The sequence below is a fragment of the Oryctolagus cuniculus genome, chromosome 5 (assembly GCF_964237555.1).
Source record: "Oryctolagus cuniculus chromosome 5, mOryCun1.1, whole genome shotgun sequence".
In the NCBI taxonomy this organism is placed as follows: Eukaryota; Metazoa; Chordata; class Mammalia; order Lagomorpha; family Leporidae; genus Oryctolagus; species Oryctolagus cuniculus.
This window is the reverse complement of record NC_091436.1, coordinates 153,243,666-153,301,077: the sequence shown is the minus strand read 5'-3', so window position 1 is coordinate 153,301,077 and position 57,412 is coordinate 153,243,666. Positions and strand designations below refer to the sequence as shown.

At 45.1% G+C, this 57,412-nt stretch overlaps 2 protein-coding genes and 1 long non-coding RNA gene across 10 annotated transcripts in view; 2 read left to right on the top strand and 1 right to left on the bottom strand.

The window, feature by feature from the left end:
* The window catches only part of TRIM38 (tripartite motif containing 38), an 11,091-nt gene extending 1,809 nt beyond the window's left edge, over positions 1-9,282 (bottom strand). Inside the window, exons 1-7 of one of the 2 annotated variants that reach the window (XM_002714220.5) lie at positions 9,139-9,282; positions 7,013-7,455; positions 4,379-4,474; positions 1,390-1,620; positions 565-587; positions 357-469; positions 1-85 (exon numbers count right to left, since the gene is read on the bottom strand). The exon at positions 1-85 is cut by the window's left edge and continues 1,809 nt beyond it. In XM_002714220.5, the coding sequence (XP_002714266.1) occupies positions 1-85; positions 357-469; positions 565-587; positions 1,390-1,620; positions 4,379-4,474; positions 7,013-7,423 (959 nt within the window). In that variant the 5' untranslated portion in view covers positions 7,424-7,455; positions 9,139-9,282. The remainder of the gene's footprint in view (positions 86-356; positions 470-564; positions 588-1,389; positions 1,621-4,378; positions 4,475-7,012; positions 7,456-9,138) is intronic. The other variant, XM_070074845.1, reaches the window with a different exon arrangement.
* Positions 9,283-27,115: 17,833 nt separating this feature from the next.
* Positions 27,116-45,794, top strand: SLC17A2 (solute carrier family 17 member 2). Of its 7 annotated transcripts, XM_008262476.4 has the most exons (14): positions 27,116-27,275; positions 27,472-27,538; positions 31,717-31,827; positions 33,642-33,853; positions 36,314-36,547; positions 36,630-36,717; positions 39,161-39,244; positions 39,529-39,615; positions 42,100-42,218; positions 42,326-42,487; positions 42,981-43,113; positions 43,198-43,345; positions 44,083-44,173; positions 45,331-45,794. In XM_008262476.4, exons 3-14 carry the CDS (start codon positions 31,800-31,802, stop codon positions 45,463-45,465), a joined length of 1,521 nt encoding a protein of 506 aa, XP_008260698.2. In that variant the 5' UTR covers positions 27,116-27,275; positions 27,472-27,538; positions 31,717-31,799; the 3' UTR covers positions 45,466-45,794. The 7 variants fall into 7 exon arrangements, with proteins under 7 accessions (XP_008260698.2, XP_002714267.3, XP_051710988.2 ...); XM_002714221.4 differs by lacking the exon at positions 27,472-27,538; XM_051855028.2 differs by lacking the exon at positions 36,314-36,547.
* Positions 45,795-52,864: 7,070 nt separating this feature from the next.
* LOC127493082 (uncharacterized) lies at positions 52,865-56,140 on the top strand. Its single transcript, XR_007923042.2, has 3 exons — positions 52,865-52,962; positions 53,515-53,694; positions 55,733-56,140. It is a non-coding gene; the product is annotated as an uncharacterized lncRNA (long non-coding RNA).
* The last annotated feature ends 1,272 nt before the right edge of the window (positions 56,141-57,412 follow it).

Sequence of the window (57,412 nt, the reverse complement as noted above, 5' to 3'; positions counted from 1 at the left end):
TGGGGCCACCCCCGGGTCACCTGCCTCCGGTCTTCAGACAGGGTCAGTTCAGGATGGGCTGTAACTGGATCCAGAGTCACGTCGACTGCAGAAAGACAACCACAACAAAAGAAACCCCAAACGTCGCTTTGGGTTTCTCTGTGGCTCTTCTAACTTAAAGGGGATGCTCAGCTACTCGTTTTTTACCAGGTAACCAGCATGCAGCACCCACGTGAAGCATCGAGCACACTGACGAGGGACAGCATCACAGCTGCACCTGGCCTACGGCAGTGCGCCTGCTCGGGACAGGGGCTGAGCGCGTTTACTGTTTGGGTCCCTTCCACCCCCAGCACGTAAGGACGTTTGAGTGCACGCACCTCGATAGCTCCTTAACATCTTCTTCACATCAAAGTAAAGCTCAGAAACGTTGCACGTCGTAAGAACCTCCAAGGAGAAGACCTCTGGCGCTTCCAGCTTCACAGCCCAGCTCCTAGAGGAAGCAGGGCCAGAGATACCTGGAGGGGTGCGTTCCCTGTAGCCGCACACGTCCTCCCCGCACCCCTCCCGCAACCCTAGAGGACTTACCTGTCCAGCGTGCCCTTCACATCCTGTAAAGACACAAAAGCAAACGGTGAGTGTGTCACCATCTCCAGGTGTCAGGGTTTGGCACGCGGTGCTGTCCTCCATTCATGCTCACTCCAAAGAAGCACGGTGACCCCAGCCTTAGATGTGGACAGATGCTCCAGGGAATGGTTCCTGCCCTGGCCTCCAGGACATGCAGTGTGACAGGATGCTTATCACCCTCAGCATCTCCTGCTGTCCCGGATGAAACCCGTGGGAAGCAGCTGTGTCGACAACAGCATCAGCATGCGGGCCACTTGGGGAAAGGGCCACACGCTTTGCCCTGGCTCCCCCTGGCAAGATGTGCACCAAGGTGGCGGCTGCAGGTGTCCCGTGGTGGTGGAGCAGCCATGCTACGCTCTCAACCTTACAGTGGAACAACCATCCCGTTAGTGGGGACAGAACTAACAGCTCCAGCTATTTACCTTAACCGGGAGGATCCTTGGAGGTGTCAGAAGGCCCCAGCACAGCTCTGGAGCAAGAGCTCCACCAGAGAGTAAGGAAAGGTTATCACTCACTGGCCCCTGGAGGAGTCTTTGGGAGAGAATCTGAGAATCAGGGTTCTGTGCACACAGGACCAGGGGCAAACGGTGGTAAAATTATCCCAAGGTCCACCTGGCCACTCCGTGCACTCAGAGGAAGGAGGCTTTTCTAATTAACTTAAAGAGGTCCTGTGAATGAATGAGCCCGTCCTGCTGAGACAGATACACACCCCCGCATTAGTGTGCCACTGCTGAGCGAAGGCAGGCACCCACGCCAGCCCCCCACCTGCACCTCCCCCAGCCTCACCTGCAGCACTTGCTGGGCCTGGCTTTGACACTTTTCCTCCAGCCCCTGGATTTGGCTCCTGAGTTCCTGGCTCTGCTTCTCCAGACTGGCCTGACCATCCTGCAGCCTCTTCAAAACCTGCTTCTCCTCTTTCTCCAGCCTCCAGAGGTAAGAATTCTCCTCTTTTTGTAGAAAGCTCTGGAGAGTCTCAAAATCACAGCGGATTTTTTGTCTCTGAGTCTCTATCTTCTCCTGGAGTTAAGAAAGTATGGTCAGGAGCCAACACTGTGTCTCAGCAGGTTAAGCCGTTGCTTGTGACACCCGCATCCCACGTATATCAAGGTGCTAGACCCAGTCCCAATGTCCTTGTGTCCAATCCAGCTGCCCATTAATGCACCCAGTAGATGATGGCCCAAGTACTTAGGCCCCTGCCACCTACGTGGGAGACCTAGATGGAGTTCCTGGCTCCTGGCATCAATCTGGCCCAGCCCCAGCTGTTGTAGGCATTTGGGAAATGAACCAGTAAGTGGATAGACTTCTCTTTCTCTCTGTCTCTCCTTCTCTATCACTCTGCCCTTCAAGGGAAGGAAGGAAGGGAGGAAAGGAAGGAGGGAGGGAGAGAGGGAGGGAGGGAAGGATGGAGGGTATAGTCAAAAGTGGAAAAGACCACATATCCAACCTTGAATGATAGGACAAACAAAATGTAGTTTATAGATACAATGGAATATTATTCAGCCTTAACGAATGAAAATGTGAAACATGATACAACATGGATGAGCCTTGAAAATATTCTTGCTATGTGAAACGAGCTAGAAAAAAAAAAAAGGGATAAATATTCTAAGATTTCATTTACAAAAGGGAACTTCAAAAAGTTCATGGAAAATAGAATTAAAAGAAAAGTTTGTTTTGTTGCAAAATATTTTTAAAATCCATGCATAGTTTTTTCTATAATTCATATTTTCCATGAACTTTTTGAAGACCACTCGGGAGGTACCTAGAATAGTTCAATTCACAGAGAGAAGATATACTTATCAAATCGTGGTTACCACATCCTGGGAGAAAGGGAGACTGGGAGTTAGTAATCACTGGATACAACGGTGCCGTCTAGAAAATGGAAAAAGTGGAAATGGATGGCGGTGGTGCTGCTTCACCACGTAAAATACTTAACACCACCTAAGTGTAACACTCAGGAATATCAAAATGGTAAGTTTTATGGTATGTTTATTTTACCACAAAAAGAAAAAGAGGGGCAGGTGTTGCGGTGCAATGGGTTAGGCTACCGCCTAAGATGCTGGCATCCCAGAGCACAGGTTCAAGTCCTTGCAGCTCCACTTCTGATCCAATCCCCTGCCAATTCACGGGGCAGGCAGCAGAAGATGGCTCAAATGCTTAGGCCTCTGCTTCTCACATGGGAGACCCAGATGGAGTTCCAAGCTCCTGGCTTTGGCCTGGCCCAGCCCTAGCCATCGCAGTCATTTGGGGAGCAAACCAGCCAATGGAAGCTCCCCCTCTCTGCCTCTATCTTTCTCTATAACTCTGCCTTTCAAATAAATAAAAACATATTTTTAAAAACCAACCAAACAAAAAAACTTAAAAACAACAAAAAAAGAAATTGAAAATGTCTGATCAGCAAATGTGGCATTATTCTCCCATGAGTCACTCATGCTGGAAGAATGCTCCCAGCTTCCTGCTGCAGAGTCATTGCTGGCAGGCAGGCACACATGTGGGAGAGGTTGTCTGCATTCTCTGTAGTTGCCTGATTAATTTCCTTCTTCAGCCAAGACACAGGAGACAGGCGGGGCTGGAGGTGCTGGATAATTTAATCATGGAACCAGGACTAAGTTCAAACATGTTATCAGTTACAAGGATAAAAACAAGGTTTCATTTGAGATAGAAGAAGGTATCTCTGGGCCTGAGGACATTTCCTGAAGCCAAAGCTTATAAGCAACTCCAGAGTTGGGATATTATTATGATTAACAGAGAAGTATTCACGTAGCAGGCCAGGGTTGTGTGTGAGACTGACAGAAACCAAATGACATATTTTACAAGACTTAGCTTTCATTTGAGGATCTATAGAATTGCAATTTCCATCAGCACTTTCTAAATCCCAGTAGTGTTTTGATGACTTGATATTGTAATAGGAGGATCTTTGATTTAGGATGAAGGGGAATTTTTATACAGGAAACAGGTACAGTGTTTATCCTTGTACCAAATGGGGTTTCCATATATGTTAGTTATCATTGTGGTCTTCACCACTGCCCAAGATCCCAGAAATAAAGGAAATAAAGGGTAAATAAGGAAGAAAGGGTGTCCTCTGGGGGCTCAGGTTCCACAACCACTCACAGATCACCGTAGAGGCTGGGTAGGACCTTGAAAGCGGCCAAATGGCTCACTGGCCTGTGAGATTTGACTGCAAACTGGTAGCTTCCATAAATTTATATAAAGGAATGTGTGTTCAAAAATGTAGGGGCTGGTCAGCCCTGGAAATAACCTGAGAGACCCCATAGTTTGCAGTTGCAAATGCGTAAGTTCTGGAAGCATTATTATGCTCCTTGTAAGTCCAATAGGCCTCCTTTCGCAGCTTCATGAGCTTGACTGATAGGAACCTCAACCTGGAGTGAGCCTGTTTGCTGAGTGCTTCTGCACCCCTAAGGCTGGCAGCCAGACCCTGAACGAGGGGAAACATACCCCAGCAGTGGGGTTGGGGACTGCAGAGCAGGAAGGTCATTTGAAGTATTTAAAATCGGAAACCCAGGTAAGGCCGGCAGCGGGGAGCTGCTTCGCTGACTGAGCATCAGGAATCCCCTCAACCACTGTGGATGCCTGAAAGGACTGTTGGTAAAGCTCAGGGATGTGGACAGTGGGGTATACACAGAATGGGTTCTTTGGGTTTCATCTATCTCGTCTGGTTTAATGAGAATGGACCAGCATTACCCTTTGCCCCAATCTTCTCTTCTGCCTAAACTTCAGAATAGAAAACAGCGTAATATCAAAGACCTCAGATTTGTACCTTCCATTCAGTTATTTGCATTGTTATGACCTTCTTCTGATCCATGCACTCCTCTTCGAGTTGCCTCAGTTGCGTCACAGCTTTCTGGAGCTTTTCCTGAAGGGAACACCGAGTGAGTCAAATCTGTTCAGCTCAGCTCTGTCTGAGGCACTAATGGGAACCCCTGCCTCCAAGATGTGTTAGAGTACAGTATGTATGTATCAAGCTCTTATGCTTGGCCAGGGCATGTGTTGATGCATAGCAGTAACATACTGATCTCCTTAGCAACCTGAACAGTTGGTAAGATTTTACCATCATTTCTATGCTGCAAAAATGCGGCTCAGGAAAGGGTTAGGAGACTTGCCCAAGGGGCTATCACTGGCTGCCTTGAGAACTGTGATTTCACCCTCATCTCTTGACCCAGAGCCTGAGCTATAATCCACCACTCATCTTGTCAGGAAAAAGCTGCAAACAGAACAAGACAGCAATCACCTAAAATATTTTATAAAATAACATGCTAAGCCGCAGATTAACAATACGAGTACGTGGCGTACACGAACTTTGTAGGGAAGAGTGGAACAAGTAAGATCCCAGATGAAGTTCTCAGAGACAGTTCATGAGGAGGGCAGCTCAGGCATCTTCTGAAAAAATGGTATCATGAAGCCAGTTTTTAAAAACTCAGCAATCATGGGGCCAGTGCTGTGGCATGGTGGGTAAAGCCGCCAGCTGCGGTGCTGGGCATGCCATGTGGGTCCCGCTGCTCCACTTCCTACCTGGCTCTCTGCTATGGCCTAGGAAAGCAGTGGAAGATGGCTCCCTGCACCCGTGTGGGTGACTGGGAAGAAGCTCCTGGCTTCTGGCTTCCGATCGGTCCAGTTCCGAAGATTGCAGCCATCTGGGTAGTGAACCAGAAGATGGGAGACCTCGCTCTCTCCCTCTCCCTCTGCCTCTGCCTCTCTGTAACTCTTTCAAATAAATAAATAAATATTTTTTTTAAAAAAACCTCAGCATTCATGTCAAGCTTTGAGGTTATTTTTCAAAATATCTTCTTATAGTTTCACTAAAAGTAATTTGAAGCTGACCTAAATTGCTAAGTGTGGTCAATTAAAAAAAAAAAAAAAAAAAAAACTCTGTCTTGAGTAAACTCAGTAAGTATAGCCCTTAATTCTTGACTGTATACAAAGTGCTCCATGTAATTATTTCAGCAAAAGACATGTATTGCCTTTACTATATATATTATATTTATTATATATTTGTTATTTATTATATTTATATAATTTATTACTTATATAGTTATTATATATTATTTATATATATGTATATGTTATATATATGCCAAGAGTTGTTCTAAGCTTCACATAATTTAATGTCTTTAAAGCTTATAACAAGTCCCTAGCTATGTGCGTTAGGGACACAGGAACTGCTATTATTCCCATTTACAGATGAGGAAAAACAAGGCATAAAGATAGTAAATAACTTGTCCAAATTTGGCCATCTAGTGAACCAGAGATCTAAGATTTTAACTTAAACCCTGTGGTTTCCAAGCCCGTTAACATGTACCTTGTACAGCTCCCTTCTTACTACAGGCTGGTTAACCCTAATGCAAAATACTTGGGGCCAGAGTGTTTCGAATTACAGAATTTTTCAGATTTTGGAATATTAGCATATACATAATGAGAAGTCTTGGTGAGGGGACTCATGTCTAAACATTAAATTCATTCTTTTTTTTTTCTTTAAATGAAAGAATTGTAGTTTCTCAGAGGAAGACATGTTATGGTATTGTTTTTTTTAAAAGTTCTATTTATTTTATTTGAAAGGCAGAGTTACAGAGAGGCAGAGGCAGAGAGAGAGAGAGGTCGTCCATCCACTGGTTCACTCCCCAAATGGCTGCAACGGCCAGAGAGCTGATCGGAAATGAAACAGCAGGGACTCGAACCAGTGCCCATATGGGATGCCCGCACTGCGGGCATCGACTTATCCACTACTCCACTTCCAATCCAGCTCTCTGCTATGGCCTGGGAAAGCAATAGAAGATGGCCCAAGTCCTCGGACCCCTGCACCCACGTGGGAGACCTGGCAGAAGTTCCTGGCTTCAGATCAGCACAGCTCCGGCCATTACAACCATTTGGGGAATGAATCAACGGATGCAAAACTCTCCTCTACCTCTCCCTCTCTCTCTCTCTGCCTCTGCTTCTCTGGGATTCTGCCTTTCAAATAAATAAATAAATCTTTAAAAAAACTGGGCTAGAACCTGGGCAGTCACACAGACACTTCTGCTGGTTTCTTCACTAACTGACAGCAAGAGGTGGTGGGCTCTTGTATTTTCAGGCCCTACCAAGAAAATTTTGCACACTGTGGCTTCTCAAATTATGTACACAATGTGAGGCAAGAAATTATGCAGAGGTTTAGCCTGAGGACACACGTTCTAGAGCAAGGGGGAGTCCCTGTAACACGTGTCCGGGGGCACAGGGGTCTGAACATACTGAAAGGCAGAATGGGGGGTCTGCACTCAACTCGGCAAATGCCCACTATAAACTAATTTTCACAAGAATGGCATGATGGAAGCTGGATTTGAGGGTCCTCATCCTAGACGCAGGCTGAACAGTCTCGCGGGGTTGAGGAACAACAGCTTGAGAGCCCGGCCCACTGACTCACCCTGTACTTCGGGCACACATCTTCCACCAAAGCTGTGGTGTGCCCCTGGTGCTGGGATGTCCGCTCACAGCGCCAGCAGATGAGCTGGCCCTCGTCTTCACAGAAGAGCTGCAGCTGCTCCCCGTGTTCTTTGCATGACATCCCCTGCTCCATCTCCTTGATGGCTTCAATGAGGTTTCCCAGCTGCTTGTTGGGCCGGAGGCTCTCCTGGGAACACGGGGCCCGACACTGGGGGCAGGGGAACGTGTTCTGCAACACCTGTGACTGCCTTAGGTTGTTCAGGAAATCCACAATGCACTGGCCGCAGTAGCTGTGTCCACAGGCGACACTCGTCGGGTCGCTCATCAAGTTCAGGCAGATAGAGCAGGTGGCTTCCTCCCTCATCCTCTTGGTGCTGGGTGCCGAGGTCATGGCTTTTCACTTGAGAAGATTCAATATTAGATCTAGAGGTGGAGAAAACACAGCTTGAGTTCTCCCCAGTAATGAAAATCCACCCCAGTGGAGCATCTGCGTAAGGAGCTAGCTTGCTCAGTCTCCCCGGATCTTAAGTCTTCTCTATAGAAAGAGGAAATGTTGTGGAACACAATTAGGCTGGGCCTGTTGGATACACCAGAGGTGAGAACCAACGCATGAAGCCAGTACAGCTTATTATTAGAGTGGCCAGCTGGATCAGTGGTCCCAAATATATTCCTCCTCTCTCCCCTCTTCCAAGTTAACTGCAGGGCCTATTAAAGGAAAATAAAAGAGGAGCTAAGGAAGATGGTTAAGCAGGTTTCTGGGGGGTTGACTGGAGACTGCTTTGCCATGAAATCAGGCAGAAACAAATTTCTCTCTTTTCTGGGATCTCTAGTTTCGTATCTTCTTGTAGCTTGGCTTTTGTTGATGAAAAGCTAAAGAGGAGGGAAATGACTTCTTTTTTTTTTTTTTTTTTTTTTTTTTTAAATTGCAAACATACAGTTGGCCTTAAGGTTAGAAAGAGAAACAGGAAGTATAATGTCACAGAAAAGGGCTGGAATTTAAAAGTTGCTTAATAGCCACATTTAATACGGCAGCCACTGTCATGTGGTCACTGAAACTTAACTGAATGAAAATCAAACAAATTTTAAAGTTCAGCTTCTCAGCTGCCAACAAGAAGCCCTACATAGAACAGCACTGAGAAACTTCACTCGGGCCAAGTGCTGAGAGACAGAAGCAAGGCAGGAAACAAACTGCAGCAAGAGAGCTCAGAGGGCCAGTGAGACGGTGGCCAGTGAGACCCTGTCCAAACTAATGAGCACCAAGAATAATCAGAACCCGAATTATCTCCGCCTACCAGGTAGCAACACTCAGGTAACCCGGACCGTCCATAAAGGACTCCATCGGAACAGCCCAACTTGACCGCCCCTCAGCCCAGGCCCCAGGAAAGCTCGAGAGGCCAGGCTAAGGAGGTGGCATCCAGAAGAGGAACGTAACCAGGGCAACACCAGGAACCCGAAGAACTGGTTTCCTTTTGCCATAACCCCTCTCTGCGCACTTCTGAAGCCAGTAAGGCAAGAGGGCAGCAGAGGGTTTGGCCCAGTAGCTGCCCGGACCGCAGCACCCCGAGGGTCTCTCCTGCAGGCTGGGACCTGACTCTTGACTCCCCGAACCTCAGGGGGGCCAGAGCAGGAGAGTCTGAGGACCCCCAGGGTGCAGGGAGGCCTCTGTGGGACCCTGGGGTCCACCAAGCGAGGCCCTGGCCCCAGGAGCAGGGGTGGCAGGGTGACAGTCGCCAATCACGCGCCAGTCCCCTGACCTCAGAGCCCCGGAGGCTCCCCGCCCCCACCCTGGGAGCCTGTCTGGGACGGAGGTTAAGGGGACCACCCTCGGGAGGGGGTATGGGCATGCACCTTGCCTTGCAGACGGACGGCAGTGCCTGGAACTGAAGCCAAGAATTCGGCTGCAGCCGCGGGGCGACGCCGGTCTCCTTTAAGCCAGGCCCGCGGGCACCCCGACTTCCTTCGGAGGCCTCAGGTTCCTTCCTCGCATGCTTTAGCCGCCAGGGCCCTCTCGGCGGGGCGCCCTGGGCTCCCGAGGAGGACGCCCCCTCTTTCTAACGCTCCCGGGGAGGGGAGGGGAGGGGAGGGGCCGCCCCGCGCCTCACGCACCTGAAACCCTGGCGCCCTCGGCCCTCGGAAGGCTGCTGTGCGGTCGGACGACGCCGAAAGCCGACGAGGGCCGAGCGCGGGAAGGGCGCGGCCGCAGCGCCGCCCCCGCCCCCGCCGCCCGTCCCTGCCCTCCGCGGCCTTGCCCCGCGCTGGAGGCCGCACCCGCACGTGCCCCGGCAGCGCGGGACGGAGCCCGGAGCCCGGAGCAGAAGCCGACGCCCCGACGGCGGGGGAGGCGCGCGCGCTGAGGGGAACCCCGCGTGGGGCGGGGCGGGGCCTGTGAGAGCGCGGGCGGGGACGGCGGGGCGCGGGCCCGGGCCTCAGGGAGGGGACACTGCGGGACAAAGTGCCATCCTTTACAGCAGCGACAGGAAGGGACAAATCAGTGAGCCCGGAGCTGCCCTGTGAGCCCGCGCGGCGTGCTGTGAGCAGGAAGCTGAGCCAAGGGTGGAGACCCTTCCGCCCTGGGCACCCTCCTCCTCTTGGCATCCCTGAGCCCTTCCTGGCCGGTGTTATTATTTTTGCTATTTGTAGGTCAAGTATTGTTTTAGAACTCCTCCGGTATGTGGAAGGGGAGGTGGGAACGCAGCAGGGCACCTCTGTCCTGTCTGAGCCACATAGTCCTGGTCACTGGTCACTGTCCCTGTGCCCCTGCGGGCCTCAGATTTTTTTTTTTTTTTTTTTTTTTTTTTTTTTTTTTGGTGATAGAGACAGAGACAGGCACGTAGAACGAAGTACTCCATCCGCTGGTTCACTCCCCAAACGCCTACAACAGTCAGGGCTATGTTAGGCCAAAGCCAGGCGCCTGGAACGCCATTCAGATCTCCCATGGGGATGGCAGGGACCCAAGTACTTGAGCCCTCGCTGCTGCCTCTAGCGTACGCATCAGCAAGAAGCTGGACTCCACAGCAGAAACTGAGACTCTGCCCCAGGCACTCTGATATGGGAAGTGGGCCTGGCTGCTTGCCAGGCATCGGCCCGACAGGGCCGCACTGAGACGCAGCCTCTCCTAGCTTCCAACAGGAGGGGCATTCTGTGCGCGCCTCCTGCCTGGTGCTGTTATGGAAAGCTCGTTCCCTGTCCCTGGTGCCAATCAAAACAATGAGGACAAAGCTTTGGGGTGAAGGTAAGAGAACACTTCAATCTGTGGACAGATGAACAGCGTAGCAGACCTCCAAGGCTTATAGAGGGGGTGCCGGGAAGGGGGTGCCGGTATGGTGCAATACCAAAGAGCTGCAGGCCTCCCTCTGGTGTCCAGTCCAGTACCACTGGCACTAGAGCATGACAGTGCACGCGGTGGACCTTGGAGTCCACAGGTGTTGAGATTAGATCTAGCTTTACCAGGGTGCCCTGCTCTGCAAAAGAAGTTGAGATAAGGAACAAAGCAATGTGTGCCTTAGGGCACGGGTAAGCAGGAAGCCAGCACTGTAGCCCTGAAACACCAGCTTCCTGGCTTTATATTCAAGTAGTAAAAATTGGCTGCAGCCCTGGCCTTTGTGGCCATCTGCTGGAATGTACCAGCAGATGGAAGATATCTCTCTCTCTGCCCACCCCCAACTCTGACTTTCAAATAGAGCCTCAAAGACATGGGCTATCATCAAGCATATATGCCTGAAAATATCCCAAATTTGATAAACTATTAATTTATATATCCAAGGAACTCAGTGAATTCTAGGCGCATAAACTCAGAGGCCCACTGCCAGACATAGCATAATCAACTTACCAAAAGATAGACAGAATCTTGAAAGCAGAAAGAGAGTACAAAAGATCAATAGGATTGACAGATGATTCTTATCAGAAACTTCAAAGGCCTGGGGGCAGTGGATGACACATTCAAATTGCAGGAAGAAAATGACTGTCACTCAAGAATTCTATAGGGAAAAAAATGATCTTTCGAAAATGTAGGAAAAATTCAGACATCCTTAAATAAAAACGAGTCCATCACTAGCATATCTGACATACTAAAGGGAATTCCTTAGGATGAAATGAAAGTGATGTCGGCAGGCAGATAGGATAAAATGGATTAGATTTGTCAGATGGAAGACCACACCTTCACCACGCCCCCTGTATGGTCTCATGCCCCTGCCTGACCCCACCTGTATGCCCACCTGTCCATCATGCTACATAACCACTCTGCTTTGGAAGTGGATAACAGCCTGGAACACGGTGGCTGTGGCCCAGCCCCTTTTCCCTTCTTCACCCTTATTCCCTTTGGTGCCTTGCTGCCCGTGACTTCGGTGCGCGCGGTCTTCGGTGGGCCAAATCTCTGCTTTCCTGCCTACATGCTTACTGCACGTGGCTGGCTCCTGGCCTGCTCTCTGCCTTCGCTTCGCTCCCCGTGCTAAGCTGCTTGTAGCTGCCCATAACCAAACACTCGCTGCACGTGGCCTGCTCTCTGCTTGGTTCAGCCCCAACTTAATTTCTGGACTTCCCTTTCTCCCTTAGATAGAGTCCTCACGCTCCTAGGCATTTCCTTCACTAAATAAAAAGCTTAAAAAAAACTTACTATGCTGCCTGGTCCATTTGAGCCACTATTCAAAAGTCTTCTCTGAATTCATGGCAAGAGCCCACACCATTATTGATATGGGAAATATTGATAAGCAGATCGGTTTTAAAAGGACACAAGACAGGGGACAGCACTGTGGCACAGCAGGTAAAGCCACCGCCTGCAGTACCAGCATCCCATATGGGCGCTGGTTCTAGTCCCAGCTGCTCCACTTACGATCCAGCTCTCTGCTATGGCCTGGGAAAGCAGTGGAAGATGGCCCAAGTCCTTGGGACCCTGCACCCACATGGGAGACCCAAAAGAAGGCCCTGGCTCCTGGCTTCGGATCGGCACAGCTCCAGCCGTTGAGGTTATCTGGGGAGTGAACCAGCGGATGGAAGACCTCTCTCTCTCTCTCTCTGCCTCTCCTTCTCTCTGTGTAACTCTGATTTTCAAATAAATAAATAAATATTAAAAAAAAAAGGACATAAGACAGTAACTTGAATCCACATAAAAAATGAAGGGTACCAGTGAAGGGTATTGCATACCCATGAGTAAATATACGAGATGGTGTACATCTATTTTTGTTTATAATTCTTTTTGTCTGCTTTGTCTGATTTGAAAGGCAACTAAATAAAACAATTATAAGTTTGTTTTGAGGGCACTTATATAAAGATGTAATGTGTATTACAATAATAACAGCAAGGAGAAGAGAGGGAATGGAATTACACGGCAGAAAAAAATTTTATGTACTCTTGAATTTTTTTAATATTTATTTTATTTATTTATAAGTCAGAATTTGGGGGCAGCGCTGTGGCATAGCAGGTAAAGCCGCTTCTGTAGTGCCAGCATCTCATATGGGCGCCAGTTCGAGACCCAGCTGCTCCACTTCCAATCCAGCCCTCTCTCCTTGGGCCCCTGCACCCACGTGGGAGACCCGGAAGTAGCTCCTGGCTCCTGGCTTCAGATCCGCGCAGCTCTGGCCATTGCGGCCAGTCTTCCAGTGTATGGAAGACCTCTCTCTCTCTCTACCTCTCCTTCTCTCTCTGTGTAACTCTGACTTTCAAACACATAAATAAATCTTAAAAAGAAAAAGTCAGAATTACAGAGAAACACACACACACACCCAGTGAAAGAGGTATCTTCCATCTGCTCCCCAAATGGCGACAATAGTTGTAGCTGGGCCAGTCTGAAGCCAGGAGCCAGGAGCTTATTCCAGGTCTTGCACATGGGCACAGGTACCCAAGCACTTGGGCCATCTCCCACTGCTTTCCCAGGCATGTCAGCAGGGAGCTGTATCAGAAGTGGAGCAGCCAGGACTCAAACCGGCACCCATATGATATGTCAGCATCACAACACCGGCTCCAGCACTTTTGCATTTGTTTGTATCAACCCAAAACAGACTAGTTAAGATGTCAGTTATAATTCTCAAAGCAATCACTAAGAAAATAACTAAAAAATATAGTAAAAACATGAGAAAAGAACTAAAAGGACACACAAGAAAATATATATTATTTCAAATGTTGGCGCTTCAAGTCCCCAAGATCAGCCAGCTCCCCTAGTTCAGACTATTGTGAGGGCAGTGGATGACAGCGCATCATCGGGGGAGCACACATAGGAACAAAGGGTCACATCTAGATACAGGAGCGGGAAGAGTGGGCGGGCTTCAACTTAGGCTTTTAAAACAACCCTCCTGTGAGAACTACTAAGGAGTTGGCATGAGAACTCCCTTCCAAGAGCACAGCCCCAAGACTTGTTCCTAGGGCTATCTCCCAAAGATTCCAGCACCTCCCAGAAGCACCAACCTGGGGATCAAGCTTTTAATGACAGTAGACCTTTGGGAAACACCAAAACCAACACCCAAACCATAGCAGAATTAGAAAGGTATGTCATAGAAATAATACACAAAAGAGAGCTGGAGTAGCTACACTAATATCAGACACAATAAACTTAAAGATAATCATTGTTCCGAAGACAAAAAAGGGGGACATTTCATAATTATTAAAGTGTCAATTTATCCAGAAAAAATAACATAAACATACATGCACCTAACAGTGGAACCCTAAAATTAACCACACAAAACGAACATACTCCCAAATAATCAATTGATCCAAAAAAATCACAAGAGAAAAACAGAAAATACTTCGAGATGAATGAAAATGTAAGCACCATATGCAAAAACTTTATGGGTACAATGAAAGCAATACTGAGAAATAAGGAACAAACAGAAAAGTCAACCATAATGGTTGGAGACTTCCATGTCCCACTTTCAACAGTGGATAGAACAGGTAGAGAAGAGGTGAACAATGAAATACAAGACTGAACACTCTAAGACAACTAAACAGTAGCGGTCTTTATAGAACACTCTACCCAGCAAGAGCAGAACACACATTCTTTTCAAGCATGTCTGAAACATTCCCCAGAATAGGTCATGTAAGAGTGTTAGTGCATGAAAAGAATTTCAAAAATGTAAAAGCATTAAAATAATGCAATACATGTTCTCTGACTGCACTGGACTGAAGATAGAAATCAGTAACAGAAGGAAAACTGGATCATTCACAAGTGTGTTCAAATTAAACAACATATTCCTATATTATCAATGGGTCAAACAAAAAATCACAAAAGAAAAGTGGAAAATACTTTGAATGGCCGGCTCTGTGGCCTAGTGGGTTAAGCCACTCCTGCAATACCCGCATCCCATATGGGCGCCCATTCGTACCTTGGCTGCTCCACTTTCGATCCAGCTCCCCACAAAAGGCCTGGGAAAGTAGTAGACAATGGCCTAAGTGCTCACCCAAGTGTGAGGCCCGCAAGAAGCTCCTGGTACCCGGCTTCTGCCTGGCTCAGCACTGGCCATTACCAAAATTTGGGGAGTGAACCAGAGGATGGAAGAACTCTCTCTCTCTCTCTGTCCCTCCCTCTCTCTCTATGACTCTGCCTTTCAAATACATAAATAGATCTTTAAAAAGAAAAAAACTTTGAGATGAATGAAAATGAAAGCACAACATGCAAAAATTTATAGGCTGCAGTGAGAGCAACATTTAGAAAATATGCAGCTATAAGTGCTTGGATCAAAGAAGGAAAAAATGTTAAATCAGTAACATAACTTCTACCTTAAAAACCTAGAAAAAGAAGAACAAATTAAACCAAAAGCAAGCGTCTAATCATAATTGAGAGTTTTATAATGTCCTTATTATGGCTGACTTCTATTTCACTTTAAAAACCAGCGATTCAATTACATAGTAGATATCTTTGCATTTTATTGTTTTTCAATTAGCTTACCTCTTCTCTGAAATACTATAAAATCCTTTTTTTCACTCTTTAGTAGCTTAGTTTCGTTACAAAAGCAAAGTTTCTCTTATTTCTGGATTCTGGATTCTGCAGAATCCAGGTTTAATTTCAGATTTTAATTTTCTTCCTTTTTTTGTCTTTGATTTCTGCTTTTTTTTTTTTAATTTTTTTTTTTTTGACAGGCAGAGTTAGTGAGAGAGAGAGACAGAGAGAAAGGTCTTCCCTCCGTTGGTTCACCCCCAAAATGGCTGCCGCGGCCGGCGCACCGCGCTGATCCGAAGGCAGGAGCCAGGTACTTACCCTGGTCTCCCATGGGGTGCAGGGCCCAAGCACTTGGGCCATCCTCCACTGCACTCCCGGGCCACAGTAGAGAGCTGGTCTGGAAGAGGGGCAACCGGGACAGAATCTGGCGCCCCGACAGGGACTAGAACCCGGTGTGCCGGCGCCGCTAGGTGGAGGATTAGCCTAGTGAGCCGCGGCGATTTCTGCTTATTCTTAAACAGAAATGAATCCCCATCACAGAGCGTGAGTGACGGTCCGGCGGTGCCCCTCCTGAACGGAGTCCCAGGCTGGGCTCACGCTGTGCGCTAGCGTGCAGGTGGGGGTCCTTCCGTCAGTTTCACAAAATCACGGCAGTACACCTGCTCCATGACCCCGGAGTGGCCTCTGCCCTGGGAGCGGATGCGTTTCAGACACCGGCCTCATCCTGAGCTGCACTCGGTTATATATATAAATTGGACCTGAATTCCACATGGAGATCTCTCACTGTCATACCTTGTGCTTCTAGGAGAACCTCTTTAATTATTTCTGATCCTTTTTTGTCACTGAATTCCAACTGAGCCAAAGCCTGATCAATGAACTTTCCTCTTAACGGTTTTCCCAGGTACCACATTCTGTCTTTGCTGTGTTTGATTCGTCTTCAACAGCAGTGGATTTCTACTAGTCTCTGAGGCTCTCCAGGCAATTGTGGAGGATAAACAATTTTATTCTTTTCCCATCTTCGAGAAATGTCAAGAGAAGCACTTGTGTGGATATACGGTTGGGGAAAAACCCTGGGGATGGAAGAAGTCTGCACCACCAACGCAAGCTGCTACACACATCTCGGATCCTTTGTCCTGCCCTTATCCTCTAAGAGAAATCTTTACCCAACTCCAGGTTTTTATTTTCTGACTATAAAGACTAACTATGTTTTATTTTCATTCTTATAGGGTACAAAGTATTTTATCTATTTTATAATCTCCCTTAGGTTATTTTTTTTACAATGAGTGATAATTTAAAAGTGCCTTTTTCATTTCCAAACATTCATGCTTTGTTTCCTAAACATCTTATTTTTATTGATTTGTAATTTGCTTCCATTCTGGTCAGAAAATAGGAAATACTCTATAGGATTTAAATATTCCTAAATTTATTAAGGCTTTCTTAATGAACAAGCACATGGTTTGTCATAACAAATATGCCACATGTACTCGAAAAGTATGCAGCAGGCATTGGATATAGTGTTTTATAAATATCAATTAGCTCAAAATTATCAGTTCACTCAACAGTTGTCCAGATTTTCTATGTCTTTACTTACATGGCTTCCAGTTATTGCATCATGACTGACAAAAAAGTGTAAACTCTTCAACTGCGACTGCAGAATTGTCTGTTTTTCCCTTTGCTTTTTACTTCATGTGTTTGAAACTGTTGTTAGATTCATTCACATAATATTTTGTCTTCAATTCTAGCCTATCTATCATTATTACCCACTACAGTATTTTGATGCTATTTGCTTCTGCATTTAAAAATATCATTACATTTTTCATGGGTTACTAGGAGAAAGTAGTTTCATATTTCCAGTAATTTTTAAAATTTCAACTCTCTCAATTTTGTTTTCACCTTTCTTTTATTTTACATAACCTACAGAAAGGGCACTTCCTTGAAAGTATTTTTTACACAGCTTCTTAGTGACTTCTCTGTCTGCTCACATGGCTACCAATAGATGGCACTCTTGTATTTTTTGATGGCTGCGTCCATACAGCTTTGCCCTAAGAAAGCATAAATACTTTTTAAAAAAAGAGTTATTCATTTATTTGTGCGTGAGAGAGAGAAAGAGAAAGTGTCTTCTTGTCACAGTTCATTCCCCAAATGGTCAGCCAGGTCTAGGCCAGCTCAAAGGCAGGAGCCAGAAACTCTGAGTCTCCCATACGGAAGGTAGGGGTCCAAGCATGGACTATTGTCTGCTGTATTCCCAGGCACATTAGCAGGGAGCTGGATCAGAAGCAGAGTAGCCAGGACTTGAACTGGTGCTCTGATATGGAACGCCTACATCGCAAGCATCGATTTAACCTGCAATGCCACAATAGTGGCCCCAAACTTAACTATCTTGAGCAATATTAAAGAAATGAAAATGTATTCTGGTTCTTATGATTGATTTTAATGATTCAAGCTAATGATGTTGACTTTATCCAAACACTCAGTCACTATAAAATATATTCATTAATTCATTGATGAATACTTACTAAACAGTTTGGCAGACACTTGTTTGGACCTTAGGGGTATAGCAATTAAGAAAAAAATGGAGTTCTTATGAAAGTTTCCATAAAGCTAAACCATGTTTAAACAAATAAAAACCAAAACATCACACTTTAAGTGCTATACCAAGGTAAGAAAAAAAGTGTTAAGGCAGAGAGAAGAATGAAGCAGCCCCTTCAGGTGATCCTATACACATGAAATTTAAGAAATGCTGTTTTAGGGCAGTGGAAGAGAATTTAGAGCAATTTATTCAGAATGCAGAACAGAGAGAAAGAAAAACACACATGAGCAAATGTAGCAAGGAGGCAGTGGACAGAGCTCTGTTCTCTAATGGGTCAATCCAGAAGAACACAGTAGAATACTTAGATAACAGTTGAGGATTCTGTGCAATCAAAGATATTACTTCCTTAAGTTACTAGTACACTGCAAGTCCTGAGCAGGACAAAGAGGAAGTTTGGGCCCCGTCTACTGTATTTCACCTTGTTGTTGAGATGTTGCTCCATAGTCCCTCTATTTTTTTTTTTTTTTTTTAAGATTTCCTTGTTTATTTGAAAGGCAGAGTGACAGAGAGGGGGAGGGAAGGGAGAGAGGGCGAGAGAGGGAGAGAGATTGTTGCAGGAGTTCTGGTCTTGCGTGGCAGGTGTGGTGGAAGGAGGAGTCTATGGCTCCAGTCACCTGGGTCTGTGTCACGTCTGTTAGATGTGGCTGCCTTGCTCAGGATTTCTGATATCGTCGCGAGCGTGGTAACGGCACCGAGGTGGTGTTGATTCCATCGAGGGTTTTATTAATGCAGGGGGAAACCACACATCTCACTTCACTCAACACACGAGGTAAACCGACCACCCAAGGTTCCCAGAGTACCTCCGGTGTCCTCTTGGCCACAGAGGGCGGATGAAGCGACGTCCGCTCCAGCCTCTGAGCCCAACAGCAGGTCTGGAAGGACCGGCAGAGCCCCGGCTGGCGTCGAGCAGGTGCAGGGCTGGCTGGGAGACTCTGGCGGGAAGGCCTGAGCAGCGGCTTGGTCAACCCGGGGGTCCGGGGAAGAGCTTTCGCTCTACTGCTCTCGGGAGAGTCGGCTCAGAGGCCGATTTGCTTGCAGCTTCTATTTGCTCCTGGCGGCGCCGTCCTGGGTGGTGCGGTTCCTCTAATCTACCGGAGCAGGTCAGTGTCTGAGGTGCCTACACTTATCTGGTGGAGCAGCTCTGTGTGCTCCTCACAGGGCGTCACACTGAGTTAGTCCTCATAATATTTTCCATACACTTTGGTTGTAAACATATAATAAGCGCCTTACACATATGTTTCTTTTTTCTTTGTCTTTTCCTTTTTTTTTTTACAAATATGTTTCTAAGGGAGGAACCTTGCCTGATTGACATATGCTAAAGAAGCATTCTACATGAACCAATCAGGGAGTCAGTAGAGCCTGAATGTGATTGGGCGTAAGATGGAGCTCATCTCACACCGTGTAGGTAGGGGTGTGCCTGATGGGCCGGCCCTGGTGGGAGGCAGGAAGCAAACAGCAACAGCCCAGTGAGGGGTTTGCAGTTGCAGGAAGTTCTGCAACCCAAAGATATCATTGAGGTTTAGAGTTCTACCCCTCTTTCCACTCTGCCCTACCTGTTGTGTTACATGATAACTAACCCTTTTATGTCATTTGGAGCTGAAGTCTCACCTGCTTGTAGCCTACAGTATTTTTAACTTGGACTTTGATGGTTTCAACCACCGTTTATTCTGATCAGTGACTCAGACATAACAATTTCCTGGACAGTCCTCTGCTCCAATTTTCACTCATCTCCAGTGTTCTGCTGCTGAATGCCTTCCGCTGTAGGTCCCAGAGCATTTGGCACTCAACAGGCCTTAAACCAAACCAATCATCAAGTTCCCATTATCTTTGAACTGGATTAATTTCCTATAATTTACAACTGTGCAAAGGAAAGATGAATAGCTAAGTGTCCAAGGGCAAGTTACTTAGTGACTGGGCCCAGAAACTTTCTGTAGTATCAAGTTAGTTTATTAAAAATAAATAAATAGATAAATAAATAAAACTGACCTCTACCCACAGATATGTCACTTCTATTAGTCATCTTTTTAAAAAAAAAAAAGATTTTATTTATTTATTTGAAAGGCAGAGTTACAAAGAGGCAGAGGCAGAGAGAGAGAGGTCTTCCATCCACTGGTTCACTCCTCAGATGGCCAGAACAGCCAGAGCTGCACTGATCCGAAGCCAAGAGCCAGGAGCTTCTTCCCGGTCTCCCACACAGGTGCAGGGACCCAAGCACTTGGGCCGTCTTCCACTGCTTTCCCAGGCCATTAGCAGAGACCTGGATTGGAAGTGGAGCAGCCGAGACTCGAACCAGTGTCCATATGGGATGCCTACACTTCAGGCGGCAGCTTTACCTGCTACGCTACAGCATCAGCCCCCATCTGTTCTTATTACATAGCGAATCTAGGGGTGTGCTCAAACAGGTCCGCAGTGGGCTGGACCGCGTCAGAAGCTATTCAGCAACAGCACAGTGAAGATCTTACAGCTGCTGGATGATGTCCAGCCATCAAACTGCAGTCAGATGTTTAGAGTGGAACATCTGCTAAACTCCAAGCAGAGGTGCCCCTTGTATCAAGATCTTTCATCTGGTGGTTCACTCTCTGAGTGGTCACAACAGCTAGGTCTGCAGCAAGCTGAAGCCTGGAGCCAGAAATTGCATCCGGGTCTCCCACATGGGTGGCAGGGATCCAGGCACTTGGGGACCATCTTCCCAGGCACATTAGCAGGAAGCTGGATAAGAAGTAGAGTAGGGGCCAGCACTGTGGCATAGCGGGTAAAGCTGCCGCCTGCGTTATGGGGAGTTATGGGGAATGAAACAGCGGATGGAGGACCTCTCTCTCTCTCTCTCTCTCTCTCTCTCTAACTCTACCTCTGAAATAAAATCTTAAAAAAAAAAAAAAAAAGCAGAATAGCCAGATGGTTCCAACTACCATCCAAAGTGGGATGCTGGCAACACAAATGGCTGCTTCAGCCATTGCACCACATACTGCCCCCCCCCCCCCATTTTTTCCTCATTTTTTTGTCATAATAACTTCTTCGTTTTGTTATCTCACCATCCTAGAAGTGCATGTCTGTATCTTAAAATATAAGCCAAACAGCTGCTCTTTTCTTGGTGAATTTCACCTTGGGTTGGTCCGTCCTTGCTGTGGTCAGAATGGGAGGCCAGGGGAGTAGATTCAAGAGGTCGGGGGCAGGTATTGTGGTGCAGCAGGTAAAGCCACGGCTTAGATGCCAGCATTTCCTATGAGCGCCTGTTTGAGACCCCATTGCTCTCTACCTTGGATCCAGCTTGCTGGTAATGTGCCTGGGAAAATAGCAGAAGACGGCCCAAGGGCTTGTGCCCCTGAATGCATGTGGGAGACCCAGATGCAGTTCCAGCCTCCTGTTGGCAGCCTTCTGTGGGAGTGAACCAGCAGATAGAAGACCTCTCTCTGTCTCTCCCTCTCTCTCTGGAACTGTGCCTTTAAAATATATGAAATAACGTGAAAAAAACTTTTTTAGAGAAAAAGCAATTCACAGCCTTTCCGATGCTGAGCAGGTGAGGCCAGGTCCACGACCTGAGCTTTGGAGGAAGGATCGGTGCTAACTTACCTGACGGGTGCCCTCACAATCACTCGTTTGTGAACCCCATGGAACTTTTGGTGATTTCTTCAGGATGTGGACTCTTGACTTATCAACTTCTTTCTACCTCGGTTGCATTTTGTGGCCAGATAGTAGATAAGTTACATGATGTCCACTTAGAGACATCAGATGAATGACTCCGGCAGGGAGGGGTCTGATTTGGCCACTGCCTTGTCCTCATTCCTGTTTACCTGTAGTGCCTTTCACTTGGGAACAAACATCTGGTTGACCTCTGAGCCGCCGATGTTTGATTTCTTACGTCTAGTTTTCAGACAGATTTACACAGAATAGCCTAACAATATAAGTGGCATCATGTCCTATTCCTGCTTAAAACATTTTAATGATTACCGGTCTCTCTTAATTTTCTCTACTGGTTTATCTTTTAACCATTGGATGGACCCTGTTGTACAACAGGAGAATGAATAGCATGTACAGGGATTTTTTTTCAAGTCTCTATATTTTTCCTTTTAAAATTCATTTCCTTTGAAGAATGTGAATTTTGCTTTTGAGTGAATTTGTTTAAAACACATCTTAGGGCTAGGCCATGGCTTATTTGGTTAATCCTCCGCCTGCGCTGCTGGGATCCCATATGGGCGCTGGGATCTAATCCCGGTTGCTCCTCTTCAAGTCCAGCTCTCTGCTGTGGCCAGGAAGGGCAGTGAGGATGGCCCAAGTTCTTGGGCCCCTGCACCCACATGGGAGACCAGGAGGAAGCACCTGGCTCCTGGCTTCGGATCAGCTTAGTTCCGGCTGTATTGGCCATTGCGGGGGGAGGGGGGATTGAACCAACGGAAGGAAGACCTTTCTCTCTGTCTCTCACTCTTACTGTCTGACTCTGTCAAATAAAAAAAAAATTTAAAAAAAGCATTTTTAAAACGCTTCCCAAATTGCTGAGTAAAATTTTTATATATAGAAAATTCTCTCTAAATAGAAATTTTATATATAGAAAAGCTTTAGAAAAATGTCTAACTTTTTGTCTGTGACTTCAGTACACTGCTGGTCATTTCTGTGTGTGTGTGTGTGTGTCCACATACACTTGTGCTGAGGATGTGCAGGAGTCACAAGATGAAATTCATGCTTCTGAATGTTACATAAAAAGCCCTTGGGGGGGGGGGGGCAGTGCTGTGGCGCAGTGGGTTAAAGCCCTGGCCTGAAGCACCAGCAACCCATATGGGCGCCAATTCAAGATCTGGCTGCTCCTCTTCCGATCCAGCTCTCTGCTATGGCCTGGGAAAGCAGTAGAAGATGGCCCAAGTGCTTGGGCCTCTGCACCCATGTGGGAGATCCGGAAGAAGCTTCTGGCTCCTGGCTCCTGGCTCCTGGTTCCTGGCTTCAGATCAGCACAGCTCCGGCTGTTGCGGCCATCTGGGGAGTGAGCCAGCAAATGGAAGACCTCTCTGTCTCTACCTCTCTCTGTACCTCTGTCTTTCAAATAAATAAAAATAAATCTTTAAAAAAAAAAGCCCTTGGGACTTGGTCCTATTGACTCTTTCCCTGGGTTTCCCACCTTTGCTTAAATTGGAAATTTTTTTGTCTGGATGTTTTGGGTTTTTCTAAAATTAAGATAGGTTTTTGCTTTTTCTAATTATGTAATAAATAAATTTCTTTTGTATTAAATTTAAACAATGAAGAAAAAGTAAAGGAAGAAAGATTCTTCTAAAACCCCAGTACCCAGAGTTAATTACCTTGGGTTTATTCCTTCTCTCTCTCTCTCTCTCTCTCTCTATATATATATATATATACATATATATACACACACACACACACATACACACAAATATGTTCAGGCACACATAATTAACCCTCATAGTATAAATGTTGCTTTTGGTGATCACCTTTTTGTTTACTGTTATAGGTTTTTTTTACTACTTCCTTAGTTACCCAGACCAAATATCCCAAGTTAACTGCTGGTCTGGCTCATACAATCTTATATAAACAAAGAGATATATATTGACTTTTCTTGGGTAACTGTTTATAAAAAATGGGGTTGCTTTCTGTGTAGTTTGTGTCTGCTTTACTCATTCCAGATTATATTACATTATACAAAAGCATCCAAGTCAAACAGTATAAATGCACTTTATTCCTTTTCTTTGATAAGGACGCATCATGATACATTAAGTCTTCCAGTGACACATATAGGCTGCTCGAAATTTGAACTTCCACCTTTCCTTCTTCCAATTGGATTTTCACGGAATTCAGTAATTAATTTGGGGAGGATCAATTTTTTAAAAAGATTTATTTATTTATTTGAAAATCAGAGTTACAGAGAGAGAGAGGGAGAGACAGAGAGAGCTAGGGCTTCCATCTGCTGGTTCACTCCCCAAATGGCTGCAACTGCCAGTGCTGGACCAGGATGAAGCCAGGGCCCAGGAGCTTCTTCCAGGTCTTCCATGTGGGTGCAGGGACCCAAGCACTTCGACTACCTTCCTCTGCTTTCCCAGGCCATAGCACGGAGCTGGATCAGAAGTGGAACAGCTGGTACTTGAACCCACACACATATGGGAAGCTGGCACCCCAGGGAATAGCTTTATCCACTGCACCACATGTTTTTGTAGCAAGTTTTCCCATCCAAGAATACATTATATGATTCCAGTTAGCCAGATAATGCTTTATGTCCTTTAATAAAATTCTACATTTTCTGAGTCACACTTTTTTTTTTTTTTACCATTTTGTTTATTTTAAGACAAGAGTTGCAGAGAGGCAAAAGCAGAGGCAGAGAGAAAGAGAGAGAGAGAGAGAGAGAGAGAGAGCCTCAATGTGATGGGCCATCCTCTGCTGCTTTCCCAAGTGCATCGGCAGGGAGCTGGATAGGAAGTGGAGCAGCCAGGACCAAACCAGTGCCAAAATTGGATATGGGCACCACAGCCAGCGGCTCTGTCCTCTACACCACAGCACCCGCCTCCGAGTCACTCTTCTTATTAAAATAATCCCCAAAATAAAAAAAAATTGCTGGAGAACATTAAAAACTTGGTTACATTTCTGTTTATAGTTATTTCTACTATTTAGAAAACGACGAACTTTTGATAAATTCGTCATGTTTCCAGTCAGCACATCAAATTGCCCTTATGTCTTTGTGCTGTAATCCTGTCATGTTGGCTAATTCTGATTTCCCACATCAAGCCTCTGCGACTTTGCTCTCTCTGGACGGTCCTTCCCCGTCTCACTGACCCATACATCTCATCCATGAACATTGACCACAGCGCCCTGTGCCCTGGGTGTCCCCTGTGTTGGCAGGGGCCCTTCTTTGTTCTTCCTGGGTGACCTGTGCAGGTTTGTCCTGCTGTGCCTATCACCCTACATCCTAGTTGTCCTTCTCTGTGAACAGTCTCCACTGGTGAACTCTGGACTTTGGAGTAATGGACCAAGTATTAAACAAATTGATACTTTCAGTAGCCAGTGCCGTTTCTGGAACATAGCAAATTCGCAAAAAAAAAAAAAAAAAAAAACACAATGCAGAAGTGAACGTCTCTGACGTCTCTGATTGGGATTATCTGTTAATTTCAGGTCAGAAAGTCCTATATTTTTCAGGACCATGAACTTTTCTGTTACATTACTCTTGAGGTTGATGACTGTTACAGGTATAACTTCCTTCAGTGCCTTAAGGGTGTAGCTCACCAAGTTGATTTAACAACACTCTTATAATAGAGGGTAAGGAGTTTGGCCCAGCTATGGCAATCTTGATTCTTACTTGTAAGTGTAACTCAAGAATTCACTCACTCAGTAAGCTAATGTTTATTGAGCATAAGCTGTCGTGGTTGTTTGGGCTGCTGTGACGAAATACCATAAACTGGGTGGCTCATTAGCAACAGCAATGTATTTGTGATTGTCTGGAGGCTGGGAAGTTCAAGGCACTCTCAAATGCAGGGTCTGGTGAGAGTCACTGGTTCACAGACGCCATCTTCTCATGTGTCCTCACCTGGCAGAGGAACTGAGAACTTCCTGTGGGCCTCTTTTATAAGGACACGAATCTCATTCATGAGAATTCCTCCCCCAACCCCCAGTCACCCCCTAAAGTCCCCATCCCCCCATGTCATCACCTTGAGGCTTAATACGTCAACACGTGACTTTGAGGGGAACACATTCAGCCCATAGCACGTGTTGTAGGCCAGGTGCTGTTTGGAGAACTGTGGGTATACACAAGATTCCTTCAGAGAGCTTGCACAACCTGACTGTAGAATCACCACTTGAATGGAACATGCAGCTTGAAGGATGCACGCTGACTCTCTCTCTGTCGTTAAGCTGCTTTCGCTCTTTCCCCACTATATTCACTCCTATCCAGGGCTCCAATTCTACCAGGGCTGTTGCCGGCATATGCAGTGCCTTGATTCATATCAGAAAATGTCACACCTTCTAGGCAGATTCAACAGCAAAGTTCTCGTTTATGGTCTTCTTAACTATTTCTCTTGGCTGATCAGGCACGTGAGAATGTTACAGTCAATCAGTAACTAGAATGCTTAAGTAAAGAAAAGAAGGAGGCCGGCACCGCGGCTCACTAGGCTAATCATCCACCTATGGCGCTGGCACAGGGGGTTCTAGTCCCGGTCGGGGCTCCGGATTCCGTCCCCTTTGCCTCTCTTCCAGGCCAGCTCTCTGCTGTGGCCAGGGAGTGCAGTGGAGGATGGCCCAAGTGCTTGGGCCCTGCACCCCATGGGAGACCAGGAGAAGCACCTGGCTCCTGCCTTCAGATCAGCGGCCATTGGAGGGTGAACCAACGGCAAAGGAAGACCTTTCTCTCTGTCTCTCTCTCTCTCTCACTGTCCACTCTGCCTGTCAAAAAAAAAAAAAAAGAACTATTTCAATTCTCCCTATTACCTCTCTATGCCCCCAAAGCCCAAAGTAGACATGATGGGCCAAATACTGCGGAAGAGTTCCACTTTTTTTTTTTTTTTTTTTTTTTTTGAGTTCCACATTCTTATCCCTGGAGCCTGTTTTGCACGACAGAGATTAGTGTGTGGTTAGTTCAGGTTTTTGAGACGTGAAGATTATCCTTGTTTGGGAGGTGGTCTCCGGGTAATGACAGAGGTCCTTCCAAGAGGAAAGTAGGAGAATAGAGTGAGAAAGAAGCAGCTGAAGACCTTATGCCGCTGGCTTTGAAGATGAAGGAACGAACGAGGGAGGAACACAGGTGGCCACTGCCAACTGGGAGATAAAAAGAGGAATCTTCCCGTCAAGCCGCTAGAGGGAGCACCACCTGCCAACACCTGGAATTGGGGCCTGGGAGACCCGATTTCGGTTTTTGACCTCCACAGTAAGTAGGGACATAGGTTGTTGTCAGCCACCGAGTGTGTGAGACTCCTACAGCGACTGTAGAAAACTGATGGGGCTGTGGCTGTAGTACTGGCTGCCGCAGGCGCTTTCGGAACTCAGCTAACGAAGCCGAAAGGCGGTAGAAGCGAGGGCAGGCCGCAGCCTCGTGTGGCAAGGGTTGACCGACGCACTAGGAAAACCCAGTAGCAGCTACGGTCCAACAATTAAGAATCATAAATAGGACCCAAATCCGAGCGTCAGGAGTCAGGCAGAGGCCGGGTTTGGAAGAACAGAGATAAGAAGCAGGAAGAAAGGGCAGAGGGTGACTTCACAGGAAGTTATCAAAGTCACCAAGGTCACATTTAGTTGGCCGTGGGCACCAAATGCTTAAGGAAGTTCTATCTGACTTCACTGAACCCCTAAAATAATGGGGTATCTCGGTGACTGAGGAGCTGTACCAGCGAGCCTATGCATTTATTTCATTTGTCCAATAACCCCGTGAGTTGAGTGTTAAAAACCTTGCTTTACTAATGCAGAAACCAGTCGGGGAGGCCCAAGGTCATGGAAAACACGTGGACATGAAGGTGGGCTCAGCCCTGTCTCTCTAACTCAGAAGCCCTCCTCTTTCTCCCACCTTCCTTTCACTGACTGAATGATTGTATACACAGCTGAAGCAGGGAAACACAGTGACATCTTTTGAAGCGCTCACTCCATCAGTGAGAACTTGAAAATGAAGTTAAATATTAAACAATCAAGCAAGGTAGGCTGTCTGCTCCGAGAATGCAGAGGCCAAACCTGGTGCAGTCTGCCTGCCGCGTGCCCCATTATTTATCCCTGTGAAACACTGCGGAATGATTTGAAAGGGAAGAGGGGACAGAAACTCTCTCCCCCTTCATGTTAGCGCTATAATCTAGGGTTTGAAATACTGGTTTAATGGTGAAGGTAAGTGCTTTTCTTCTTCTTCTCGGGCAGGATGCTAATTATTGACCTATCAGCCACCCACTGGATGGAGGGAATGCCTGTTAAGGGGAGTTGGAGGGAAAACGTTAACAGCAGTCCAGGGAGCTCCACCTGGGCTTGGTCTTTGCTTACAACACCAAGGAGAGATTTTTCTCAGAATGGAACTGATTCCATCCAGATGCTGCAGTGAGGCCCGGAGGGACACTAATGGACACTGCGGACGATGGTCATTTTCCAAGGACACGGTGAGTATTCACTGTGATGCCTCGATGATTCGGACTGGCTTTGCCGAGGCTCCAAACCAACGCGATAGGGCTCTGGGGCTGTGACTAGAGTGTTTGTAGCTTGCTGTACTTACAATTGCTTCTCATGAAAGGGAGGCCATGACTGAAGGCCAGAGAACTTGTATGCTTGGAAGGAACACCTGGTTTTTGTCCTTGGTGTCTAGCTAGAAACAGGTGCCCAGAGGTTATGAGTAACACCTATTAGTGCTATGAGGGGTAACTGGAGGAGAAAGGTTCAGCAAAGGTGCATCTCCCAGGCTATTCCAAACACAGCTGGGCTCACCTTGGCTCGGAAGACACAGCCTGGCTGGGAGGGGTAGGCCCTCCCGCACAGCTCCTGGCCAGCTGGGTACCCCCATGGGCAGGGCTCCCACAGCACCTGGCACTGCTGAAATCCTATTTCCTAGAATTGCCTACTGTCTGTGCTAAATGCACTTTTTTCTTCATGATTAAATTTGTAAGTGAATTGACAGCATGAAACAAATGTGTGCTGGGATAACCTATTTAACTTAATACCACTAATCCCTAAAAAAGGTAAGGAGGTGATGATACAGACCCCAGTTTTACTAACAATTTTAGAGGAAGAATTTCTTCTTCCCTTGTTTTCTCACATTTGTATCAAGAAGCGTCTTCTCCCTGCCCTTCTTGTGGATTCCAGGCTAGAAGAACCCACTTTTAAATAGAAAAGCTTAAAACTAATTTAACAGCGATCAAAGGCAATGTTATAGCAATATATTCTACTTGCTGAAATCTGCTTTTGCACATGGAGCTGAGAGGGCTGGGGCCCCAACATTGTGACTATTTATTACTACTGCTGTTGTTAATATCAGTACTATTTTACATGACAGCTCTCGCATTTTGTTTTTACTCCAAGCAGCCCTGTGTAAAACAATTAACGCTCCCGGAGTTTGTGAAACTTGCTCTGGTTTACGTAGGCTGGGAACGGCAGAGCAGAAATCAGTTCCTGAATACCCTCTGAACAGCAGGTTCATGCTCCTTGAACTATGTGTAACATTTACTCTGAGTAAACTAGGAGACTGGGCTAACAGAGATGATGCAAGATTTTAGGGGCTGGACTTTAGGGGATATCTCAGGGCATAAGAAGATCATTATAACAAAATAATGAGTTCTAGGCTAAGAAGAATAGGGAAAGAAATCTACTCTTTAGTTTATGCATAAATCATAATGTCTATGTTATTAATTTTGTCCCAGATACAAACTATACTTTATTATAAAATTATTTTTCAAATATAACATTTTCCTTTAGCTTAATCTCAACTCAGTTTTTCTCTGTCTTCTTACAACTTCGATGCTAAGATTCATTGTTTTTCTAGACGTGTCACTAGATAAAGTTATATGGTCTTAATTTTTTACAATTAAGCTAAGGATTTTTTTTTATGATTTATTTATTTGAAAGGCAGAGTTACAGACAGAAGGAGAGACAGAGAGAGGTCTTCCATCCACTGGTTCATTCCCCAAATGGCCGCAATGGCTGGGGCTGGGCCAGTCTGAAGCCAGGAGCCAGGAGCTTCTTCTGCGTCTTCAATGAAGGTGCAGGGTCCTAAGCACTTGGGCCATCTTCTCCTGCCTTCCCAGGCTCATTAGCTGAGAGCTGGATTGGAAGTGGAGTAGCAGGGACTCAAACTGGCAGCTACAGGGGATGCCGGCGCCATAAGCAGAGGCTGAATCTGCTACTCCGCAGCACCAGCCTCTAGGCTAAGAATTAACTGGCCATCTCTAAGTGCCTATTAATGACATCATTGCTCAGACCTCAGACTTTCATATGTTTTTGTGACTATTTTAGAAAGACAATTTCCACTACCATGTCACAGAAATACCCCAGTTTAGAATAATTTGGAGTGTTAGACTGAGTTCTGTATTTCTCTCATACAAAGGATACAGGGAAACTAACAAGTGAAATTATCTTTTGAAACAAAGGTCAAGGTAGTATTTGAAATCATCAAAGCTAAGTTGGGCTTTTCCTCTCTGTACCTCAGACAGCACTGGAGAGTGGAGAGGATAACTGGAGACACAGGTTTGTGATAGAATTCCACTAAGATAGAGAGCAAGAGAAAGCAGCTGTTTCCGTTTAATGTCCAAAGCTTGAAGCTGTTCTCATTAATCGTTTCCTTCTGGAATAATGATTACAGCTTGATTTAAAATGGTATAAATTCAGATGCAGAATAACCCCAGATGAGGCTAAGCTTGTCTTAAAATGCTATGACAATGAAGGGAAGCAGTGTTTGCAGGTGGAAAAAGCAGTGCAATGGACGCTTGGCGACCTGGTGCTGGCCCCGAGTGCTGGGAGGCCTGGGGCAGCTGTCCATGCCCCCTGCACCCCATTCTCTCATCAGTAAAATGAACAGCTGGGCCAGAGGGCCTCCGAGCCCCTCTCTGCTCTAGAGATCAGTGTTTTGAAGATTCACTGGAGAGGTGGAGTATGAATCCTTGCAGCTGCATGTACAGTTAAAAAAGTGTCCGGCAGATGATGGATCTTACATAACAAGGACAATCAAATAGAAAATGGTCCAAACTCTGAGGCTGGACCCAGGTGCTTCTAGCTAGGATCTAAGTGCAGAGCACTGAGTCCAGTGCTGTCCAGATGTTAACCGGCCCTGAAGCAGGGCTTCCACGGCAGAGTGACAGCTGACATCTGCCCTGGTTCTGATGCCTTCCTACAGCAATTGGGCCTCCATTTAGGCCCATTGCATTCAAAAGAGAAAATTGCAGAACTTAGATGAGAAGACCTTATTCTCAGAATTCTAGAGCAAACAGGGCAATTCTGGGCAAACAGAAAACCATCCTAGCCACCCTGATGAAGCCTAATGATTTCTCTTCTAAATACGCTCTGTGTCTTCCAGGTATGGCAATGATAAAGAATAAAATGACTGCCCTGTCCATAACCCAGACATTGTCTCTGCTGGCGCTGTGTGAATCTGCTTCTCCTGTGTTTGTGGATGTGTGCAATACATCTTGCTTTGCACTTGAGTGCAAGCATTTCTCTAAAGTGATTCGGTATCTTTGAAAACACTATTTTAATACAGTCCATCAAACTCATTTTGCCAAACCCTTATTGTTAGGTTCATTTGTCTTCAGCATTGTCATAACTAAAACTACAAAGTATATTTATATTCTGGGACAAATCTCTTTGTATTTTCCTTATGATCCTTATCCTAAGGTCATGGATTATGAATATATTTTTTAAAGATTAGTTATGTACTTGAGAGGTAGAGTTACAGACAGAGAGAGGGAGAGGCAGAATGAAAGGTCTTCCATCCACTGATTCACTCCACCAAATGGCCACAACAGCTGGAGCTAGGTCAATCTGAAGCCAAGAGCCAGGAGCTTCTTCTGTGTCTTCCATGCAGTGCAGGGGCCCAAGCACTTGAGCCATCTTCCACTGCTTTCCCAGGCACATTAGCAGGGAGCTGGATTGGAAGTGGAGCAGCCAGGACTTGAATGGGTGCCCATATGGGATGCCAGCACTGCAGGCCATGGACTAACCCTCTGCACCACAGCACTGGCCACAGTTTTAATTCTTAAAGCATCACTCAGAAAGGAGCCATGTCAATATTGAACAGGTAAGGAAACAGGTAGTTAGGGAATTTAAATGACTAGCTGTAAGTCACAGAGCTGTGTGACTCATGGCCAGATTTCCTTATACAACCCTAGTTGTCAGGGCCAACGCTGTGGCATAGTGGGCTAAGCCTCCACCTGAGGGACCAGCATCCTATATGGCTCCTCTTCCAAACCAGCTTCCAGCTTGTGGCCTGGGAAAGCAGTGGAAGATGGCTCAAGTGCTTGGGCCCCTGCACCTGCATGGGAGACCCAGATGAAGCTCCTGGCTCCTGGCTTCAGGTCGGCTCAGCTCCAGCCATTGTGGCCATTTGGGGAGTGAACCAACAGATGGAAGACCTTTCTCTCTGTTTCTGCTTCTTTCTGTCTGTAACTGTACCCCTCAAATAAGTAAATGAAATCTTAAGAAAAAAGTGATCTAGTTGTCAGAAATTGTAGCAGGCATGCGTGGTAAAATGTGAATCATTTGGTTGCGGTGGGTCAAAGCTTTACCAGTGCCAAGAGGAGGCACGATTAGCAGGAGCTAACTCTGTGGCGTGTTGTGCATTTTGCTTTTCCCGTAGATAAAAGCCTGCCGTGGTAAGACAGATTCAGGGAAGAGGGGAACTCCACCGCAAAGTGCGGTCCCATTTCCCGGAGCAGCTAAATGGACGAGAAGTCTCCCAGCAGGAAAGGTAAACCACCACGCTTGTTTGCAGGTTCCTTACCAAACAGCAGGTGCTCATTTCTGGTGTTCCTCACACATCCCTGCTCTCTTCTTCTCCCTGTTCCACCGTGCCACTCGCTGTCCTCCAGAGCCTGATGTCAACTCGTATTCCAGTCCCAAACTGTGAGTGCTTGCATTTTCCTTAGGATGCCCCCATCAAGTTGTCTATCAGAACTGAAGCGAAAGAATCACTAAATCCTGGAGTCTATGGACAGGAATGAGTCTTGGAAGTCATTTTAAGCAAATCCCCAACCTACACACAAATCCCTGTTCTAATGTCCTTGCCAAGGGACTGGCTGCTTTTCCTGGACTTGGAGACCTACAGTAATAGGGAAACAATTCTGCAGACCACTAGTCCTACCCCTCAACTTATTTGGCCATTAAAAATTTCTTCCACTGGGGTTGACATTGTGGCCGAGCAGGTTAAGCTGCCACCTGCCATGCCAACAGGAGCTCCACTGCTTCACTTCTGGTCCAGCTCCCTGCTAATGTGCCTGGGAATGCAGCAGAAGATAGCCCAAGCACTTGGGCCCCAGCCACCTGTGTGGGAGATCTAAATGGAGTTTTAGACTCCTGGCTTCATCCTGGCTTGGTCCAGTCCATTTCCACCATACAGGGAGTGAACCAGTGAATGGAAGATCTCTCTGTCTCTCCCTTTATCTCTGACACTCTGCCTTTCAAAAAATAGAATAAATCTTAACAAATATCTCCTATTAATTTTTTATCCATTTGTTTGCATTTTCTCCCTTTATTTTCCTTTAATTTCTGTTCTCCAAATAGGCATAAAAATCTTAATCTGTAATTCACATGGGAATCCTTTCAATATTTCAGTTTTTTTTAAAGAGTTACCTTTGCAACATATTGAATATTCCTCCAGCACTATTTCATCTACATATTTAGTAAAGGTTGTTCTACATATCAGTTTTTTAAAAGACTTATTTATTTATTTGCAAGACAGTGTTATAGAGAGAAGAGAGAGAATTTTTCCATCTTCCAGTTCACTCCCCAAATGGCCACCCAGTCAGGGCTAGGTTAGGCCAAAACCAACAGCCAGAAGCTTTATTTGTCTTGGGCCTTCCTCCATTGCTTTCCCAGGTCCATTAGCAGGAAGCTAGATCAGAAATGGAGCAGCTGGGTCTCAAACAGGATGTAGGCATCCCTGGCAGTGGCTTAACTTACTATGCCACAATAGCAGCCCATTTTTGTTTTGTTTTGTTTTGTTTTTAAGTGGAACATATGTGAAGGCAGGGGCTAGTGGCACCCAGCAAAATATCCCAATGGACATTACTCTAGGGTGTTCATAGAAGTGGTCACTTCCAGTCAGATGGTTTAAAACAGAACACTGGGTGTGCAGCTCACTTGGTCCAGAGGTGCACTCTGTGTGTAGATGTTCCCACTTTGTGGTAGGTGAATGAGAATAACAGAAGGGCTGCAGCACCGCCTTGCAGCCCAGAGGTGGACTTTGTGACGGCTTCTGTCACCGTCTTCCTGAGCCCTTTCTTTTTGAGCAACATGACATGAGGCCCTTGCATTTGGGTTTTTCCTCTATTTGCTATCTGCTTCCCACACCTCTGAGAGAAGTCCATGTCTGCTTTTCTCAACTGTGAGGTTGAAGATTGTCTTGAAGCTAACCAAGGACCTTTGCAAAGGAAGGGTTGGAGTCCTCTTGTCTCGGGCGAGAGACAGACAGTGAGACGGCCTGGTGTTAGGTGAAGTGGGGGGAGAAGTGGAGGAAGGGGGGTCTCCTCGAGGCTGCTCGTCACACAAGTGTGTGTTGTCCAGGTCCAGACTTCTGTTCCTTACGCTACGGGCTGGCTCTCATCATGCACTTCTCCAACTTCACCATGATAACCCAGCGAGTGAGTCTGAGCATCGCGATCATCGCCATGGTGAACAGCACCCAGCGGGCCAGTCCGTCCAATGCTTCCTTCGAAGACCCTCTTGCTGACACCCTCAGCAACCCCAGCAAGCCCATCAAGGAATTGAATACAAGGGTGAGTGTGATGGAGCATAAGATTCTTTGTTGAAAGGGGAAAAAAAAAAACAATTTGAAAGAAAGTCTTGGATCTTTACTCTGTAGAGTATAGACTTATGAGCTTTCAATGAAAAGGTAAAAAGAACTGGAATTATCTTGCTCTGAAACACCATCTACCTCTACAATAATAGTCATCTTTCATTGAGATTTTAGGATTATAAGGTGGGTAAAATATGAAAATTCTAAAATGGAACACTGAGAAGTTAGTTACTGTCCACTAGAAAACAAATTATGTCTAGGCCCATCCTTCTGGATTACCCAGTTCTATCCAATTTTCTGCACCGTTCCTTGTTTTTGACTTACTTACAACTCTGTAAATTCTATATAATGTGTAGAAGTACAAATTATTCTTATAGATTGCTTTGCAAATTACTTCTTTCTTATGGAAAATCAACTGAACCGCTCATCCACTCACCACCTGTACACCCCCTCGTAGAATAAGCCACTTTGCTATTGGTTTAAAATCTGTTTCAGCTCTGTATGTGCGATTCTTCAAATTCTCCTTTGGTGCTGTAGCATCTTACTGAATCCCTCACTAAACAAAGAGTTGAATAAAATCTTTGTCACACATTCACTTTATATTTGTATGAAAATTATGATCATACCCTAATTTAAAAATTATCCCTTAAACTATCTGTCACAACTATATTTTTTACAGACTTATTTATTTACTTGAAAGTAGAGTTACAGAGAGAGTTCAAAAGGAGAGACAGAGAGAGAGAGGTCTTCCATCTACTGCTTCACTCCCCAAATGGCTGCAAGAACCCGGGCTGGGCCAGGCAGAAGCCAGGAGCCAGGAACCAAGAGCCAGGAGCCAAGAGCTTCATCCTGGTCTCCCACATGGGCGCAGGGACCCAAGCACTTGGGCCGTCCTCTGCTGCTTCCCCAGGCACATTAACAGGAGAGTGGATTGGAAGTGGAGTAGTGGGGACTTGAACCAGCTCCCAGTTGTGATGCCAGCTCTGCAGACCATGATTTAACCTGTCTCGCCACAGTGCCAGCCCCATTACTCTACACTTCTAACATCATCTTATTTTATTACATTCGGCCCAGCTTCTCTATAATGCCCTCCTGACCACCAATCATCCTTCTGTCATCACTTCTACACTTTGACATGCCTGTGCTCAGGAACTCTGGACACATGCTAGTTACTAAATATGCTGTGTCTGCACCCCACCTCCCAGTCGCAGACTCGGGGCCTACCTCAGTACCCTCCTACCTGCCATCATTAGTGATGCAAGCAAAGCTTTTTTCTAAGCAGGCCAGGGTCCCTGCTAGTTTTTGGTCATTTCATATCATTCTAAATGCTGTAAGCGCACTCTGATTTTTTCAGTGAGAATGAAGTTTCTTTTTTCTTATTTTACTTTTTAAAAAGATTTGTTCTTATTTGAAAGACAAATTTACATAACAAGAAGGAGAGACAGAGAGAGAGAGAGACAGAGAGAGAGAGAGATTCTTCCATTCCATCTGCTGGTTCACTCCTCAATGGCCACAGTAGCTGGGACTGGGCCAACTGGAGGCCAGGAGTCTGGAACTCCATCCAGGTCTCCCACATGGGTAGCAGGAACCCAAGAACTTGGGCCATCTTTCAAAGTTTTCCCAGGTCTATTAGCAGGGAGCAAAATCAGAAGTGGAGCAGCCAGTACTTGGATGGGAGCTCATATGGGATTCCCCTTGTCCCAGCCAGTGGTTTAACCTGCTGTGTCACAAAATCAGACCCTTTTCTCTTCATGTAAATCATAGTCATTTTTCAAAGGATAGTTGAGTGCTGCTTCCTTCCTGGGACCTTCCCAAATTATACTTATATTTTCTTGAAGTCCCTGTTTCACTTATATATTCATCCTCAAATCATCAGTCATATATGTTGTATTTTTATAGCTACTATAAATGATAAAATATCTCTTATTTTATATTCTTTTGCTGTCTACTTATAGCATGATGCCATATAGCTAGAAAACCACTAAAAATTACTTATTAAGTTGCATCAGAAGAAAAATGAGATATTACTCTTTTGTAAGGGCAGACCATAATCCCCAAAATTAATTTTGCTTCTTAATTAGGGACTGATTTTGGTAAGGATTGAGTACGGCTGTGTTTTCCTTTTTCTTTAAACCATGAGTCGCTGTGTCTCCCCACGTTTACAAACAGTTCTACAGGAAGTCTTACACAGATGAAGCAGCCCTCAAGGCTCTTTCCACGTCTTCCTGTCATTCACCTATGAAATCATCTTCTTTATCTACTTTCATTTCCTTTGGTTTACTCTCTTAAGAGAAGCACACCAGGCATATAATTACATGGGATTTTTCTTTTATCTTTTCTTCTTCTTTTTTAATAGAACAGATTGGGATTTTTTTTTAATAAAAGGACGTCTTAGTAAAGAGTTTTTCTTTTGCATCCTGTCTTCCTCCCCTCCACCCAGGCCTCCGTATACCAATGGAGCCCAGAGACTCAGGGTATCATCTTTAGCTCCATCAACTATGGGATAATACTGACCCTGATCCCAAGTGGATACTTAGCAGGAATATTTGGAGCAAAGCAGATGCTTGGTGCTGGCTTGCTGATCTCATCCCTCCTCACCCTCTTTACACCACTGGCTGCTGACTTCGGAGTGATTTTGGTCATCATCATTCGGACGTTCCAGGGCATGGCCCAGGTATCCAGATACTTACTCACTTTCAGTGGTAAACAGAGTCCTGGGTCCTGTGAAGACTCAAAAGTCATGATTTTCTTTTCAGGGAATGGCATGGACAGGTCAGTTTACAATTTGGGCTAAATGGGCACCTCCACTGGAAAGAAGCAAACTCACCAGCATTGCCGGGTCAGGTAAGTGCGCACACAGGGGCCCCGGCTATGTGACCTGGCCCATCCTACACGCCCGTCCTTCCATGAATCAGGCAAGCTGCTGGGAACAGGAGAAAGAGAGAGAGAGAGGAAAACGTATTAATGAGAAATCCAACAGTTCCATAACAAATGAGAAGGATTCATCGGTGCTCTAAGAATCCTGAGGACCCACAGCAGGAAACACCTTGTAGGAAAAAGTTTGAAGCTCCCAGAATTGCACGCCTGGAGAAAGAGTGAGTGAACTCTATAGACACCATTTTAGCTAAGATGTTGAAGTTATAAACTGAGGCTACCAGGACTTGGAGTAGTAAGGAGAGAAATGAGGCTAGAAAGTAAAGCTGACAGTCTTCATAATTATGAACTAATTAAGCATCACATAAGCACTGAACTCTCACTTTATACACAGGAGTCAAGGAATGTAGAGATTAAGAAAATTGCCCAAATGTAAACAGTCAGCATGTGGTAGGGCTGAGATTTAAGCCCAGGTAGTCTGGACCCAGAACAATGCTTAATTATCACATTAGCCTGTCTCTCCGTGGTGTGTGGGGCTTCAAAGGCATTTATAGCTTTATCACTGCTATTTCCTCTAGCCAGTTGAGAATTTGAGGATACTTCAAACGTTTTGTGAAAAGTGGAACTAAAAGGTAAGTTTAGTACTGGGCGTTTGGCCTAGTGGTTAAGACACTTGCATCCCATATTGGAGTGTCTGAGTTCAAGTTCCAGCTTCCTGCTAATGTATTTCCTGAAGGGAAGCAAGTGATGGCTTTAGTGGTTGGGCTTCTGCTACCCAGCAGGGAGACCTGCATTGAGTTCCCATTTCCTGGCTTTGACCTGGCCTTACCCCAGATGTTGTGAGTATCTGGGTAGTAACCCAGTGGGTAGGAACTCTCTCTCTCTCTGTTTCTCAAACAAATACATGCTTAAATACTTTTTTTTTTTAAAGATAAGGTTATTTTGGTGATCCATGCATGCTTTTTTTCATAATACAAATGTTCTATCAACGTTTTGAAGAGTCCATACATGCATCAAGTTTAAATTTTTTGTGATAAAATAAACTTGTCGTTCAAGTCCATATTCTGTGAACTTCTGGAGAACCTTGATATGGACTGACAGATGCACTTGAAGAACAGGAATGAGGCTCTGTTGATCTTCAGACTCCCAGCTCCAGCACCCGGCTTCATCCCCCGGACTTCGATCTGACAGCAGCCCTCCTGCCGTCTGCCATCACCATTGTCTCCACCCGCTCTACTTCCAAATACTTTTAGCTGGTTTCTCTCCTCCAGCTTGGTTTCCCCCAACCTTCTCTTTGTATCAATGCCCCACTGTCTTCCTAAAGTAAAGATGGGGCATTTCTGCTCACCGGTGTGAGAATCTTTAGGATGTCCTTTGTGATTACGGAGGAATAGTAACCTTCAGGGCAGAAAGATGCTCACCATCTGGTCCTGACTAGCTCCCTGCTCGACTTCCATCTGCAAGCAAGACTCCAGGCACTGGGTGCTGCCCACACACATCTGCACTTGTTGCCCCTTGTCTGGGCTCCCACTAGCTCATGCTCCTGGACAGCTCTCTGCCTCTGCTTATCTTGCCAAAATTCTTTCTGCTTAGCTCATCTCAGAAATTTCTAAACCCTACAGGCATTATTAACTTATCCATATTTACAATGCCATTGCACATTGCAGTTTTGTTATTGTATTTATATTCTACATCACTTTTTTTAAGTTACAGATTGTGAACATTTAGTGGGTCATACAGACAGTGGAGTGGGTCAAGCCAGGGTTTAAAAAAGAAAGAGTAAAAATGAATACACTACAATAGAAAATGCCAGAATGCCTTGTCATGAAACTTTTAATTTAAATATTTATTTGAAAGGCAGTGCAATAGCAAGAGAGGGAAAGAGAAGGGGGAAGTGGTTAGAGAGGAGAGAGAGAGAGAGAGAGAAAGAATATCTTCCATGCACTGGTTCACTTCCAAAATGATTCCAAAAGCTAGATCTGGGCCAAGCCAAAACCAGGAGCCAGGAACTCCATCTTGATCTCCCACATGTGTGGCAAGGGCAGAAGTACTTGGGTCATCTGCTGCTGCCTTCCTGGAGGCATTAGTAGGAAGCTGGATGGGAAGAGGAGCAGCAGGGACTCAAACTGGCACTTCAATATGGGTCAGCTTTGCAAGAGGCAGCTTAATCTACAATACAAACTCCAAAACTTTTGTTTGAGGGGTGTGTGTATGTGTGTGTCTATGTGTGTGGTTGAGTGTATGAGTGTTTGGGCATATTTGCTTGTGCGTTGTGTTGCCATGTGAGGAAATACATATACACATATAATTACATAATATACATATAAATATATATATTTTTAAATGTAGACTCCAAAATCTGCATGTGTTACACTTGTGATTGTGAAGTTGGTTCACATTTTTTCCTCTCCAGGGGACCAATGGCAAGATCTGTCTCAAGAATTTTCTGTTAGCCTTTCCTTTTCCACTCCAACTCCATGTTGCATCATGCCAGAAGGTAGCTGTGTTCCTAAGGCCGTGTGGGGGAGCTGTACCTGCAGAGTTTCCATGGTGAACTACGGGATTTGGTCACTTTGGTGTAGAAGAGCAGTTGAAACCAGGGCTGTGTCACTTTATTTATCCATTGTAATTACTTCTCATGACTTCACTGGAGGAGGTTTGGGAGCAGGAAGACATTTTGTCATCATCCGGGAACTAATAGTCTGCCCTCACGCTGTGGGGACAATGTTCAGTCTTGTTTTTTCACGATTTTCACAAGTGTTTTACTCCTTCTCTCTTCAGGGGCAGCGTTTGGGTCCTTCTTCATCCTCTGTGTGGGGGGACTGATCTCACAGGCCTTGGGCTGGCCTTTTATTTTCTACATCTTTGGTGAGTCACTTCCTCTTAAACTAGAACATCTTCACTTCCCGGGCATCTGTGCTGACACTTACATCACCCACATTCAGCCCGCCTGAGAGAACGTGTCCTCTGTCAAGTGGAAGATGACAGGGAATAAGGGAATATTGAGGATTAGGTTCATTTTTTTTTTTTTTTTTGACAGGCAGAGTGGACAGCGAGAGAGAGACAGAGAGAAAGGTCTTTCTTTCCCGTTGGTTCACCCCCCAATGGCCGCTGCGGCCGGCGCACTGTGCTGATCCGATGGCAGGAGCCAGGTGCTTCCTCCTGGTCTCCCATGGGGTGCAGGGCCCAAGCACTTGGGCCATCCTCCACTGCACTCCCAGGCCATAGCAGAGAGCTGGCCTGGAAGAGGAGCAACCAGGACAGAATCTGGCGCCCCGACCGGGACTAGAACCTGGGGTGCTGGCGCCGCAGGTGGAGGATTAGCCTAGTGAGCCGCAGCGCTGGCCAGGTTCTTTTTTTTTTTTTTTTTAAAGATTTATTTATTTATTTGAAAGTCAGAGCTACACAAAGAAGGAGATGCAGAGAGAAAGGGGGGTGGGGTGGGGTGGGGAGAGACGTCTTCCATCCGCTGGTTCACTTCCCAATTGGTTGCAGTGGCTAGGAGCCAGGAGCTTCCCAGGGTCTCCCACACAGGTGCAAGGGCCCAAGGGCTTGGGCCATCTTCTACTGCCATCACAGGCCACAGCAGAGAGCTGGATCAGAAGTGGAGCGGCCAGGTCTCCAACTGGCACCCATATGGGATGCCGGCACTGCAGGCAGTGACCTCACCCACCTTGCCACAGTACTGGTTCCTAGGTTCATTCTTAATCTAGTCCAACAGCCTGAGCCAACATCCTGCTGGTGGCCCAGGAAGCCCATGCACCAGCCAGATGGCTTGTCTGCTCATGGAGCACCAACTTCTGGGAAACCAGTGGTGAATCCTTACTCTCCTGCCCCCAGCAGCCCCAGCAGAGTCTCTGCCACCACCGCTGATATGCCCAGGCTGGTGACTAAGTGCAGTTAAGATGTGACATTGGCTGAATACAGCTTCAGTGTGTCTTCGTATCTTGTGATAATTATTGTTTCTGTCAAAGATGCCCTTAACATATTCTCCACCAGATGATTCTTACAAATCAACCCACAGGTCCCCTTCCCCATGAAATCTTCTTGGACTTACCCCATCAGATCCAGCCGATCTCCTATTCATGACCCTTACTGATATCCTCTCTCTAAGTATGTGGGTGTGTAATTATTTATTTCCCTATTTCATCTCTCCACTAGACTGTGAGATATTTGAAACAAGGAAACCATTATATAATGTTTTTATCACTTTGATGCTATGATAGTGCCTGATTTTTAGCTTTAAATAAAAGAAAGGATAAAGGAAGAAATGGGATTTAGATGGGATTTGAAGACTGTTAGTCCCCAGAATCTTCACATAGAATCTTCTTCAAATGGCAAGTGTAAGTAATGAGAGAAGTTTCCATTGAGTTCTGTTGTTAGTGCTAAATGGTGTTGTTCAATGTGTTGCTGGCTTGTTAGTGATGCTAATCCCAGGTCATTCTGGTTTGCACATGTTAACCAGGTATTAGCAAAATATATGTATTCTGGGAACCCATATGGTCATATAGCCTAACTGCAAATGGCATTGACTTTTGCAAATGTATTAGGGTGTTTTCTCTGCCACATTCATTTGAGAGAAGGTTGTTTCATGTTTGTGGGACAGCTCTTCTTCAGTCCTAACTATTTCAGTCTTCCAAAGCAAGACACTAATGAGTGCATTAAGAAGTTGTTGCTAAGGGCCAGTGTTGTGGCATAGCAGATTAAGTTTCTGTCTGCAACACCAGCATTCAATATGTACACCAATTCAAGTCTCAGCCACTTCACTTCTGATCCCACTCTCAGCTATTGGCCTGGGAAAGCAGTGGAGCATGGCCCAACTGTTCGGGCCCCTGCACCTGCGTGGGAGACCTGGAAGAGGCTCCTGGCTCCTGGCTTCAGTCTGGCCCACCCCTGGCCTTTGTGGCCATTTGAGGAGTGAACCAGCAGATGGATGGTCTCTATCTCTCCTTCTCTGTGTAACTCTGCCTTTCAAATAAATAAAATAAATAAATCTCTTTTTTTGTAAAAAAAAAAAAAAAAAGCAGAAGAAGTTAGTGCTAAAAACTCATAATACTAAAGTTACCGGAACCTCAGGGTAATTGACCAGCTATGTAGTGTCCAAGCTCATGCCTCCAGAGGGCTCCACAGTTGACAAAGGCAAATCCATATCTGAGAGTTGGTATCTGGAAAGCACTAATGGAAAAAGAAGACTTGTAGAATGATTGAAAGAAGGAAATGGGAAATTTTATGCCCTTATGGTGGAACAACCATGACTTGATTGGTGTGAAGGGGGCAGAGAGGTTTTTCAGAGGGAATTCCATTTGCACACAACACAAATCCCCAAAAACTAACTTTGCCCCTGCTTCCCAGGTAGCATTGGCTGTGTCTGCTGTCTCCTGTGGTTCACGGTGATTTATGATGACCCCTCGCATCACCCCTGCATAAGTGCCAGGGAAAAGGAATATATCGTGTCTTCACTGGCTCACCAGGTACAGTGCACTCCTTCTGCCCAGATCTCCAGGACACTGTGGGTCTTCCAGGTGAGGCGCCACTGCACCTGTTCTAATACGCATGCTGATTAAATATTTCCTTTCAGTCCAGTTCTCCTAGACGATCTGTCCCCATAAAGGCTATGGTCAGATGCCTACCACTCTGGGCCATTTTCACTGGGTTTTTCAGCCATTTCTGGTTGTGCACCATAATCATAACATACCTCCCAACGTACATCAGCACTGTTCTCCACGTGAACATCAGAGATGTGAGTATACTTCTTGTACTTCTAGGAAAACACAGACACTGGCAACAAGTGTCGCCTGTTCAATGCTGCCTATTATGTTCCAGCTTTGCATACAACCATCCACTTGGCCTTCACATGGATGCCGTGAGAGGCAGTGCAATGATTCCCATTTAACAGGCATAGAAATGGGACACATATGTGAGATAATTTGCTGAGTTTGCACAACCACTAAGTGGTAGAACTTCTGTGGCCTCTGTGTTCCTAAACATTATGCAACACTATCACGCCAGCTGGTTCTACATTTTCTCTTGGAATTCTTATTCCTTTCCCTGGAAACCAGTGAGATGCAGGTGCAGGTCCAGTAGGCCACGCTCTTCTAGTATGGAAGAGGATTCTAGTTTACCCAGAACCACTCAGCATGTTGGGGATGGGCTAATGGCTGACCTGTGTAACTGATAGGGAGGTCCACAGGGCATCAGAGTCTAACTATTCTGTCTAAATTTCCTTCCTTCAGAGTGGGGTTTTGTCCTCCCTGCCTTTTATTGCTGCTTCAAGCTGTACAATTTTAGGCGGTCAGTTGGCAGACTTCCTTCTGTCCAGGAGTCTTCTCAGATTAATCACTGTGCGCAAACTCTTTTCATCCCTAGGTAAGGATAGATGGCTGGGTTCGGTTAACAAATCAAATTCCATGGTCTTGAAAGGGCTCCTGACAGTATGTCCTCGTTGCCTAGGGCTCCTGCTTCCATCGCTATGTGCTGTGGCCCTACCCTTCGTGGCCTCCAGTTATGTGACAACTATTATTTTGCTCATACTGATTCCTGGGACAAGCAACCTGTGTGACTCGGGTTTTATCATCAACACCTTAGATGTTGCTCCCAGGTAAGACTGTTACTTGTTGCTCCCCCTCCAGTTGTGTTTGATCTCAGTTGTCGCCATGTAAATCTTTCATGTGGACATGCACTGGAAGATGGCAGAATGACAAATAACTAGAAATGTCAGTATGTGGCCATGACCTAATGTGGCATTTTTGGAACAACAGTTCCTGATCTTGCCTGGTAATCATTTAGATAAAAAGCTTCTCAAGCTTCCCGATCAGAGATTGTACTGTGTACACTGGAAAAAGGCCCAGAGATAAGTGTTTTTGGACAAGTTTCCAAGAGTCGACCATATTAGCTATTGCATTTGTAGGCCTTTGCCGTGAACCAAAGACTAGTCCTATATCCATACGTGGCATCCACCCAACTATACACCAGACAGGTCCTGGTGCTGTCCCCTCATGCCTGGGGAAGGCTGAGGCACAGAGGTTAAGCAGGAAACCCTTGGTCACACACAGGCAGAGCCAGGATTTGCATCAAAGCGGTTTGGCTTCAGAGTTGCGCAAACACCTCCCATGCTGAGCGCTGGGGTAGAGGAACTCAGCTCCCAGGGAGATGACATTGTTATTGACTCAGGGGACAAGTGATTTCAGAGCTGGCAAACACAGTGTCCTGAAGGTCTCTAGGTGAACGGAAAACCGCATTACGCACAATGCATTTGCCATTAGACCCACATTGCACTGAAGCTGAGTTGCTGCAGAAGCCATAGGCAGCTCTCTGTATAAACTCATCTCCCCACAGATATGCAAGTTTCCTCATGGGAATCTCCAGGGGATTCGGCCTCATCGCAGGCATCGTCTCTTCCACGGCCACGGGATTCCTCATCAGTCAGGTCGGGCACGTTCTCGAACATCTGCGAAGTGGCGGATATTGCTGTAGGCACTGGAAAAACACACTGCCCTCTCAAGGATTGTGAGGTCTGCTGGAGCAGTCAGCATGATGTCCACACAGTTCTTCTATTTGTGGGAGAATCTAAGTGAGATACTGCTAGGTCAGGTTTCCAAGGGGAAGAGAGATAACAGTCACATTGCTCAAAATGAACAGATGTGCAATTGATGACAATGTGCTGTTAGGGCAAGTGTAACGTCCTAGAGATACAAAAGCATGAAAAAGTCTTGGTTATGGCCAGAGTGAATGGGGTATGTCTGGCAAGTAAGAGGCAGAAAAGGAAGATCATAGAAAATTTGTGTATAATATTTCCAATTTTAAAAAACTCACAAAAGGAGATAGAGAGCATCCCAAGGCCAGTCTGAAGAGAGACTAAAACATGGATGAGAAGGCAATGGCTGAGAGACTGTGCAGAGTGGGGGTTCTGAGGTTGGCTTCGGTTATGGAGTGTGGGCTGGGAAGAAGCAGTAGAACATGCTGGGATGGGAAGATGGACACAAATCCACTTATACAAAAAAAAAAAAAAAGCTTTGTTTTGTTTTCTATGTCATCTCTATGTGATCCAGTTTCCTCATTTATTTTTTGACCAAATCACTAGGAATGCACTGTGATTCTAATGCTGGAAGTGAACTATGATTTATCAGGGCTTAGTGAGAAGAGTTACCCAGGCAGAACTAACACAACTTTTGTTATGTTGTGGTTTTCATCTTCTTGTGATAGACATCAATAGCCAAAAACAACACAAAAAAGAGAGAATATAAGCATGAGATCTTCCAGCTGCCATTTTGGACATAATTTTAAGTGAATGAAAAGAGAACTACATTTTCATGAAGGTGGAAGTGCAAATTTCCCGAAATACACTGGTGCCATTTCATTTATTTTCATTTAAAGCAATATCCACTCCAATTCAGAACCCAATGTATGTTTTAGAATTGTATTGCTTCCATCAGTTTCCCATACCTTTTCTGATGACGTGCGATGTTAACTGCCCACTGCCTAGTTACTGTTCCCTGTATTCTCTGTGGTCAGGGTTGCAAAGTGGAGGATTTCTGGAAATGAGGAAGGAACTTGGGCCTTGAGTAATCTGTTGCTTGTCTGCAGGATTCTGAGACTGGCTGGAGAAATGTGTTTTTCCTGTCTGCTGCTGTCAACATGTTGGGCCTGGTTTTTTACCTCACATTTGGACAAGCTGAAATCCAGGACTGGGCTAAGGAGCGGACCCTCACCCGCCTCTGAGGATGCAGTTGCCAACTTCAACGTAGAACTGACCTTTCCCATTTCACAGTTTTTACTTCCTGCCATGTTTTCATGTTCCTGACCAGAGCCAGCAGTCCTCAGCTCTTGCTTGAGTGTTAAATTTTCCAGGGAGCCTCTGAAATACACTGGTGCCTGGGCTCTTGTTTTGAGGTGAAGTTCATGTGCTGCTAATTGTTAGGGTCTTCAAGAATTTCTACACTGTGGGCAAAGTTGGCAACTGCCAGACAAATTGAAAAAGTCAATCCCAATTGCCTTTGCGCTTCCCTGTTTGGAAACTACTAGTTGAATAAACATCTGTGTGAAAATAATCCCTAATAAGTACCTTCATGGGGGCGGTTATGGACACAGAAGATCCGCTGAGATTTATAGCCATATGTTAAAGAGCTCAGAACAGAACCGAATTTTAAAGCTGTAATCCACAGAATTAACATCTATTTTTTTTATACATTGTAAAAGCTGGATGTTTATTTATGTGATTAAATCTATTAAAATTCACATGCTAAAATTAAATTTTCAAATTATCTAGATTGGAATTATTTCCATCAGGAGAAACAGATATTTACTTATCCTAGCTAAATGCCAGAAGATTAATGACCAGAAAATTGCCAAGGACAGATTAAATGCATGAGGTGAACTAGAAATCAGGGACAGAGATGGGAGCCTTGGAAAGCTTGTTCAGTGAGGAAAATGGATGCCGGGTGGGGTGGGGAGTGCAGCCACTGCCAGAGGGGACAGTGAGAACATTGCGGCTACAGCAACAATGGAAGGGAGGGGGCAGAGGCCTCAGTGGTGGGGATGACGGAGGACAGAGGTAATGTGACCATTTACATAGAGGGAAATTACTGAAGATATAACCAGATGAACACAGGCATAGAAAGCATTCACAGGAGAGAAGTTCAGCATCTCCCCCCAAATAACGGAAAAATACCATCAACCCTAAAAGACCCGTTTGAAAGCAGAAAAAGATGACTATACCTTTTTTCCATATTACACATTTTCTCAGGATTCAGCACCACTACGGCAGGAACCGGTTTTGGCTCCTGCCACTGAAACACATTTTCTAGGGAGATTTCACACACTGAGCTGGATCTCATTTGCTACAATTTTCCTAAAGAAGTTTCTACATATTTAGAATCCCAGTAGAGCCATGAGGACTGGAAGCTTGGGTCAGTTCCGCAGGTGAAGACACTCTCCTGAGGCAAATCAACAGTAGGTGTACTGAGAAATACTATATCAGGCCCTGAGGGAGATACTAAGATGAAAACTCACTGGTTCTGCTTTCTGGGCATTTGCAATATGTAGAGATTTTGTAGAAAGCTAAAAGAGAGAGGGGTAGAATAATGGACTAATGGATGGGTAGATTATGCACAGAAGAAAAAAAAAGCAGAAAAGGCAGACAACCCAATAGAAAAATGGGAGAATGCCTTGAACAGACATTTCATAAGGAGAAAGTCTAAGTGTTTTATGGACATATAAAAAAGACAATTCATTAGTCGTTTGAAAATAAAAACCACGTGAGATACCACCAGACACTTATCAGAACAGAGTTAAATGAAGAAGGTGGAAAACAGCAAACACTGGCAAAGGTGTGGAGCAATGGAACTTTCAGGCCCTGTAATTTTGAGTGTAAATTAGAACTCTGCAAAACTGCTAGGCAGTGTCTCTCAAAGCTAAATGTACAACTTAACGACTCACAGCTTCACTTAGAAAGGCATACATCCATTCACAGAATCAGTACAGCACTGTTCACTGGAGCACTGTCTATAATAGCCCAAACAGGAAACAACTAAATTGCCCTTGAAGGGAAGAATGAGTAACTATATCACGGACTACTGATACAGCAACAAGAATGAACAGATCTCGGTAGGCGACTCAGTGGGTGGTTCTCATAGACACAATGAAAGAAGTCAGAGTAACCCTCTTCTAAAGATTTGTACAGAATGATTAAAAACAGGTACAACTACTCTACTTTAAAAAGTCAAGGGGCCAGTGCTGTGGCGTAGCGAATAAAGCTGCCCCCTGCATTGCTGGCATCCCATATGGGTGCTGGTCGAGTCCAGGCTGCTCCACTTCCGATCCAGCTCTCTGCTATGGCCTGGGAAAGCAGTAGAAGATGGCCCAAGTCCTTGGGCCCCTGCACCCACGTGGGAGACCTGGAGGAAGCTTCTGGCTCCTGGCTTTGGATTGGCACAGCTCTGGCTGTTTGTGGTCATCTGGGAAGTGAACCATCAGATGAAAGACCTCTCTGCCTCTCCTCTCTGTAACTCTACCTCTCAAATAAATAAATGAATCTTAAAAAAAAAAAAAGTCAAGGTAGTAATTTTCCTTGAGCATGAAGGGAAAGTCTTGACCAGATGGGGAGTGCCTAAGAATGGCTCCTGTGGTATTGATGAGGTTTTTTTCTCATATTGGGTGTTAGTTAAGTACATATGTGTGTGTTTACTTTGTGAAAAGTACACATTGATGATTTGTACAATTATGTATGTAGACAGTTTACTAAAATAACTTTATATTGTTTCATCCATTTCAAAGCTTCTTCTCATTTGGCTTAGATCTCAGCAAAGCAGTTGGGACTGGATCTTGGTCCCCTACCTTCCTGTTCTTCCTCTTCCCCTCTCCCCGCTCCTTTGCTGCACTCTCTACTACTATCAGAGCAGGACAGAAAGCAGTGGGACAATCTGTGTTTGATTTCAGATCAAAGCTCAATTCCCATACTGCTCCAGTTTCCAAAACACCCTGAGAGCATCAGTTGGCTCAGGAGCTAAGAACAACAAAGGCTCAGGCTGTCTAGATTTTCTGAGCGGCTGCTCTGATTCCTGACACACTGCATCTATAGGACAGATTTTTAGCATATTTCTCCTTCTTTAATGGCTTGAGGAAGAAATGTCATTTACATTTCCTAATGGATTCAGAGTAGATGCAATTGTGAACTGGTTGGACGCAGGTCTAATCCACCCCCACCCTCACTCCACCCCCAATATCCAATCCCTAAAGGATAGTTTCTCACATTACTGGCCAAGCAAATTATTTCACTTTTCTCAAATAGCTTATTGTCATCTATTTGATGATGAGATTATCCACTTTTTCTCTTTAGCTATTAAATATTATGAGTTATATTAACATACTCTTTAGTGCTGAGTAATATTCCTTGAGTATTCTTTTATCTATACAGGAGAATTTGATTTTCCTGTCATTTATTTAGGACTTTGGGGCTGTGCTGATGGAGGCACCTGGCTCTACGCATCCACGTGTTCTGTGTGCCTTTATCACGTGTGGATATGAGGCAGCTGCCCATTTCGCAAACAGGAAAAAAAAAAAAAACTTCTCTTATTCGCCAACACTCTGGAAAAGATGAACATTCTAGAATAGGATTTTTAAAATTACTATTGTCATTTGAAGACTTGAAAACTACAGAGGCTTAACGCCATTTTGAGAAGTCTTTGATAATCCTTTTCAATATCCATGACAGCTATTGGTCCATTAAAGGGGTTCTATATTTTCTTTGATCAGTTTGACAATTTATATTACCCTGGAGTATTATCCATTTTATACACAATTTTAAATGTATTTGGGAAATATTCAAAGTTTTATTAAATTATCTTCTTTTAACAAATTCCTTTGATTATATCTGAGGTTTTAGTTCCTTCTGTGCTTCTGACGGAGGGCATGCGCTTCCTTAGACCACTCAGTGTTTGTTTATTTTAAAGATGGTTGTCTTTTTCATTTTCTTGCCTATTAACTTCATCCTTTATCATTTACCCCTTTTGTTCTTTTAAATCTAATTTTGAATATGTAGCTAATTTATTTTCATTTAATTATTAAAGAGGTTATTGCCTAGAGGATTTCTCCTCCAAGTGCACCTTTGGAGGAAGATGGCTTTTTGTGGTTGTGTGCCACCCAAATTCACTGATGAATTTCTCACGTTAATAACCCGTGGAGTGAGAAAACAATTGACTGCTGACTCTCTCCCTAGACACAAGAGGGAACTGCCACATGGAGACCGCTAACACTTCACCCATGGACAGCCTCTTGGGTTTTGTCAGTGGCCTCTGAAAATTTTGCTTCAGCCTGTTGCACTCAATATAGTACTTTTACATTGAACACTTTCCATACGAGAATTATGCCATTTGCATCATATTAGGTACCATCCTTGCTGCTGTTATTTTATTTGGATGTAATTCAAGGTCTGGAATGAGGATGAGGCAAATAAAGTACTCAGGGAGCTGTATTTAGGAAGCAGTCTTCCTTTAGCTCTTGCTGATACGGAACTGGCACGTGGGTGTGGTGCCTCTTGCCTCCTGCAACTAAGCCCTGATGCCTGAGAATTTTTTGTTCCCCTGACCATCCCTCACCTTTCTTCTTCTCAAAACATTTCAATGGAGGTCAGTTCTTTCAGTTGTTGTGTTTTTTTTTTTTTAACAATACTTGCATAATCCTCTGAGTCCCAAAATGGTTGAGAATTTCTTTCCTGTTATGCTATATTATCATTATGGAGTTTTAATACATTAAAATATTGACTTAGCCAGAAACAGAATTATTGTTTCACAATTTTTCTTCATCAAAACACTATTGACTTCCTGCCGTTCTCCTCTAATGTCTAATATGGTGAAGACGTCTGATGAGCCAGCTAATTTTGGTAGGAGGAGAACATTCTGGCTACCTGCTGAAGGATCCTTTTCCCTGGAATTCCATTTATTGTCACCAAGATCCTCCAAGGTGCTGAGCGCTTGCAGCTGACATTGCCTTGAGTATGATGAGTAAGTTTTGTTCCAGCTAGTGGTCTTACTTAGGGTTCCCTTCAATCTGGTTTTAGTTAGTGACTCCTCAGTGTGCTGTGTTTTCTTCACTAGGAACCTCTCATCTGGGCATCTGCATAGAAGGACCTTATTTATCGTCCATCTCCTGCCTTCTGCTGACTCTCATCCTCAGACTTGTTTCTTTGCTTTCTTCATGAACTTCTCAGTAGCAGAGGCACACAAACACTTTTTAAGGTCTTCCTCTACTTCCCTCAGTTCCAACTTATTTCCTGAAATTGCTTAAGAATGTGCCCATGTCCACAATATCCCTATGGCCACGTTCAGAAAGAAAAGCATCCATGTCTTACTTTAGCACAACTTCTGAAGAGTAACCACCTTCTTATTGTCAACAAGGGGATGATTCCAAGTATTGGTTTTGGGATAAACTGTTAACAACTAATACTTTCACCTCAGCTCCAGATTTGCCTGCCTTTCCTTGTCTGCTGCATTGTTTTTACTATAGGCAAAGATTGGCCAGAGTGAGAATGTTCTAAAATCAGGACAACCGAAACAGCACAATTTAAGGAACTGGTTCTTTAAAAAGCACTATTAGTTTGAGACACACACACATAGAGAGAGAAAGAGAGGGAGAGAGAGAGAGACAGAGACACACAGAGAGAGAGAGAGAGACATATACAGGCTAGCATCTACTGCTTTATTCCCTACATGTCTGCAATGGCTGGTTGTGGGTCATGGCCAAAGCCAGGAGCCAGGAACTCAATCCAGGTCTGTCTCCCACATGGATAGCAATAACACAATCACTTGAGCCATCATGGCTGCCTTCAGGGTCTGCATTAGCAGGAAGTTAGAGTCAGGAGTCAGAGCTGCAAACAAAACCTAGGTATTTCAGTGTGTGGTAGGAGCATCTTAATAGAATTTCAATCACCAGGTTCAATAACTACCCTGGGAATTGGTTTTTCAAATGAAGCCATAATATTTTCCCAGAGCACCAAGTGTAAGACTATATTTGATAAAATCCTCAGATGAAAACTTACATGATTAATTCTAGATTTGGGATGAATTATACAACAAAGTTAAAATCTTTATTAAAATCAAATCAAAGCATGAAATGCTTTTTAAAAAATTGGCATTTAAACTTTATTTTTATATGTCTGCATGTATTTGAAAGGCAGAGTGTGTGTGTGTGTGTGTGAGAGAGAGAGAGAGTGCGCGCGCGCTCCCATCCTCTGGTTCACTCCCCAAATGTCCACAACCAGACAAAATTCATAGCCAGGTACTGAATCTAGGTCTTCTATGTGGGTGACAGGGAACCAACTAATGAACCATTACCTACTGCCCCTTGGAGTCTGCATTAGCAAGAAGCTGGAGCCAGGAGTGGAGGCAGGACTTGAATCCAGGCACTGTGATATAGGATGTGGGCATCTTAGCCACTAAGCCAAAACCCTGCCCCATGAAATATTCATTCTAATTTTAGTCATCTCTCATCATATTTCATCTTTAAAAAGTGAATGCTTCCTTTTCTTTGTAAAGTCATTTATTTATATTTTTGATAAAAAGTTTTAGATATCAAGTTAGATATGCTCAAAAGGGCACCTAAAGTTTTTTAAGTTATTTTGCATAGCACACCTTCAAAAGACTTTGAAGACATATATATATATATATATATATATATACAAATGGTTTATTTCTAAGCAGTATGCATTCTGATATTTGCTATTTCTGGTCTTCTTTAAATGTTTTCCAAGCATGGTTTGTTAATTAAAATCGTTCTTTTATGCTGCCAGTTCTTCTGTCCTCTTAGCCATAGTCACCTTTTGACTTTTTAATAACCTGCTTCCTGAAGCATAGGTTTGTTTCATATCAAAGCTGTAGGAATGTTAGGAATTTATTCTTACTTTCTTGAGGAAAATGTCTATAAGACTATATTAATCATGGGGTTGGCGCTGTGGCACAAAAGGTTAATCCTCCACCTTCAGCACCGGCATTCCATATGGGCAATGGTTAGAGTCCCGGCTGCTCCACTTCTGCTCCTGCTCTCAGCTATGGCCTGGAAAAGCAGTAGAAGATGGCCCAAGTGCTTGGGCTCCTGCACCCACGGTGGGAGACCCAGAGAGGCTCCTGGCTCCTGGCTTCGGATTGACCCAGCTCCAGCCGTTGCAGCCAATTGGGGAGTGAACCAATGGATACAAGACCTCTCTCTCTGTCTCTCCCTCTCACTGCCTGTAACTCTACTTGCCAAATAAATAATAAATAAATAAAAACTTGTAAAAAAAAAAAGCCTATATCAATTATAGTCCATGACACTGATTTTTTTTTTTTAAGTTTTCATCAGTGAGGACTTTTATATTGTAGTTGTAGAAACCCACTCAGGATTGGGTAAGCCATAAATAGATTCAATTCAAGAAATTGAGGTAGGGGCTACTTTGAGGAGCAAAAGCAGACTTGAAAGGTGATAGCTGCAGTGGCTTTCTCCATTGCTGGAATACACAGATTAGAACCTGCAATCTCTTGTCCTTCTAATTAGTACTTATGGTAGATAGAGAATTCCATTGGTGAAATTTTCGTAAAGTGTTCACTCTTTCTTGAACAGAGCCCGGGAAGCTGATGGGCAGGGAGTCAACGACCCTTTCAGCGTCCAGAGGGTCAGACCACCGCAATCCACTATCAACAGTGTCACCAACAACAAAGTGTCATTCCCCAAAATAAAGTTGAAATTCTGGTAAGAACTGGTAATATATCTTAGAAATAAGTTTCTATAAATTTAACTTTTCCTTTTTCACTTTTGTGGAATAAGACCAGTTCTGCCTAAGCTATGTTTCGTGCCAAACTAAGGTGAGATAGCTTCTTTTTAGAACTCCTCTTTTTGCTCAGGATGCCACTACAATTCTTTTTTTTTTTTTCCCCAGATTTATTTTATTTATTTTAAAGAGTTACAGGGAAAGTAGAGACAGAGAGACATCTTCCATCTGCTGGCTCAGCCCCCAGATGATATCAAAGCCATGAGCCAGGAGCTTCACTCAGGTCTCCCACGTGGGTGCAGGTGCCCAACCACTTGGGCCATCCTCTGCTGCCTTCTCAGGCACATCAGCAGGGAGCTGGACTGGAAGTGGAGCAGCTGGGACTCGAACCCGGGTCCGTGGGATGCCACCGATGCTGGTCAGAGCTTTAACCCACTGCGCCATAGTGCCTACACACGCCGCTACAATTCTTAAGACTTGAACTGTAACCAGATGCTGTTGGTTTATTAATCTATTTATTTAAATAATTTCAGTATACAGACAGAAGGAGCCGAGTCCACGGGCATCCTGCAGGGGGCGCAAAGGCGCTCCTCAGATCGTATGGAAACTACTTGGAAAATGTTCACTTCTAGCTGCTTTTCTGAAACCTGGGAGGCCCTGCGGCTTCTGATCGTTGACTCTTCAGTTGGAGGAAGTGCTTCCTAGCCTTACAGGTAAATCAGCCCCCACAGTCCAACATTGCACATCCCCTGGGCCAGGGACGTAAGAGGAAGGTACAGCGAGGCAGAGGGGCTGAGCCCTGGGGAGACAGTGAACAGCTTCCTTCCTAATAGCTTTTTTTTTTTTTTTTTTTTTTTTTTTGACAGGCAGAGTGGACAGTGAGAGAGAGAGACAGAGAGAAAGGTCTTCCTTTGCCGTTGGTTCACCCTCCAATAGCCGCCGCGGCGCAGCGTGCTGATCCAAAGCCAGGAGCCAGGTGCTTCTCCTGGTCTCCCATGTGGGTGCAGGGCCCAAGCACTTGGGCCATCCTCCACTGCACTCCCTGGCCACAGCAGAGAGCTGGCCTGGAAAAGGGGCAACCAGGACAGAATCCAGCGCCCCGACCGGGACTAGAACCCGCTGTGCCAGCGCCGCAAGGCGGAGGATTAGCCTATTGAGCCACGGCGCCGGCATTCCTAATAGCTTTATAAGCACAAGGGGGCTGGTGCCAAGAGCTCTAATTCTTGCTCTGGCTCTGAAGGAGTGACTGTCTCGAGTCATTTGGAGACAGCAGCATACGTACCTGCTGGCACACAGAGGATGGATGTGGATGAGCCTCATGTGTGCATACATATGGAGGAACTACAATGTGTCCAACAGGCTCAGAACGGTGGCCTAGAACATGATCTACAACTAAGAGACAAGGGAGGAACTCTTTGCTCCTGTGCAGACATCGTCATTATCCACAAATTTCTTCAAAGTTAGTCATTACTGGGTTTCGCATTGAGTTCTTGTCATCAGACCTGCATGGCTCCAGGTGTGCACAGGAGACTGTGAGATCAGCTCGCTTATCTTGCAGGCTGTCCCCGTCTCTGCTGGAGTCAGTTAGACGTGCCTGACCTGCTTATCTACAGCCCTAACCAAACACAGCAGCAGCCTGTGGATGGGGCGAGAGCTCAGAAGGCAGCACCTGGCTCAACAGCCAAGTGGACATGCTGGACCTGGACCTGGACCTGGACCTGGTGCCTGGGAGGTAGCCCTCTCCCCACCCCACACATCCTGCAGAGCTGGGTGGGCTCTGCCGTCTGCTTCACCACTAAAAACCCTCTGCACTGGCTGTGGGCTCTTCCCCGCCTCCATCTGCCTTGTTTTCTGTTGTGTGATTTGGCACCGACTCTGTCTGCCAACTCAGCGATTCCAGGGTCATTGCCTTGTTGCCCCATGGAAAGGATGTCACAGCATCTGCCATCCGCCCTCCCTCTTAACTCTGGGCTTTCAGCATCGCTGTGTTCTCTCTCGGGTCCCACGGCTCTCTCTTCTTCCCATGTCTTGTTGGCTTCCCACTCTCTCCTCTTTCCCCACACTGATTCCTCCTTGCTACCTTCATGCTCGAAGTTTAGAAACATCTGCAAACTCTCATTGTTTGTAGGCACCAAACCCTGTCTCCTGCATAGTCACCATATACTATCTCTAATTCCCAGACCAGCAGAGCCCTGCATTTACATTTCCACTGTACGCGATTTCCCACCTGCAAACCTCCCACTCAAATACTCCATCTCCCGGGAAGTCTCACAACATGTCCCCAGGTAGCATCACTCACCCAGCAGAGTCCTTGTCGCATCTTATTTTAATTATAGTTCTGCACATGTTTTTCTATCTGAATATAACCTCCAAGAAGGTGGTAACCATCTTTTCTTTTAGTTCAGTTCATAACAAATAGCCTGACATGAAATGGGTGTGTAATACCAATATCATTTCTTAATAAGAGAACAAATCCACTTTTATTTGTTTTTTAATAGTTTAAATCCTTGAGGGGTACAGCATCACACAGATTCTGTGTCCAGAGGCCTTCACAGAAAGATTGCTTCGGAGTTTGGCATGAACCATGCTTCTGTTGACATAAGCATGAGTTACCTTTTCCCAGATTTCTCTGGTTTTGTTGTTTGCCTCTAGGAGTCACTGCGTTGTTCTTTGCTTTGTACACATGAGCATATCTCTTGCCCAAACAGAATTCAGTTTTATCTCAAGCATAAACATCTTTCATTTTAACAGGTACTGAGTGCTTCCATTGGTTCCAGAGACCCTGCTGATGGCCAGCAAGGATGGTCCCACACCACAGTCTTCCAGACATAGCCGCCTTCTAGAAGTCCTGTTCCCTTCCTGCAGGCCTCCAAGCTCTGAGAGGGCAGAAAAGATGTGATAAGGATACTTTGAATGGGAATAACTGAATGAGTATTTCAAGATTCCCTGAAGCTCCCAAAATGTTATAATACAAAAGAAAAATGAATCTAAAACACTTGCCTCAAATTTTGTCTACACCATGGTTTCAAATCAAAATTTTTCAAAGGTAGAGTAAGAAAACCAACATGAGAAATCCATTTGGTTGAAAATTCTTAGTGTATTAGGGTGATAAATACTGGGCAGTTTTTCCTGTTTCCCAAAATGTGTTTTAAATAACAATAAAATAATCAGTACATGCACATGAGTTTTTTATAAATTATTTTACTATTTAAGATTTTTGATTAATATGCAACACTTATCTACATCTGTGGGTATAGTGCAATACTTCAACACATTTACATAGCATAAACTGATCAAGAAAGGCAACCAGCCTTCCCATCTCCTTATCTTCTTATGTTTGTAGTCCTCCAGCTCATCACGCAGTATAGAATATAATGTAGTGAACTGTAGTCACCTCTCTGTGCCATGGTGCAGTGGAACTGGTTCTATCCCACTGGGTTTGTTCCCATTTTCTGGCCTCCCCCTATCTTCCCTCCCCCACCCTTCTCTGCCTGCAGTATCACTATTCTAAGTTCAACTGTTTTTTAACTTCTATATATGTCTTCCTGTGTGTGGCTTATTTCACTTAACATAATGATATCCAGTTCTATCCATTTAGCTGTAAATGTCAGGATTTCATTCTGTTTAATGGCTGGATACTACTTCATTATGCATGTGTATCACATTTTCTTCATTCTGTTGATGAAGACCTAGGTTGATTCTGAATCTTGGTTATTGTGGATACTGCTGCAATTAACAGGAGAAGGCAAGTATCTCTTTCATATTCTGATTTCAGTTCCTTCAGGACTGAAATACACTCTGAAGTGGAATCACTGGGGCAAATGGTAGACCTATTTTTAATTTGTTGAGGAACTTCCATACTGTTTTTCATAAAGGCAATGGACTTCTTAACAATATTAAGTCTGCCAATCCATGACCATCTCTCCATTTGTTTAGATCTCTCTGGACTTCTTTCTTCTGTGTTTAACAGCTCTCCACTTACACGTTTCACATGCATTTTTAAAAGAATTATTCCTAAGGACTTCATATTTTTGTAACTGTCTTGATTTTATTTTTAAAATTCCAAAGTCAAACCCATTCTTGGAATATAGAAATACAGTTTACTGTGAGTGACAGAGGGAGAGATAGAAATAAAGAGATCGTGTATCTGCTGGTTCACTACTCAAATGCTGGGGCCAGGCCAGACCATAGCCAGGAGCCAGGAACACTGTCTAGGTTGTCTCACATGAGTGGCAGGGACATAAATACTTGAGCCGCCATTGCTGCTTCTCCAGGCACTTTAGATGGAAGCTGGATCAGAGGCAGAGGAGCCAGGACTCAATCTGGCACTCTGATATGGAATGCAGGCATCCCAAGTGGTAGCTCAACCCACTTTACCGCAGTGTCCACCCTACAGTTTGCTCTCTGCATTGACCTGGTAGCCTATAACTG

What these genes read in the sequence shown, in the direction of transcription:
- SLC17A2 (XM_002714221.4), top strand. Translation starts at nt 31,800, where the DNA reads ATGGACGAGAAGTCTCCCAGCAGGAAAG. An exon ending in CGTTCCAGGGCATGGCCCAG is followed by an intron (nt 36,548 to 36,629) that starts GTATCCAGATAC and finishes TTTTCTTTTCAG; the next exon opens with GGAATGGCATGGACAGGTCA. An exon ending in TCCACGTGAACATCAGAGAT is followed by an intron (nt 42,488 to 42,980) that starts GTGAGTATACTT and finishes TCCTTCCTTCAG; the next exon opens with AGTGGGGTTTTGTCCTCCCT.